Below are 71779 nucleotides of genomic sequence, written 5' to 3'. Positions count from 1 at the left end.
AATTCGCGCGCACCCTAGAGTTCGAACCTTAAGGGTTTGCCGGAACCCCAGATCCGAAATTTGGCGCACCAGGTAGGGGTGCGCCGGAGTCTCTTCCTCGCCAATCAACTCGCTGACACTCCATGACCCCGATGTACGGCGACCCAAGGGATGACTCCGACCGCTGGGCAGCTTGGCCAGCCCGGGCGGTGACACCAGCCCACGAAGATCTCGACCCCGCGCCCCAGGCGGCGCGGGTTCCGCCTAACACTGCAGGGCGCGGGCGGCATGGCCAGGCGTCATCCACCCTCACTCCGCGGCAAACATGAGCCGCTGCAAGGGCCGCAAGCCACGGCACAGCAACGGCACCACACACCCGACGGGAGAGGCAAACATGCGGGTTGCGCTCACGGTGGCGTGGGAGTTGCTGCGGTGCTGGCTGATGGAGAGCGGATGCGACGCACTGCTGGAACGTGTCAATGAGCTGCTGGATGTGGCGGTATCAGGAGCGCCGCCCTTCTGCTATCTGCGGCCTTCCCAAGCTGCCATTGGACCTCATGACGGGACACGCCACAACCGCGCGCCCTTGGGTGCGCCTGGGGGCATCCCCGGCCCCAGGACGGCCGACGGCGCCGGGGGCCCTGTTGCCCTTGCGCCGCCTCTGGTGGGCACGGGCAGGAGCATTGCCCCCCATGGCCCCAGCGGGGCGTCGCGTTATCATCCTCAGGACGCTGCGCTGGGTCGGGCGACGTGGAGTGTGGGGCACTACGGCGAGGTGTTCGGGGTAACAGCCCCAGAAGCCTATGTGCCCCGCATGATGGATCAGGAGTACACACCGGAAGACGACCCTGACTCGTTTCTCGGGCCGGGTTGGCAGGAGGAAGTATTGGGAGCTGAAGCCTTCTAGGAGCCGCCGGAGAGCCCCGCCAACCGCACCGTCGACAACAGATATATGGTACCACTAATCCCTCAGGATCAAGCTTACGCTAACCATGAGTCACAGATGAACCAGGCCCCGGCGCTGAACGGTGGTTTCAACACGAAAGGAGAGACCCGCTGGGGGCTGCGTGGAAGGGGCCAGGAGCAAGGCCCCTCCCCGAGTCAGGCGGAGCAAGGCAACGCTCGGAGGTAGGCCCTCTGCCGGGGTGGCGACTGCGGCCCTTCCCCCGGCAAAGGACCCGTGGTCGCCGAGGGCACCGCTGGCGTCCCCTCTGCCCTCGTTGGGCTGTCCCGGTTTCCGGTCGTCCCAACGGTGGCAGGGGTGGTGCAAGGCGGGGCCCTCGTCTGGCGCTATGAAGCAAGGCCGGTTCCTATGAAGAAGGTCCAGTGCATGTGAAGCTCGCCGCCCGTGACACTCTCACGTAATAATGAGTGGGGCTGTACACGCCCCGGAGTCTCAGGGGTGCCGGCCTCAGGACCTGGGCCTCCATGCCACGCCTAGTGGCAGCACTTAGCTCCGCGCTGGTGAGAAGACTCGAAGACCAGAAGACTAGACTAGGCGCCGGACGCAACCATTTGCTTTGGATCTCTTCTTCTATAGCCTTGCTTTTTGGATTTGGGTTTAAGTTGAAGTTGAGCTTTTATTGATGCATGCGGGGGGTGTATTTTCTCGTTCAAGCGATTTCTTGCCATCTGGTTCTTGCCTTACTCTGGAGTTCACGCTCACCGCCTCCCCCTCGCGGGCCCCTCACGAGCGGGGCTGAGCACAGCACGCGCGCCATGCACACTGATCGGCGCAGGAACCTTGTGAGGCCCTCTCGGGTCGGTCAGCAGACCCTTCAGGAGCCCCGTGGCGACTCTCGACCTCACAACCCGATTCAGGGCCCGCTCCAGCTAAGGTAAGTTGCAGCGGCAAAACTTGCCATCAAACCCTTGACTGATCAAAACGCACTCTCGGCTAGGCATAAAGGAGTAGAAATCATGATTTGCTTACATGAGGGGCTCCCCTTCCCAAAATTCTCTCACAATCTTTAGGGGCCACGCCCGAGTTTTTGCATACAGGGTGAAGCAGTAACGGAAGTAGGAACAAGCCAGATATGTCGCTCGCCGCGTCCCCCATGTCATCTTCAGTCGCGCCGCTGGCATCGTTGTCACCGTTGTCTGCGTTGCCTGCACCTTCACCGGCGCTGACGTCGCCGTCATCAACCACGTCGCCTTCATCCGCCGCAACCACAACCCCGTCATCATCAGAAGCAAAGGCCCTGACCAGCGCATCCACGTGCTCTTCAACCCATCGTGCCAAGTCGCCCCGGATGGCTTGCGGCACGGGAGCAATGGCGGCTTCGAAATCAAAGTTGAGATCGATGTTCCGGAGGTGGCTGAAGACGCGGGAGAACACGCGCCCGAGCAGGTTGTGACTTCTCTCTTCAACAAGCTGGCGAGTCCTGTTAGACCGGGTTTCTAGGCGCGTCACCACGTTCGTGAAGAAGGTCAGGTGATTGGCGTAGTCATTCGAGTGGGGGTGCGGCGCATTCTTGTCGCAGATGAAGCCCAGGGTGGTGTTAGCCCTGTTCCGAAGGCCCTGAAGCATGGGGGCATGCTCGCGCTCCAGCATCCGCCGTTGAAGCACTTCCTCCCTGTTTTGCCGCGCGATGGCCTCAGTGTCATCAACCCGTTTCTGAAGACGAAGCAGCTCGGCGCGGGCGGAGGCCAAGTCCGCCTGCGCCGAGATCAGGGCGGCGGCCGTGGCCTCCTCACGCCTCTCCGCCTCGTCTAGCCTGGGTCTAAGAGTCGCGATCCTGCCCTCTGCCTTGGTTCCTGCAAGCCTCGGCTTCAGGGCATGCCGACCTTCAAGATCTGCGTGAACTTCGGCCACCTGGCGGTCGACTTCCTCCTGGATCTTGGCCTCGTGAACCCCGACGTCGTCTTCCGCTTGAGCAACCTGATGTTCCCTAGTCTCCAGTTGCTCAAGCTCGAGGCTACGCTCCACGGCTTCCAGAGCCATCGCCTCATCGCACTTCCGGACCTCATCTTCCTCGGCGGGTGTCCCCCTCAGCGACGCGAGCACAGCTTTAAGCGCCTCCACTTGCTGCTCGAGAGACGCGCCCCAAGCATGGAGCTCCCACACGCGCTTCTCCGCAGCCTCGTGATGGCGGTCGGCTTCACGAGCCTCCTCCAGAGCTCGGGAGCAGGCCTCATGGGAGGCTGCAAGGGAGGCCTCAGCCTTCGTGTTTTCTAGCTCACGCTGGTGGCACCCAAGGTTGATGGCCACCATCAACCTGCGCCACTCCTCCACCAGTCGCAGACCCTCAGCCCCGAGGCGCGCGTCGACACCCGCAAGCTCTTCACCAAGTAGGCTCATTGCGCCCATCACCTCGTGGAAGAGCTTGTGGCGAACAACGCTCCGCCCGCGCTCGAGATCCAACACACGACCCACCTCGTCCTCCGCCACGGGGGCTGCAGGAAGAACGCGGAGCGGCGCGCCCCCTCTTGGCAGGGGGCTGCGGACTGGTGCCGCTCCAAGCTCCAACTCAACCTCACGAGGGGCCCCGGCTAGGCGGGGCCCGCTACTTGAGGAGGAGCTGAAGACCGAAGCCAACCAGCTATTATCCAAGACCAGAGGAGGAGCTCGCGGCACGCCCGCCGCGCTCCGAGCAAGACCCTGAGGGAAGGATGATGAAGGCACAAGCTCGGGGCGCCCTGGTGACGGATCAACTCCCGCGGCTGACCCCACGCCGTCGGTAGCTCCTAAGCCTGCGGTGCTGGAGCTTGGCGGGTGCAACGGGACGAGAGGGAGCTGCTTCTCAAGAGATTTCCTGGCCTTGGCAGAAGGGGTCCTGAGGGGATAATCGTCAAGAAAGGAAGGCGACACACGGAAGATCACCGAGATAAGGTACTTACTCGTCGACGGCAATATACTTTCATTGCTTTAACGGCCCGAAGATGTTGTTGTCGCTTGGGGAAGAGCTTGGTGGGACAACTTCAGGGGTGGCCGACTGCGGTGAACAGTCGGGCGCCATCTCACCGCGACCTCCCGACGCTTCCGAGGCTTTGACCTCGGGAACCGCATGATGTGCCACCTCAGTAACCGACGCCCCAAGGAAGGGATCGCGAGCTCCCGAGGACGACGCCCCAGGATCACCATGCGGCATGTGCTCCTTAGCACTTGTGTCGTCGGCCTTCGTCGAAGCTCGCCCTCCTGCACCCTCACTCAGGGCGAGCTTGGAACCGGCGGTGAGGAAGGGAACCACATCGACGGGGTTCTCGCGGGGCCCCACTAGGCCGATCGGGCGCAGCCCCCACTCACTGAAGGAGGGCATGCTCTCGGCAAATTCGGTGTTGTTCTCGTAGCGGTACAACAGACAGCTCTTCCTGGGCACGTCGTCCGGCAGGGGGGCACCCGTCAAGACCGCGAGCACTGTTTACTGCATCCTAAGAGGAAGCCCCTCCTCCTAAAACCTCATATGGTCCTGACTGCTGAGCAAGGCCCACATCGGGCGGGAATGGCGCTAAAGCGGAGCGACTCGGCGCTTGACGAACTCCTTCACCACCATAGGCTCAGTTACGCCACGGTCTTTTAAACTCCTCAGCCTGAGCCAGGCGGGAACGAGACGGAGGCTCGCGAGCCTCTAGTGGCCCCAACCGAAGCTGGGAACAACAGGCTCTGGCGGAGCATGGAGCAGAGGGCTGAGCACACCGGCGTCGACAAACACCCACCGTGTCCGGAACTCGCTCGTGGAGGGAGGAAGCTCGAAGTCGATCCCCTCGCCCGCTATTGCGGCCATGGCCTGGAAGCTCACGCACCCTGAGCTTTGCCGAGGATCAGTCGAATGCAATGAGAAGAAATGGCAGAAGAGGGCCACCGAAGGAGCGATGCCCACCATGGCTTCGCACACGAAGGAGAAGACGGCGAGAAGAGTCACAGATTGGGGGTCGAGATGCAACATGTGGATCTAATAATGCTTGAGCACCGCGTTGAAGAAGGCGGAGAAGGGGGGAATTAGGCCAGCACAGATGGCATCTATAAATATTGGGACTTCAGTGGCTGCCCGGGCAATGCGAGCGCGAGACGTGGGCCAAGCCACCGTCTCTCCCCACTTGTTGAAACTGGAAGCAAGCATGGGGCAGACCTTGTCCATGGCCTCGTTGTTGAGCAATAGAAGTCGGCCGAGCGCAAGCTCGAAGGACGGAGGCGGACTCGGCGAAGACAGAGGCTTCTTCCCCTTGTCTGATTGTATCGGCGCCATGGCGACGAAGCAGGCGGAGTGCGGGAAAGATTGGAGAGGAGGAGCGGAGTCTCGAGGAAGCAGAAGGACTGGGGAGGCAAGGCGTGGGGCAATGGGAGAATAACTGTGTAGGTTGCGGGGGATGCGTAGCCAGGCGGATTCAAAGGCAGCGTGGGGAAGTGGAGACGTCCACGTCCAATCAACCGCCACGCGTCAACTGAGGCCGCAGGCTTTTGGGGCCCGCGCTGCTCCGTGCTTGATCCTTTGGCTTCGCCTCAAAGCCAAGCCCGAGCGCGCCTTGGGCCTGGGGGCTACTGTCGACGTTCTGGGAACGGGGGTCCCCAGACTTGCTTTCCTGCGGCCCATGGCGTGGCTGTGTTGGCAGGCCTGTACGGCCCATCTTCATCAACAAGGAACCAAGACCCTCACGAGGGGCCAAGCCTCGCGAGGCGGACGATGCAAGACCTCCTCAGGAGCGGCCTCACCAGGCTGCCTCTCGAGGAGCGGAGATATCAAGGCGGGGCGAACCTCGCGAGGCTCTCGTGACGTGAGCCGTGACGATCGACACCAGGCGGGTGCCAACGTGCGCAGTGTCCTTGCTTCCTCTTTTGTGCTAAGGGGGCAAGCACAAGCGCAGGCACGGAGTACCGAGGCATCAAGCAAAGGTTTCCATATTGGTGCAACGAGACCAAGACCCGCCAGACAGCAGGACGAAGGTCACCGTGGAGCCCACGACGGCGCCATCACTAGAACTTTTGGCAGACGAAGACCACCTTTTGTCAGGATAGCTCGTACTAGCTATCCCCCTTCAAATTGGCCGTCATTGTTGGCTCCCTTCCTGCTCAATATTTGGGAAGAGGACCAGGGCCTCTATAAATAGGACTAGCCACCACCAAGGAGAGAGAGAGAGATCGGTCGAGAGCCAACCCTTAGCCACACACAACACAAGAGCACCTCAACCTCAAGAGGCTGTTCTTCCCCTTGTACTGTTCATCTTCAGCCCAAGAGGCAATCCACCACCACCACACTGGAGTAGGGTATTACACCACAACGGTGGCCCGAACCAGTGTAAATCTTGTTTCTTTGTGTTGTGAGTGCGTCAAGTTCGTCCGTGAGACCTTAGCGAGCTAGGGCGTAGATCGGTAGAAGGGAAAGAACTTCGCGTGCACCCCAGAGTTCGAACCTTAAGGGTTTGCCGGAACCCCAGATCCGACAGGTCATATACCCAATGTGAATGGTTTGTTGAATCTCGATTATGGTTATACACATATTCATAATATTGGTGCCAAAAGATACAAAGTTGATAATGATAGTGCAACATATTTGTGGCACTGCCGTTTAGGTCATATTGGTGTAAAGCGCATGAAGAAACTCCATGCGGATGGACTTTTGGAATCACTTGATTATGAATTCATCCGCACGGGCTAGTTATTTTGGCAAAAACTTTGAGCAATAAATTTTTAAATATTGGTTATATGTAAGAACACACGTTTATGAATTCATACACTTTCTAGTGCTCTTGAAATTGAATTCTTACTATAATTTTTTTCTTTAGTCATACATTTAAGTAACATTAGTATGTCCCATTAAAACACAATAGTTAGTTTTCCTTAGCCTCGAAGATCTTAATGGTTTCTTCAACATGTGTCAAAAGCTGCCAAAAACAAAAAAAATTAAAATATTCTTAGTGTATGATAGAAGTTCCACCATTTATTTACTCCCCCGTGTGTATTAATTATATAAATATGTTCCGCGGAAAAAGTGAAGCATACAATCACTAATGCTTCAATTGTGGAAATAAATAATATTCAGATGTTTACAAACAAAACTACTGACAATACTTTCTTAAATATATTGTACAATTATTGGACCACATAGAGCAGCATGATGTTTGTAATCATGCCATACTATCAAGCAATTAAATAAACTTGAGTCCATGAGTTTCTGCCATGCTGTTATGTTGAGAAACACATGATTTCTTCATATACTCATTAGGAAGTGTCCACGTGGAATTGTTGGACGATTGTACACACTGAACATCACAAACACAATAAGTTTGTTTTCGACTATATAATTATTAGAAAATCATATATAAAATATAAACATACACAATTTTCACAGACAACGATACACCTACCGTGTCATCTTTTCCATGTACCTAAAAGAGAATTGCCCGGTAGCGGCCACATAATTATTTGCGCAATCTCATAAATCAAGTGGAAGTGCAATCAAATATTCAAAATATTTATACACACCACATGCATTGGTTCCCTAGTGCCATGTGATCCACATCACTTTATAAAATATGAAAATTGATTATATATCTGCAAGAAAGAGGAATGGAGTGGGCTAAGAGTAATATAATGAATTAAGCAAAGAAAATATAGGTGAATCAAAAATATTTTAGAAACATTTTTTGGTCTTTTCAACATGAACCAAGATTATGTGTTGTTTTTTTTAGTAAGAAGGAGAAACAAAAGTCAAGCATGTACTTGAAATATGTGAGTAGATATAATATTACCTTGCTTTATAACTCCAAGAAAAACAATCTAACTTCAAGTTGTCGTATAAAACAGTGTACCAATAGGCAACTCCTCCCGAAGTAAAACTTTGCCAAGCAATAGCTTCTAAATGGACTCGCTGCTACTCTAGTTAAGTGGTGCTACACCTATTGTCCTATCCTAGTACGACCAATGACTTTCTCATAGAAAAATACGACCAATGACATAGTATATTGGTATCTCTCTTGTTTTCAACCTGTATGGTCCACATTTGTGTCCTACCACCATCCGCATGCGCACCATTTGTTTTTTCAAGATTTGCATTGCGGTGCTGATGTTTCCTGGCACTGCCATTGCACTGACCAGCCAATTTATTCAACAGTAATTATGGAGAACAGAAAAGGTAATCTGTACCCCATGGCTAGGCATAGCCAACTTACATTCGATTCAGGTGAGGAAACAGAATTAGGAGGACAGAAAAGGTATCAACTCAAGCGTATCTGAAGAGAGACTAAATACAGTCATGTCTCGGAATGTTAGCAAGAAGTTTTTCCTATAAGAACAGGAGGGTGTGGTCCTTGATGTCAACTTGGACATTGTAGAACAACTAAACATATGAGATAAGACCATCAAATTCATTGAATAGATTATAAGCTGAAGCATGCATTGCTACTTAACAAAAGAACACATTAGGCACCTGCAAGTGAGTCCATGACTTCTTTTCCTTGTGCGTTTCATCTAACATACATGGGAAAATTGATTGTTATTTGGCATCGTATGGCCATATCTTATAGAAAAATACGATAATACTGAAGGTGGAATTAGTATGATCATACTGAAGGTGCGTCAATGAAGATGGAAAATACGATGTCATACGATGTCAAATAACACTCAATTCAGGTGTACGATCATACTGATAGGATCATACTGTGCGAACCTGTAAGTCTGCTAATCATGTTCCAGACCTGTTCTGACCTTCATTGACGCACTATTACCCCTGTCGGTCGACACCTTTTCCTGCAAGTGGCGATCAGTTCACTGACAGAGAAGATCGGAGAACGAAATTGGCATCATGGTGAATATCTTAAAAGCTACTATATTTCCTAATACCTTGCATTACGTACTTTAGTGCTAGAGTCATCTCCAAGACTTGAGAAGATGCCTAATTCACTACAAAGAAAGGAAATCAGCTCGCTAGAAACAACCTGTGGTAGCATGTTATATTAAATCTAAACAAACTGCATTAGTCATATCAGGGAGCTCACTTGAGAACGTCAAGAGTTTGTGCGAGATGACACAGGGAGGCATATGTGACTTCTCCACCGGGAATCCAATCATCCATGTATGCATCTATTTATTCAATCTATTCATCATCAAGTATCTAACTATGCATCCATCAATTATACTTATCCATCAATTCCATATTTGTATCACTGAGTACCATCGAGATAAAGCGTAAAATATATATTGTTTAGTCATAGGTTGTTTGCTGGGTACAAATACCAACATGAAGCACACACAAAAGTAGCTGAAATTAGCATTTTCATCGGGTATTGGAATATAGTTTAATGAGACACTGACTAAAAGCTAAAGCAGCCTCCTTTCACAATAGTAAGAATGCAGGGACAAAGGATTATTGTGTGAAGTAAAGTGAAACGATAAATCCCTCTTTACCATTCAATACTCCATAGGCTCCAGATTTGTTCACGTACATAGTGAGCCTATAACAATTTTTCCATCTAATATGTGTACCAATGGATCGATGCATGATTGTAGATGAATTTACGGTAATAAAAGTTATGTCCCTACTCATAAAGGAAACCTTGTGATGATCCAACAATTCAATGTAAGTTAGGTGCAAGGGGAGATTACTCTTCATAAGACTAGCAGCATGCCAAAATGTACTCTCCCTGAAACTAAAGGTTGCCCGTCATATCCACTGAATAATGTGCTAGACAGAGGGCATATCTAGGAGGATCTTATTGGTTGTCAGCACCAACCTTCTGAAATAACATTTCTGGTGGAAGATTTAACAAAAAACTACACACACCATATCTAGAGTATACCAAAATATAATAAGCTGGGATCGCTTTGTATAATTTACCTTCAATACCAACAAAAACTGATATATCGAATGGTTTCTTTGACCCAGTAAATTGATGATTAATTTTTTCCTAATAGGAAAGTAAATGTACATGCTTTAGGCATATCAAAATAAGTGGTTTGCTATGTCAATTCACGTGCACAGCCCATCACAACATAACTGAGTATAAATTGGAAGCCTAAACGGTTTCTAGTAACTCAATAAATAACTAATCTAAATGTAATGGATTGGAAACTGGAACATGTTTAATGCTTAGTGCTCAAATAACAACCCATCTGTATGGACCAAAATATCTTGATCTATTGTCTTTACTGGCTCAGCAGAACTCAGAGAATAGATAGGTCTGAAAAAATGCAAAAGGCCACATACCTTGAACCAGCTGTTATCAAACATCAACGATATCAGCTGTACATGACTGCCCACTATGTGCATGGGGCCTTTTGTCTAATAAAGTGATTAACACATATTAGTCCATCCCAGTTTACTTAGATATGCACTTACCACAAATCTTCCTTACAAAATTGCAGAGCTCGCATCAACCATCTGGACAGTGTATTAGAGATAAATTATATGAGTAGAAATTATCCAAATTAGGAAATTCTTCAAGATGTAGAGGTGAGAGGTGAAAAAAATTGAATGGTGTCGAGCAAGTAAACAACTTTGCTACCAAACCTCCATCCTTGTTTGCTAGGCAGCCTGGTTGACAGAGACTACCATCCGATCTGCTTCAAACAGTCATTGTACATGGTACACCTCCTCTGCTGCATCAATCACAATGGACAGATTCATCAGCGGGTATACCACATGGCACGAACACATACATGAGAAGGCGTGGACATGGGACCCATAGCAGAGAGACGGGATGCTCAGCCTGGACCCAGACGCATACATGTTAGATTACTGCGTGGCCAGAAGTTGAAAGTTGCATCCCAAGCAGCAGCGGATGATGGATTGGACCGTACCTAGCAGCAGTATAGTTGGACGTACCTAGTTTTTTCAGATGGATTCCAATGTGGATGAATACCTAGCAGCAATAGAGGATGGATTGAATCGTTCCTTGTTTTTTCAGATCGATTCCAACGTGGATAAAGATGCGGCAAGGAAGAGCGACGGCAGGGAAGCTGAATGATGTTGCAGTTGGGAAGGGCGGCGAACCGAAGGACGGAAGGAGATTGAGGCCTGATCTATTTTGGAGGAGAAAGATATATTTTTTTTAGGGGAGGAGGAGTAAGATATGAGAGAGGAAGAGAGACGTGAGAGATTGAGAGACCACTATCATGAGAGTTATGGGCCTCTTTTTGGGCTTCAAAGATGATACACTTTATAGTTTTCTTTGTTTCAACGAAACTAATCTGGTTGAAAGTTTTTTTATGAAACTTAATCTACAACCGTAATAACTCGGTCCCACCTCAAATGTACGGCTCGTAAATTCTGATTAACACGGGAATTTGTAGGAAGTCACAAATTAGTATAGGTATAGATTTGATGCTTGCGAACCATGACTCATGGGCAAGATGACTATGACTCCGTTCTCCGGAACAATGGAGCGAGCCACTGACTTATTGGAAATAATACATACCGATGTATGCGGTCCGATGAGTGTTGAGGCTCGCGGCGGGTATCATTATTTTCTAAAACTTCACAGTTGATTTGAGCAGATATGGGTATATCTACTTAATGAAACACAAGTCTGAAACATTTTGAAAAGTTCAAAGAATTTCAGAGTGAATTGGAGAATCATCGTAACAAGAAAAATAAAGTTTCTGCGATCTGATCACAGAGGCGAATATTTGAGTTACGACTTTGGCCCTTCATTTAAAACAATATGGAATAGTTTCACAACTCACACCACCTAGAACACCACAGTGTATTGGTGTGTCCGAACGTCGTAACCATACTTCATTAGATATGGTGCGATCTATGATGTCTCTTACCGATTTACCACTATCATTTTGGGGGTTATGCATTAGAGACAGTTGCATTCACGTTAAATAGGGCACCGTCTAAATCCATTGAGATGACACCATATGAACTATGGTTTGGCAAGAAACTAAAGCTGTCGTTTCTTAAAGTTTGGGGTTGTGATGCTTATGTGAAAAAGTTTTCAAACTGATAAGCTCAAACCCAAATCAGAGAAGTGCGTCTTCATAGGATACCCAAAAAAAGTTGTTGGGTACACCTTCTATCACAGATCCGAAGGCAAGATTTTTGTTGCTAAGAATGGACCTTTCTAGAGAAGGAGTTTCTCTCGAAAGAAGTGAGTGGGAGGAAAGAAGAACTTGATGAGGTAATTGTACCTTCTCTTGAATTGGAAAGTAGCTCATCACAGAAAATCGTTCCCATGATACCTAGACCAACTAGAGATGAAGGTAATGATAATGATCATGAAACTTCATATCAAGTTACTACCAAACCACGTAGGTCAACCAGAGCACGTTCCGCATGAGAGTGGTACGGTAATCCTGTTCTGGAAGTCGTGTTACTAGACCATGACGAACCTACGAACTATAAGGAAGTGATGATGAGCCCAGATTCCACATAATGGCTTGAGGCCATGAAATCCAAGATGGGATCCATGTCTGAGAACAAAGTATGGACTTTGGTTGACTTGCCCAATGATCGGCAAGCCATAGAGAATAAATGGATCTTCAAAGAAGAAGACTGACATTGATGGTAATGTTACTGTCTACAAAGCTCGACTTGTTGTGAAAGGTTTTTGACAAGTTCGAGGAGTTGACTATGATGAGACTTTCTCACCCGTAGTGATGCTTAAGTCTGTCCGAATCATGTTAGCAATTGCCACATTATGAAATATAGCAAATGGATGTCAAAACTACATTCCTTAATGGATATCTGAAACAAGAGTTGTATATGATGCAACCAGAAGGTTTTGTCAACAAAGTGTGAAAGCTCCAGCGATCCTTCTATGGACTGGTGCAAGCATCTCGGAGTTGGAATATATGCTTTGATGAGGTGATCAAAGCATATGGTTTTATACAGACTTATGGTGAAGCCTGTATTTACAAGAAAGTGAGTGGAGCTCTGTAGCATTTCTGATATTATATCTGGATGACATATTGCTGATTGGAAATGATATAGAATTTGTGGATGGCATAAAAGGATACTTGAATACGAAATGTTTTTAAAGACCTCAGTAAAGCTGCTTACATATTGGGCATTAAGATCTATAGAGATAGATCAAGACACTTGATAAGACTTTCAATGAGTACATACCTTGACAAGATTTTGAAGGAGTTCAAAATGGATCAGTCAAAAAAGGAGTTCTTGCCTGTATTGTAAGGTGTGAAGTTGAGTAAGACTCAAAGCCCGACCACGGCAGAAGATAGAGAGAGAATGAAAGTCATTCCCTATGCCTCAGCCATAGGTTCTATATGATATGCCATGTTGTGTACCAGACCTATTGTGTACCTTGCCATGAGTTTGGCAAGGGGGTACAACAGTGATCCAGGAGTAGATCACTGGGCAGCGGTTAAAATTATCCTTAGAGGACTAAGGAAATATTTCTCGGTTATGGAGGTGATAAAGAGTTCGTCGTAAAGAGTTACGTCAATGCAAGCTTTTACACTGATCTAGATGAATCTGAGTCTCAATCTGGATACATATTGAAAGTGGGAGCAATTAGCTAGATTAGCTCCATGCAGAGCATTGTAGACATAGAAATTTGCAAAATACATATGGATCTGAATGTGACAGACCCGTTGACTAAACCTATCTCACAAGCAAAACATGATCACACCTTAGTACTCTTTGGGTGTTAATCACATAGCGATGTGAACTAGATTATTGACTCTAGTGAACCCTTTGGGTGTTGGTCGCATGGCGATGTGAACTATTGGTGTTAAATCACATGGCGATGTGAACTAGATTATTGACTCTAGTGCAAGTGGGAGACTGAAGGAAATATGCCCTAGAGGCAATAATAAAATTGTTATTTATATTTCCTTATATCATGATAAATGTTTATTATCCATGCTAGAATTGTATTAACCGGAAACTTAATACATGTGTGAATACATAGACAAAACAAAGTGTCCCTAGTATGCCTCTACTTGACTAGCTCGTTAATCAAAGATGGTTAAGTTTCCTGACCATAGACATGTGTTGTCATTTGATGAACGGGATCGCATCATTAGGAGAATGATGTGATGGACAAGACCCATCTGTTAGCTTAGCATAATGATCGTTAAGTTTGCTATTGCTTTCTCATGACCTATACATATTCCTTTGACTATGAGATTATGCAACTCCCAAATACCGGAGGAACACCTTGTGTCCTATCAAACATCACAACGTAACTGGGTGATTATAAAGATGCTCTACAGGTGTCTCCGATGGTGTTTGTTGGGTCGGCATAGATCGAGATTAGGATTTGTCACTCCGAGTATCGGAGAGGTATCTATGGGCCCTCTCGGTAATGCACATCATGATAAGCCTTGCAAGCAATGTGACTAACGAGTTAGTTACGGGATGATGCATTATGAAATGAGTAAAGAGACTTGCAGGTAACGAGATTGAAGTAGGTATAATGATACCGACGATCGAATCTCGGGCAAGTAACATACCGATGACAAAGGGAATAACGTATGTTGTTATTGCGGTTTGACCAATAAAGATCTTCGTAGAATATGTAGGAACCAATATGAGCATCCAGGTTCCACTATTGGTTATTGACCGGAGATGTGTCTCGGTCATGTCTACATAGTTCTCGAACCCGTAGGGTCCGCACGCTTAACGCTTATGTGTTTTGGTAGCCAAAGATTGTTCGGAGTCCCAGATGAGATTACGGACAAGACGAGGAGTCTCGAAATGGTCGAGAGGTAAAGATTGATATATTGGAAGATGGTATTCTGACACCGGAATGGTTTTGGAGTGGTTCGGGCATTTTTTGGAGTATCGAGGGGTTACCGGAACCCCCCCCCCCCCCCAGGGAAAGTAATGGGCCTACATGTGCCATAGGGGAGAGGGGAGGCAGCCCACAAGGGGTTGCCACGGGCCCCCTCCCATGGGGAGTCCGAATTGGATTAGGAGAGGAGGCACGCCCCCCTTTCCTTCTCCTCTTCCCTCTCCCTTCCCCTTTCCCCCTCTGTAAGAAAGGAAGGGGACGAATAGGACATGGAGTCCTATTCGGTTTCCCCCCATGGCGCTCCCCTCTAGGCCTGCGGCCTCCTCCCCTCCTCCTTTGTATACGGGGTCGGGGGTCACCCCATAGCATACAGTTGTTCTCTTAGCCGTGTGCGGTGCCCCCCTCCACAGTTTACTCCTTCGGCCATAGCATCGTAGTGCTTAGGCGAAGCCCTGCGTGGATCACATCACCATCATCGTACCACGCTGTCGTGCTGACGAAACTCTCCCTCAACCCTCTGCTAGATCAAGAGTTCGAGAGACGTCATCGAGCTGAACGTGTGCTGAACTCGGAGGTGTCGTACGTTCGGTACTAGATCGGTTGGATTGTGAAGACGTTCGAATACATCAACCGCGTTAACCTAACGCTTCCGCTTTCGGTCTACGAGGGTACATGGACACACTCTCCCCCTCTCATTGCTATGCATCTCCTAGACAGATCTTGCATGATCGTAGGAAATTTATTGAAATTGCATGCTACGTTCCTCAACAGTTAGGGTCTATTTTTTTAACAAAAATCCATATCTTCAAAAAAATCGTTGAAGGGTCAAATTTGTCCGAAAATTGTCAACCTTTTTTGCTATAAATAGGGCTGCTCACCCCACGTATTTATCACACTCAAACATGGATGACAACAATGATCTTACCTTCCCACTCTCCGATTTCGGTCTTTGGGATATGGAGTATAGCCTCTACCCTTCTACCTGTGATCCCATTACCATTCCCCCACTCTCCTTGCACCTTGCTCATATAGAATCTCAGAATACTAAGATGCACAAGTAGTTATGGATGGTAGAGTCTCTGAGCTAAAAGCAACGTGCAAAAGATGCGGTAATTTATTGTGCATTGTCCGGCACGGTGAATCAACATCCTTACTAGGCATAGAGCAGCACACATCAAGAGAGACGAGGAGGTTGCGGCTGCGGGGCAAGAATGAAGAATCCCAATTTCTTCAGTTGTACTGTTGTAGTCTTTGTATTTTTTATTTCTTTTAATTTTTTAGTATTTCTAGAGCATGTCTTGTACTCTTTTCCTTCTTTGGGATGGAAGGTTTTGTTCAAAATATGCCCTAGAGGCAATAATAAAATGGTTATTATTATATTTTCTTAATCATGATAAAGGTTTATTCATGCTAGCATTGTATTGACTGAAAACTTAAATACATGTGTGGATACATAAATAAATACCGTGTCCCTTGTAAGCCTCTACTAGACTAGCTCGTTGATCAAAAGATGGTTAAGGTTTCCTAACCATAGACATGCATTGTCGCTTGATAACAGGATCACATCATTAGGAGAATGATGTGATGGACAAGACCCATCCGTCAGCTTAGCATATGATTGTTCAGTTTATTTCTACTGCTTTCTTAATGTCAAATGCATATTCCTTCGACCATGAGATCATGCAACTCCCGGATATCGGAGGAATACCTTATGTGCTATCAAATGTCACAACATAACTGGGTGGTCATAAAGGTGCTCTATAGGTATCTCTGAAGGTGTCTGTTGAGTTGGCATGAATCGAGATGGGGATTTGTCACTCCGTATGACGGAGAGGTATCTCTAGGCCCTCTCGGTAATACAGCATCACAAGAAGCTTGCAAGCAAAGTGACTAAGGAGTTAGTTACAATACTATGTATTAAGGAATGAGTAAAGAGACTTACCGGTAACGAGATTAAACTAGGTATGAAGATACCGACGATCGAATCTCGGGCAAGTAACATACTGACGGACAAAGGAAACTGCGTATGTTGTCATAAAGGTTCGACCGATAAAGATCTTCGTAGAATATGTAAGAACCAATATGGGCATCCAGGTCCCGCTATTAGTTATTGGTCGGAGAAGCATCTCGGTCATGTCTACATCATTCTTGAACCCGTAGGGTCCGCACGCTTAACGTTCATTGACGATATAGTATTATATGAGTTATGTATGTTGGTGACCTAATGTTGTTTGAAGTCCGGGATAAGATCACGGACATGACAAGGAGCTCCGGAATGGTCCGGAGGTAAAGATTGATATATAGGATGATATGGTTGGGCCAAAGGGAAATGCCCATGAGGCTTTAGGTCGGTGCAAAAGGAAGTTTTGCGAAGGTCAGGGGCCAGATGTCAGGGATCTTGGCGTCTGGTACTGGAAACCGAGAAGGACTCTTCCTTGTGTTCCAAACTGACTTCGAGGAGGCTCTTTATCCAAGAAACAACCCCAGGGCTCAACATATAAATATTGGAGTAGGGCTAGCCCCTGAAGTACACCACAATTCACCAAGCTATGTGCTGGCACCCCCTCTCCCTCTAGTTCGTCCTCCGTCCTAAATCTGTTGTGCTTGGTGAAGCCCTGTGGAAATAGTTTCACCACCACCGTGACCATGCCGTCGTGCTGCCGGAACTCATCTACTACTTCGCCACTCTTTCTGGATCGAGAAGGCGAGGACATCATTGAGCCGAACATGTGCTGAACGTGGAGGTGTTGTCGTGGACTTGACATGGCAGATGTCCTAGCGGAAGGACTTAGTCATGGAGCCATCGCAACTAGGTTAGCTTAAAGGGGTTAATCGGGACAGAGGACACCGAGAATTTATACTGGTTTGGCCCCTCGCGGTGGAGGTAAAGGTCTACTCTAGTTTGGGGTTGTATTGCTTGGGTTTCGATTACCAGGGAGCGAATATGCTTGACCTAGTTCTCGATATGTTGTTTCTTGTCCTTAACCCGTCGTCGGGTTGTCCCTTTATATACATAGGTTGACGCCCGGCGGCTTACAGAGTCCCGGTCGGCTCATACACAACGTGTCTGGCTCGGTGACTAACTAATCTTGCCTTACAATACAAGTCATACATGTGGCGGTTCATCCCCTTAGGCCTCAAGTCGCCTGTGGGTCTTGGGCCATCAATGGGCTTGCTATGATCCACCATCTTCATTGATAAATTGCCAACGATATGACCCGGCCCCTCCTGGGCGGTTCATACCTAATAGTCATATCCCCAACATTAGGCCCCAGGTTGATTTGAACTTGTTCATATCAATCTTCAATACCTGACTTGTCAAAATCTTGCATCGTCCGTTTGATAAACTTTGCCGTAACCCGCCATGATGTCATTTCACATTAATTTCACACGAGGCCCAGAATATCTTTAACTGATCCTTATCTTTAACGAACTTCCCGAGAATCGAGGTGTTCATATAGCCACATGATGATTTCCACCTCCTCGATTCCCGCGCATGCCTTGTATCCACCCTCTTATAAATAGGGACGGGGGTCTTTATCATTCCCCCCTCACTTCCTCGTCTTCGCCTTCCTCCTTTGCACAGCCGCACCTGCGCTCGAGCTCCGCCACTGTCGACCTCCGTCCGCTACATCAACTCAGGCCGCTGCATCACCCTGACCGGACCAGAAAACGCCGGCGCGCGATCGCTACTTCATTGACATCCGTAAGTCTTATTTCCCCAATCCTTAGATCTGCATTAGGGTTTACTCTGTTCATCAGTGTTCTTGGCCGTTTTTTGTTGTTTCCTTCAACTCAAGTAGCATTTAATATGAAATAGGCCATGAACCTTGCGCGGTAGTAGTTTAGCATTCATTTTTATCATCAGGATAGCATGTTTCGATAGAAGATCTCATCGGAGCACCCAAACTTTTCTAATTCTGCCACCTTAGGTTTAGCATTTACTGTCTTTTCTGAATTGTTGTAGATCCAAAATCATAGCCTCAGTCTGTGAACTCTGTTTGTCCATCACTTAGCAAAAATTTCACTTGTAAATCTGAAGTAACATAACTGCCATGGCGGCTTATATCATAAACTGTGACCCACCATGCAACACTAGGCCCTGTTTGAACCGCCATCATATGCTTCATAGCTTGCCTAAAATGGCAATACTTCTCCAGTTTAACCATGCTTGCTTATTTATCCTCATATTTTATCTCTGTACAACACACTTGATTTTTAAACTCTGTCCGGCTTAACAGCAGAAATCTTAACCCGGTAGGTACCATTAGTCCCCTTTTAAGCCGCCAATATGAATATCCGCGTACTTCAATGTTCATCGTCCCGCTTAACCTAACATCTGTTTTAAACTAGTAATGTTTCTTTATTTTAGGCTTTCAATCTCCAAATGGGCAAAACTATCACTGCTTGCAATTGGGTCATTTCCAGGGTCACCGAGGAAGACTTGAACGAATATGTTCAGACAGATGTCCTGGCCAAAAAGGATGTCATTTATTGGAGGGTCCTAGGCACCGAAACTCCTCCTGAGCCCAAGGATGGCGAAGTAATTGTCTTCACTGATCATATGCTCCGGGGCTTCAACCCTCCCGGCTCAAAATTCTTCCGTGATGTGCTGCACATTTTCAAGCTCCATCCTCAGGACATCATACCAAATTCTGTTTCAAACATCTGCAACTTCCAAGTATTCTGCGAGGTGTACCTTTAACAGGAGCCCACCGTAGAACTATTTAGGGAGTTCTATTACTTAAACTGGCAGAACGAGTTCACAGATGGCCCCAGCCTAGATCTAGGCGAAATTTCTATATAGTGCCGGAAAGAAGTCACCTTCCAGCTGCCACTCTTCCCAGTCATCCCAAAGACTGGAATCAAACTTGGTTTTATTGCAAAGACACTTCTCCAGAAGGGGAAAATTCCTTGCTGGGTTATCGCCCCAATCGGCTTAGTGATAGACATCATCTTCTAGACCGCACCAGCACATCAGAACGAAAAGAGTACATGCCAGTTTTTCCAAAGACCCGGGCCTTAATGGTCAATGGCTTGACTGGAATTGATCTGGTTCGATGCTGCGTCTCTTGGAGAGTATTACCTCTAAGCCGCTGTCCCGGTTTGATGCATGAATATACCAGTGAGTTATCAGATCCTCAACGCCACTGTCAAATTGAATTGACTGATGAAGACATCAATGAGATGACCAAGTCTCTGTTAAATGAGAGCTTGGAAGATTGCAGTAAAGTCGGATTAAGTCATTTCTGTGTTCTGAATAAACCGCCAGCTGTAAGCTTTTAATCAAGTTCACACTTGAATCATGTTTTTCCCTTGTACTGCCTGTTCACACTCATTCAATTTTTATAGGTCGATTCACCTTTTTGGGCCAAGAAGCTGCAAGATAAACCGGTCAGGAAGACCCGGACAAAGAGCAAGGCTATCAAAAAGCCTGCCAAGAAGAAAACCAACCATGCCGAGTTATTTAACTTGGACAATCATGAAACGATGAGTCGAAGGTAGAACTTGATTCCCTTGGCTCATTCTTTGTACACCTTATTGACAATGACCATTATTAGGATGACGTGGAGGCCAGCCGTGCAGATGATGAAGAGGTAATTACTCTTTCCTCTGGCTCAGACCCTCTGCCAACATAGAAAACCTGACAAGCAAGCCGGAAAGTAATATTTTCTCACCCTTTAGCTTACTTGGATCCCAACTTTCTTTTGATGAAGCAGCAACATGAAGCTTGCCACACAACCCGGAACAGTGGCGATGGAATTTTATCCTTCAGCTTACCAAACACCCCAGCACCTCGCAAGCGTCGACCGGAGGTTTCAACAATTTTTGACTTGTCTTATCCAAAGGCGGGTCTTTTTTGACAACCTCTTAACTCGTCTGATTCAAACTATCAGGGAATGTCTCATTCTTCCTCTGGCGACTCAACTGGGACTCAAATCCCGGCCTTCAAAATTGTGCCTGGGTGAGAACATTAAATCTTACCCACTTTTGAATTATGCACTTAATTGTCATATTAACTCTGTCTCATGCTTCCTTTTCAGTGCTATGGCCAAGCCCAGCAAGAAGCAGAAAATCGACAAACCGGCTGAAGAGCCCAAGACTCTTGAATCGACACAATATGCCACCATCGAGACCTTGCATCAAGAGTCGGAAGCTGTTATGGATGACCCCCCTCCAGAAGATCACCCCGTCACTCAAGACACCATGGACATTGATCCAAAAAATGATAAGCCGCAGTCCTGCTCAGCCGGCTCATGAATCTGACGATATAATGGTTACTGGGACGACTTATCAAGCCCCAGGCAATCCCATCGCCCTGTCCAAACACAGCGCCAAAGAAGAGTTCTCTGCTATTGACAAAGGCAAATGGAAGGTTGATTTGGAAGGCTATTCTCAATTTAGCGCTCACCTTCACACCAGCCGTGATTTTGAAGCTGGCTTGGTTAACTTGATGAAGGATCGTTTTGAGGTAATCCAACACAATCATCTTCATAAATATATTACTATCAGCCGCCAAGTCTATGGATTATGATAGAATCGAATATACTGTAGACTTTCAGATAGCCACAAATAGATGAACATTATCACTAGTAGCCCCCAAGGGCCGGCTTAAACTATCAAGCTAAGTCAGGACTTCAATCAACAGTGATCAATTTTGCTTCTGTAGTCCCCAAGGACCGGCTTAATCAGTATGGATAAACCTGGACTTATCACCATGGCTGAAACCAATATCCCAATGTGTAGCCTTTATAAACTGGAGCATCTCATTTTGCCTGGGTCATCACATAAACTTGTCTTGAAAAGAGCAATAGGCATTAGCCCCCAAGTGCCAAGGAAAATACTTGTATTGTGCTTGGGACTTAAAAAATAATCATGATCATAATACCTTCCATGTTTGTTCATGTCGCATGCTGAACTAACTGAGAAGGATTCGCAAATCAACAATCGGAGGACCAATATTAAAACTCAACAATCTGAGACGTCCAAGGCCAAGTCAAAACTGAAGACTGCATTGGAAAACATTGAGCAGTTGAAACAAAGCTTCAGTGCTGATAAAACCGGCTGGGAGACTGAGAAGACGGCTGTATTAAAGAGAGCAGAGGATGCCGAGGCAGCTCTTAAAGCGGTGACTGATGAGTTGTCCAGTTTAAAACATCAGATCAATACCATGACATCAGCTATCTTCGGTAAGTAGTAAAAATGACTCCTTTACCCCAGCAAGCATATTATAGTCATGTGCCGGTTTATCAATAACTTTACTAACATAGTCTCCCGGAGCGTCAAGTTGGGCTCAGACATGCGCATCAAGCTGAAGGCTGTCTATAGCCTTGTAGAACAGCTATACACTGGCGCTCAACGGACCATTGCTGCTGCTATTCATAAGAAACATCCGCCCACCCTCATCAAGGAAGCATTAGAGAGATTATCGGTGCTGCCCCAAAGGATCGACGATTTAAAGCGAGCATCTGCCAGAGCCGGCGCCTTGACTGCCTTAAGCCGGGCAAAGGCGTGGCAAGCAGATCTTGATCCAGAAGACTTGGCCGATGGTTGCCCGAGTGTAAAAGAAGACGGATCTCCCTTCAGTGCTAATGACTTTGCAGTAATAGCAAGAGCAATGCGTCCGTTAGCGAGAAAGCTAACTGAAGATACCAATCTATCCCAATACCAGGCGGCTTATGATCCTGGGAACAAGAAGATGAAGGCACTGGTTCATCAAGAGGTGGATCTCATCCCACCGACGCGTAAGCACACCTTCGCTCCTAACATTGATCCATTAAACCTTATTGATGATGAGGTTGTGTTTAGAGCTTTGACCGGTATCAACTGGGGTAAGCCTGACTTCCAGCCAATGGATAATCACGGAGATGAAGAAGAAGAAGCACATGATGACGCCGGCGGTTGTGATAATGACGCAGATCTTGCTGGTAAATCACCGAACGAGCCACCGCACGGTCACGCTCCTCATCCAATAGGTCAAGAGCATCTTGACGTGATTTTTCATTATCAACTTCAACATAAGCCGCCACACGGGGCGAATTGTGATAGATGTCACTAGGGAGAACTGCCTCTGCTCCATAAACCATGAAGAAAGGCGTGTAACCCGTAGATCTGTTGGGGGTAGTATTGATACTCCATAGCACTGAAGGCAATTCCTCCACCCAACAACCTGGCGTCCTCTGCAAAGGGACCATAAGCTGGGGCTTGATGCCTCTCAAAATTTCTTGATTCGCTCTTTCAGGTTGACCATTGGACTAGGGGTGAGCCACTGATGATACGTCAAGATGAATGTGCTCTCGTTGACAAAATTCTTTCATAGCACCCTTGGACAGATTAGTCCCATTATCAGTTATAATGCTGTGAGGAAAGCCAAACCAGAAAATCACCTTTTTGATGAACTGAACCGTTGTTGCCGCGTCACACTTACTAACCGGCTCTGCCTCAACCCACTTTGTGAATTTGTCAACCGCCACCAAAAGGTGAGTCTTTTTGTCTTTGGACCTTTTGAAAGGTCCAACCATATCTAGCCCCCAGACTGCAAATGACCAAGTGATTGGAATCATCTGCAATTCTTGAGCCGGCACATGAGCTCGTTTTGAAAATTTCTAACAGCCATCACATTTACTGACCAAATCCTCCGCATCAGCATTAGCCAACAGTAAATAAAACCCATGACGGAAAGCCTTGGCTACAAGATACTTAGACCCGGCATGATGACCACAATCTCCTTCATGAATCTCTCATAGGATTTCATGGCCTTCTTCGGGAGAAACACAATGTTGAAACGCCCCTGAGACACTGCAATGATGCAACTCACCATTGCCAGTGGTCATTGACTTGGATCGTCGGGTTATCTGCCTGGCTAAAGTTTCATCGTCAGATAACTCGCCCCGGGTCATATAAGCCAAATATGGAACTGTCCAGTCAGGAATAGCATGAAGAGCCGCCACCAATTGTGCCTCCGGGACAGGAATAGCAAGTTCTTCCTCTGTAGGCAATTTGACTGAAGGGTTATGCAGAATATCAAGGAAAACGTTAGGTGGCACCGGCTTACGCTAGGACTCTAACCGACTCAAAGCATTAGCCGCCTCATTCTTCCTGTGATCCACACGTTCCACTTGATAACCCTTGAAATGACCAGCAATAGCATCAAACTCGTGGCGGTAAGCCGCCATGAGTGGGTCCTTAGAATCCCAAGTGCCTGAAACTTGCTGAGCCACAAAATCTGAGTCACCAAAACACCTCACCCGGCTTAGATTCATCTCTTTAGCCATTCGAAGACCGTGGAGTAAGGCCTCATACTCAACTGCATTGTTAGTACAAGGGAACATCAACCTTAAAACATAACAAAATTTATCACCTCGTGAGGAAGTCAAAACAACTCCAGCCCCCGAGCCCTCCAACTGCCTGGATCCATCGAAGTAAATAGTCCAATATGTGCTATCTGGCTTCTCCTCTGGCATCTGCAGCCCAGTCCAGTCATTGATAAAATCCACAAGTGCTTGAGACTTGATATTCGTCCGAGGCATATACTTCAAACCATGGGGTGCACGCTCAATGGCCCATTTAGCTACCCGGCCTATGGCCTCCTTGTTCTGAATAATATCCCCTAAAGGAGCAGAACTAACCACGGTGATGGGATGACCCAGGAAATATTGCTTAAGCTTTCGACTAGCCATGAACACCCCATATACCAGCTTCTGCCAATGCAGATATCTCTACTTGAACTCAATGAGCACCTCACTGGTGTAATAAACCGGCCGCTGAACCGGATATTCCTTGCCTGATTCCTTCCTTTCCACAACAATTGCCACACTGACAGCTCGGCTATTGGCAGCCACATATAACAAGAAGGGCTCTTTCTCAATAGGAGTAGCAAGGATCGGCGGCTCAGCTAACTGTTTTCAAGGCTTCAAATGCCTGATCAGCAGCATCACTCTAGATAAAGTGATCTATTTTCCTCATCATTTGGTACAGAGGAATAGCTTTTTCTCCCAACCAGCTTATGAACTGGCTTAAGGCCGCAATATGACCCGCCGGACGCTGAACATCATTAATACACACCGGTTTAGCCAAGGAAGTGATGGCCTTGATTTTCTCCGGGTTAGCTTCAATGCCCTGTTCAGAAACCAAAAAGTCCAAGAGCTTGCCTGCTAGTACACCAAAGACACACTTGGTCGGGTTAAACATCATCTTGTCGACCCAGAGAATGGCAAAGGTCTCTTTCAAATCATCTATCAAGGTTTCCTTCTTCCTTGATTTCATAACAATATCATCCACATAGGCATGAACATTGCGTTCAATCTGACCATGAAGGCAATTTTTGAACACACCGCTGGTAAGTCGCCTGGGCACTCTTGAGCCCAAAGGGCATAGACACATAGTAGAAGGCTCCAAAGGGAGTGATGAATGTTGTCTTCTCCTAGTCCTTAACTGCCATCTTGATCTGATGATACCCAGAATAAGCATCTAAAAAACTCAAATGCTCACAATATGGCGTAGCATCAATAATCTGATCAATACAGGGAAGAGCAAAAGGATCAGCCGGGCAGGCTTTATTAAGGTCAGTGTAATCCAGACACATGCGCCAAGTATCATTTTTCTTAAGCACCAGCACCGGGTTAGCCAACCATTCAGGATGAAAAACTTCAACAATGAACCCAGCTGCTAAGAGCTGGGCCACTTCTTCACCAATGGCCTTACGCCTCTCTTCATTGAAGCGACGAAGGAATTGCTTGACCGATTTAAACTTCGGATCAATATTGAGAGTGTGTTCATTGAGTTCCCTCGGTACACCCGGCATGTCTGAAGGCTTCCATGAAAAGATGTCCCAGTTCTCATGGATGAACTCGATGAGCGCGCTTTCCTATTTTGGATCCAAATTGGCACTGATACTGAACTGCTTGCATGAATCGCCAGGAACAAAATCAATCAACTTAGTGTCATCTGCCGATTCAAACTTCAACAAAGGGTCATCCACTATGGTTGGCTTCTTCAAAGGTGTCATATCTGTCGGGTCAACATTATCTTTGTAAAACTTCAACTCTTCTATTACACAAACAGACTCAGCATCGGCAACATCGCCCTGTTCATATTCCAAAGCTATCTTCATGTTCCCATGCACTGTGATGGTACCCTTGTAACCCGACATCTTGAGCTGCAAATAAACATAACAAGGCCTCGCCATGAACTTAGCTTAAGCCAGCCGCCCAAATAAAGTGTGATAAGGGATCTTAATCTTGACCACCTCAAAGGTCAATGTCTCAACTCTGGAATCATGATCATCACCAAAGGCCACTTCCAAAGCTATCTTGCCTACTGGATATGCCGACTTACCAGGCACCACACCATGAAAAATAGTGTTAAACGGCTTAAGATCCTTGCCAGTCAAACTCATACAACGAAAAGTTTCATAGTAAAGGATATTGATACTACTGCCTCCATCCATCAGCACCTTAGTGAATTTGTAACCTCCAACCTAAGGTGCAACCACCAAAGATAAATGACCCGGATTGTCAACCCGGGGCGGGTGATCCTCACGGCTCCAGAGAATAGGATGTTCAGACCATCGCAAGTAACATGGAATCACCGGCTCAACTGCGTTCACCGCCATTTTATGAATCTTCTGGTCCCGTTTACATAAAATCATGGTGAACACATGATATTATCCACTATTTAACTTCATTGTATTACTCTGATAACCACATTGTGGTTGTCGATTCCCTTGACCAGACTGCTGATTAAAACCACCTTGATTGCCTTGGCCTTGGAAAGCGGAGTTTGAACCACTACAGCCAAAGCCAGGCCCGTGAGAGCCGGATCCTGAACCGCCATTGGGGCCATGATTATTATGGAAAAAATGGAATTCCCATACTCCCTCGTAATGAAGCAATCCTTCCATAGATGATTCGTCGACTTCTCTTGCGTGCCATGCTTTGGGCAAGGCTGGTTCATCATTGCTTCAAGGTTAAATTTTGGCCCTCCAAACCGGGGAGGCTTTCCCTTGCGACGTTGATTATTATTCTGTGCATTGGCGCTGGCCACAAAGTCTGAAACGCTCCCCGCCTTGCGCTTACCGTTGCCACCATGACCTGCTGTGTTATGTTGTTGTCCCTTCGCACTGCCACTCTTCTTACCCTTACCCGCCTTTTCTTCATTAGAGTTGGGGTCCTTGGTACTATCAAAATCGGCATATTTGACGAGGGCTGCCATGAGCTCCCCCATGTCATTGCAGTGGCGCTTAAGCCGCCCTAGTTTCTGCTTAAGGGGGAGGAAACAACAATTCTTCTCCAACAATCAGGACTGCTGAACCGGCATTGATACTATCCAATGAGTGTATAACAGTTGAGATCCGGCGCACCCAATTGGTTGTTGACTCGCCCTCACCTTGGACACAAGAATCCAAATCCAGGATCGACAGGGGCTGCTTGCACGTGTCTTTAAATTTTTGGATGAAACGGGCTTTCAACTCTGCCCATGATCTAATGGAGTTAGAGGGTAGCCCTTTTAACCAAGTACGAGCCGGCCCATCCAACATCATGGTGAAATACTTAGCACATGCAGCATCACTAACATCCAGCATCTCCATGGCCATCTCATAACTCTCAACCCACTCCTCCGGGGGCTGATCCACTATATAATTAGACACCTTATGAGGGCCCTTGAAATCCTTAGGCAACTGCTCGTTGCGTAGAGCCGGCGCTAAACATGGCACACCCAATGTTCTAGATGTCACTCCTGCCTCCACAGATGTTGACGGATAAACCGGAGGTTGCTGTTGGGCCGCCAGCTCCGCCTCCCAACGTGCCCTACCCTGATCCACCAAAGTCTGAGCATCCACACCATCGCGCGCCGGGTCATGCCCACAAGGCTGGTTACGGCGCTGTTCACTGCTTGAAACTGCCAGTGAGTCAATGTTCCTGCTACAACTCCGGCTTGGATGAGGGGTTGAATGAATCTGTTCACGGCTATACGAATAAGCCGCCTGTTGAGCCACGGCCGTTTGAAGAAGTTCGCTGGCCCTCCGCATCTCTATCGTAGCTGGAGACTCGCCTTCAACTGGAAGAGCCGCTAATCGTGATGCCGCAGTGATCATGTTATCCAAAGGGTTAGAATAATGACCCGGCGGTGTCGGAACACGCTGAGGCGGAGTCATATCCAAACGAGGCGGATCCATGACACGTGGCTGAACTGGTGCTCCAATCACGGGCGCCTCAACCACCCGGTTCACCATGGGCGGGTCACTAGTCCCTGCCCCTGGCGTGTTGAAAAGGTTTATCGCATCATATTCCAGAGGTAAGCGACTCTGGTGTCTCCTTCTCATGACTTCATTTGAAGCGTTTTGATCCAAGGTGAGCCGGAAAGAGTCTATCTGAATACGTTGTGCGTGGGCATCCAAAGCAACTCGCTCTGTGGCCATCCTAGCGTTCTCAGCCGACAGCTGCTCCTTGGCTTGAGTTATCTCATCTCGTAACCTCACAACATCCACCTTATGTTGTTCCTGAGTGTCCGGGGTCACTTCCATCCCCATCAAAGTCGCCAAAGCCTCCAATAACTCTATCATAACCTGAGTTGGCGGGCGCGCAAAGCCGCTAGCACCATCCGTCACCGCAGCCACTGAGCTGGAGGTCATAGCTGCAGCGGTCGTTGAGCCGAGCGCTGGCTGTGTACCGGCCATGAAGATCGCAACCCTGTTCGGCGGCTCATAGGGGTCCGGAATACTGTCGCCATCGGAACAGCCCCCAAGCCGGCTGTCTTGTACTTGATACATTGAATTGGTCTCGTCTGTGGATGATTTACCGTCAGAGTGGATGGCCGTCTCATCGCCAGACACAGATCCTTCCTCAAATTCCGCCCCATGGATGAAACCAACAAAGGCGTGCTTCACGGCGGGTTGAACCTAGGCGTGTCGTGCACGCTGAGCCGTCTCGATGATGTCGATGCAGGTGTCCCACTCAGGGCCCGGTTCGCCAATCTTGCCAATGAATACGTGGATTCCGCCGAAGGGGACCCGGTACCCGTACTCAATTGAGCCGGCCTCGGGCCCCCCGCCAGCACCGTCGATGTAGAGCTTGCCGCGATGACTCTTGGTCATCCGGCCCACAGCGTATCCCTTGATCCCTAGGAAGCTGCCCTTCAAGAACTCGAAACCACTGTGTGCTGGCCCCACGGTGGGCGCAAACTATCGTGGACTTGACACGGCAGATGTCCTAGCGGAAGGACTTAGTTGTGGAGCCATCACAACTAGGTTAGCTTAAAGGGGTTAATCGGGACAAAGGACACAGAGAGTTTATACTGGTTCGGCCCCTCGCAGTGGAGGTAAAGGCCTACTCCAGTTTGGGGTTGTATTGCTTGGGTTTCGATTACCAGGGAGCAAACACGCCTGACCTAGTTCTCGATCTGTTGTTTCTTGTCCTTAACCCGTCGCCGGGTCGTCCCTTTATATACATAGGTTGACGCCCGGCGGCTTACAGAGTCCCGGTTGGCTCATACACTACGTGTTCGGCTCGGTGACTAACTAATCTTGCCTTACAATACAAGTCATACATGTGGCAGTTCATCCCCTTGGGCCTCAAGTCGCCTCTGGGTCTTGGGCCGTCAATGGGCTTGCTATGATCCGCCATCTTCATTGATAAATCGCCAACGATATGACCCGGTCCCTCCTGGGCGGTTCATACCTAATAGTCATATCCACAATGTTGGGGAACACAGTATTTCAAAAAAATTCCTATGATCATGCAAGATCTATCTAGGAGATGCATAGAAACGAGAGGGGAGAGTGTGTCTACTTACCCTCATAGACCGAAAGCGGAAGCGTTCAATAACGTGGTTGATGTAGTCAGACGTCTTCGCGATCCAACAGATCCAAGCACCGAACATACGACACCTCCGCATTCAGCACACGTTCAGCTCAATGACGTCCCTCGAGCTCTTGATCTAGTTGAGGTCGAGGGAGAGTTCCGTCAGCACGACGGTGTGGCGACGGTGATGATGAAGTTGTTGGAAATATGCCCTAGAGGCAATAATAAATTAGTTATTATTATATTTCCTTGTTCATGATAATCGTTTATTATCCATGCTAGAATTGTATTGATAGGAAACTCAGATACATGTGTGGATACATAGACAACACCATGTCCCTAGTAAGCCTCTAGTTGACTAGCTCGTTGATCAATAGATGGTTATGGTTTCCTGACCATGGACATTGGATGTCATTGATAACGGGATCACATCATTAGAAGAATGATGTGATGGACAAGACCCAATCCTAAGCCTAGCACAAGATCATGTAGTTCGTATGCTAAAGCTTTTCTAATGTCAAGTATCATTTCCTTAGACCATGAGATTGTGCAACTCCCGGATACCGTAGGAATACTTTGGGTGTGCCAAACGTCACAATGTAACTGGGTGGCTATAAAGGTACATTACAGGTATCTCCGAAAGTGTCTGTTGGGTTGGCACGAATTGAGACTGGGATTTGTCACTCCGTGTAAACGGAGAGGTATCTCTGGGCCCACTCGGTAGGACATCATCATAATGTGCACAATGTGATCAAGGAGTTGATCACAGGATGATGTGTTACGGAACGAGTAAAGAGACTTGCCGGTAACGAGATTGAACAAGGTATCGGGATACCGACGATCGAATCTCGGGCAAGTATCGTACCGCTAGACAAAGGGAATTGTATACGAGATTGATTAAGTCCTTGACATCATGGTTCATCCGATGAGATCATCGTGGAACATGTGGGAGCTAACATGGGTATCCAGATCCCGCTGTTGGTTATTGACCGGAGAGTCATCTCGGTCATGTCTGCATGTCTACCGAACCCGTCAGGTCTACACACTTAAGGTTCGATGACGCTAGGGTTATAGGGAAAGTATGTATGCGGCTACTGAATGTTGTTCGGAGTCCCGGATGAGATCCCGGACGTCACGAGGAGTTCCGGAATGGTCCGGAGGTAAAGATTTATATATGGGAAGTCCTGTTTTGGTCACCGGAAAAGTTTCGGGTTTTATCGGTAACGTACCGGGACCACCGGGAGGGTCCCGGGGGTCCACCAAGTGGGGCCACAAGCCCCGGAGGGCTGCATGGGCCAAGTGTGGGAGGGGACCAGCCCCAGGTGGGCTGGTGCGCCCCCCCCCCCCCCACAAGGGCCCAAGGCGCCTAAAGGGGAGGAGGGGGGCAAACCCTAAGGGCAGATGGGCCTTAGGGCCCATGCCTGGTGCGCCTCCCTCTCCCCCTCCCCTTGGCCGCCCCCTAGATGGGATCTAGGGGCTGCTGCCACCCCTAGGGAGGGAACCCTAGGTGGGGGCGCAGCCCCTCCCCTCCCCCTATATATACTTGAGGATTGGGGCTGCCCAAGACACGAAATTCTCTCTTGTTGGCGCAGTCCTACCCCTCTCCCTCCTCGTCTCTCGTAGTGCTTAGCGAAGCCCTGCTGCAATCCCGCGCTCCTCCACCACCACCACCACGCCGTCGTGCTGCTTCTGGATGGAGTCTCCCCCAACCTCTCCTTCTCCCCTTGCTGGATCAAGGCGTAGGAGACGTCACCGGGCTATACGTGTGTTGAACGCGGAGGTGTCGTCCGTTCAACACTAGGATCTCCGGTGATTTGGATCATGATGAGTACGACTCCTTCAACCCCGTTCTCTTGAACGCTTCCGCTTAGCGATCTACAAGGGTATGTAGATGCACTCTCCTTCCCCTCGTTGCTGGTTTCTCCATAGATAGATCTTGGTGACACGTAGGAAAATTTTGAATTTCTGCTACGTTCCCCAACAGTGGCATCATGAGCTAGGTCTATGCGTAGTTTCTATGCACGAGTAGAACACAAAGTAGTTGTGGGCGTTGATTTTGTTCAATATGCTTACCGTTACTAGTCCAATCTTGATTCGGCGGCATCGTGGGATGAAGCGGCCCGGACCGACCTTACATGTACTCTTACGTGAGACTGGTTCCACCGACTGACATGCACTAGTTGCATAAGGTGGCTAGCGGGTGTCTGTCTCTCCCACTTTAGTCGGATCGGATTCGATGAAAAGGGTCCTTATGAAGGGTAAATAGCAATTGGCATATCACGTTGTGGTTTTTGCGTAGGTAAGAAACGTTCTTGCTAGAAACCCATAGCAGCCACGTAAAAACTTGCAACAACAATTAGAGGACGTCTAACTTGTTTTTGCAGCATATGCCTTGTGATGTGATATGGCCAAAGGATGTGATGAATGATATATGTGATGTATGAGATGATCATGTTCTTGTAATAGGAATCACGACTTGCATGTCGATGAGTATGACAACCGGCAGGAGCCATAGGAGTTGTCTTAATTTATTTATGACCTGCGTGTCAACATAAACGTCATGTAATTACTTTACTTTATTGCTAACCGTTAGCTATAGTAGTAGAAGTAATAGTTGGCGAGACAACTTCATGAAGACACAATGATGGAGATCATGGTGTCATGCTGGTGACAACGATGATCATGGAGCCCCGAAGATGCAGATCAAAAGGAGCAAAATGATATTGGCCATATCATGTCACTATTTGATTGCATGTGATGTTTATCATGTTTTACATCTTATTTGCTTAGAACGACGGTAGCTTAAATAAGATGATCCCTCACTAAAATTTCAAGAAAGTGTTCCCCCTAACTGTGCACCGTTGCGAAAGTTCGTCGTTTCGAAGCACCACGTGATGATCGGGTGTGATGGATTCTTACGTTCGAATACAACGGGTGTTGACGAGCCTAGCATGTACAGACATGGCCTCAGAACACATGCGAAACACTTAGGTTAACTTGACAAGCCAAGCATGTACAGACATGGCCTCGGAACACAAGAGACCGAAAGGTCGAGCATGAGTCGTATGGTAGATACGATCAACATGAAGATGTTCACCAATGATGACTAGTCCGTCTCACGTGATGATCGGACACGGCCTAGTTGACTCAGATCATGTAATCACTTAGATGACTAGAGGGATGTCTATCTGAGCGGGAGTTCATAAGATGAACTTAATTATCCTGAACATAGTCAAAAGGTCTTCGCAAATTATGTCGTAGCTCGCGCTTCAGTTCTACTGTTTAGATATGTTCCTAGAGAAAATTTAGTTGAAAGTTGATAGTAGCAATTATGCAGACTCGGTCCGTAAACTGAGGATTATCCTCATTGCAGACAGTAGAAGGCTTATGTCCTTAATGCACCGCTCAGTGTGCTGAACCTCGAACGTCGTCTGTGGATGTTGCGAACATCTGACATACACGTTTTGATGACTACATGATAGTTCAGTGCGTAATGCTAAATGGTTTAGAATTGAGGCACCAAAGACGTTTTGAAACATCGCAGAACATATGAGATGTTTCAAGGACTGAAATTGGGATTTCAGGCTCGTGCCCACATCAAGAGGTATAAGACCTCCGACGATTTTCTTAGCCTGCAAACTAAGGGAGAAAAGCTCAATTGTTGAGCTTGTGCTCAGATTGTCTGAGTACAACAATCATTTGAATCGAGTGGGAGTTGATCTTCCAGATGAGATAGTGATGTTTCTCCGAGGTCATTACCACCAAGCTGCTAGAGCTTCGTGATGAACTATAATATATCAGGGGCATATGTGATGATCCTTGAGATATTCGCGATGTTTGACACCACAAAAGTAGAAATCAAGAAGGAGCATCAATTGTTGATGGTTGGTGAAACCACTAGTTTCAAGAAGGGCAAGGGCAAGAAGGGATACTTCATGAAACGACAAATCAGCTGCTGCTCTAGTGAAGAAACCCAAGTTTGAACCCAAACCCGAGACTAAGTGCTTCTGTAATAAGGGGAACAACCACTGGAGCAGAATTACCCTAGATACTTGGTAGATGAGAAGGCTGGCAAGGTCGATAGAAGTATATTGGATATACATTGTGTACTTTACTAGTACTCCTAGTAGCACCATGGTACTGGATACCGGTTCAGTTGCTAAGTGTTAGTAAACTCGAAATAAAAGGTTGCGGAGTAAACGGAGACTAGCTAAAGGTGAGCTGGCGATATGTGTTGGAAGTTTTTCCCAAGCTTGATGTGATCAAGCATCGCACGCTCCCTCTACGATCGAGATTGGTGTTTGCGTTGAGCATAGACATGATTGGATTATGTCTATCGCAATACGGTTATTCATTTAAGGATAATAATGGTTACTCTGTTTATTTGAATAGTACCTTCAATGGTCTTGCACCTAAAATGAATGGTTTATTGAATCTCGATCGTAGTGATACACATGTTCATGCCAAAAGATATAAGATAGTAATGATAGTACCACCTACTTGTGGCACTGCCACGTGAGTCATATCGGTATAAAATGCATGAAGAAGCTCCATGTTGATGGATCTTTGGGCTCACTCGTTTTTGAAAAGTTTGAGACATGTGAACCATGTCTATTGGTGTATATGCATGAAGAAACTCCATGCAAATGGACCGTTTGGACTCACTTGATTTTGAATCACTTGAGACATGCAAATCATACCACATGGGCAAGATGACTGAAAGCCTCGTTTTCAGTAAAATGGAACTAGAAAGCAACTTGTTGGAAGTAATACATTTTGATGTGTGCAGTCCAATGAGTGCTGAGGCATGTAGTGGATATCGTTATGTTCTTACTTCACAGATGATTTGAGTAGATGTTGAGTATATTTACTTGATGAATCACGATTCTGAATTATTGAAAGGTTCAAGTAATTTCAGGGTGAAGTTGAAAGATCGTCGTGACAAGAGGATAAAATATCTATGATATGATCATAGAGATGAATATCTGAATTACGAGTTTGGCACAGAATTAAGACATTGTGGAAATCGTTTCACAACTAATACAGCCTGGAACACCATAGTGTGATGATGTGTCCGAACATCATAACTGCACCCTATTGGATATGATGCGTATCATGATGTCTCTTATCGAATTACCACTATCGTTCATGGGTTAGGCATTAGAGACAACCGCACTCACTTTAATAGGGCACCACGTAATTCCGATGAGACGACACCGTATGAACTATGGTTTAGAGAAACCTAAGCTATTGTTTCTTAAAAGTTTGGGGCTGCGACACTTATGTGAAAAGTTTCAGGCTGATAAGCTCGAACCCAAAGCGGATAAATGCATCTTCATAGGACACCCAAAACAGTTGGGTATACCTCCTAATTCAGATCCGAAAGCAATAGGGATTGTTTCTAGAATCGGGTCCTTTCTCGAGGAAAAGTTTCTCTCGAAAGAATTGAGTGGGAGGATGGTGGAGACTTGATGAGGTTATTGAACCGTCACTTCAACTAGTGTATAGCAGGGCACAAAGAGTTGTTCCTATGGCACCTACACCAATTGAAGTGGAAGCTTATGATATTGATCATGAGACTTCGGATCAAGTCACTCCCAAACCTCGTAGGATGACAAGGATGCGTACTACTTCAGAGTGGTACGTAATCCTGTCTTGGAAGTCATGTTGCTAGACAACAATGAACCTACGAGCTATGGAGAAGCGATGGTGGGCCTGGATTCCAAAATGGCTCGAGGCCATATAATCCGAGAGAGGATCCATATATGAAAACAAAGTGTAGACTTTGGAAGAACTACTTGATGGTCGTAAGGCTTTTAGGTACATATGGATTTTAAAAGGAAGACGGACAATGATGGTAAGTATCACCATTAAGGAAGCTCGACTTGTCGTTAAGATGTTTTCCGACAAGTTCAAGGAGTTGACTACGATGAGACTTTCTCACTCGTAGCGATGCTAAGAGTCTGTTGGAATTATATTAGCGATTACTGCATTATTTATGAAATCTTGCAGATAGGATGTCAAAACATTGTTTCCTCGATGATTTTCTTGAGGAAAGGTTGTATGTGATACAACCGGAAGGTTTTGTCAATCCTGAAAGATGCTAATAAGTATGCAAAGCTCCAGCAATCCTTCTAAGGACTGGAGTAAGCATCTCGGAGTTGGAATGTATGCTTTGATGAGATGATCAAAGATTTTGGGTGTATGCAAAGTTTATGAGAAACTTGTATTTTCAAAGAAGTGAGTGGGAGCACTATAGAATTTCTGATGAGTATATGTTGTTGATCAGAAATGACGTAGAATTTCTGGAAAGCATATAGGGTTATTTGGAAAGTGTTTTTCAATGGAAATCCTGGATTAATCTACTTAAACATTGAGCATCAAGATCTATAAGGATAGATCAAAACTCTTAATGGTACTTTCAAATGAGCACATACCTTGACATGATCTTGAAGGTGTTCAAGATGGATCAGTCAAAGAAGGATTTCTTGCCTGAGTTGTAAGGTATGAAGTTAAGACTTAAAGCTCGACCACGGCAGAAGAAAGAGGAAGGACGAAGGTCGTCCCCTATGCTTTTGTCATAGGCTCTATACGGTGTGCCATGCTGAGTACCGCACCTGATGTGTGCCTTGCCACATATCTGGCAAGAGGGTACAAAGGTAATCTAGGAGTAGATCACCAGATAGCAGTCTAAATTATCCTTAGAGGAATAAGGATATGTTTCTCAGTTATGGAGGTGATAAAGAGTTCGACGTAAAGAGTTACGTCGATGCTTGCTTAACACCTATCCGGATAGCTCTGAGTAGAGATACCGGATACGTATAATGGAGCAACAATTTAGAATAGCTCCAAGTAGAACAGTTATTTGAAATGGCTCCAAATGTAGCGTAGTAGTTGCATCCACAAGATAACATAGAAATTTGCGAAGTACATACGGATCTGAATGTTGCAGACCCGTTGACTAAAACCTCTCTCACAAGCATAACATGATCAAACCCAGAACTCTTTGGGTGTTAGTCACATGGGGATGTGACCTTGAGTGTTAATCACATAGCGATGTGAACTGGATTATTGACTCTAGTGCAAGTGGGAGACTGTTGGAAATATGCCCTAGAGGCAATAATAAATTAGTTATTATTATATTTCCTTGTTCATGATAATCGTTTATTATCCATGCTAGAATTGTATTGATAGGAAACTCAGATACATGTGTGGATACATAGACAACACCATGTCCCTAGTAAGCCTCTAGTTGACTAGCTCGTTGATCAATAGATGGCTACGGTTTCCTGACCATGGACATTGGATGTCATTGATAACGGGATCACATCATTAGAAGAATGATGTGATGGACAAGACCCAATCCTAAGCCTAGCACAAGATCATGTAGTTCGTATGCTAAAGCTTTTCTAATGTCAAGTATCATTTCTTTAGACCATGAGATTGTGCAACTCCCGGATACCGTAGGAATACTTTGGGTGTGCCAAACATCACAACGTAACTGGGTGGCTATAAAGGTACATTACAGGTATCTCCGAAAGTGTCTGTTGGGTTGGCACGAATCGAGACTGGGATTTGTCACTCCGTGTAAACGAAGAGGTATCTCTGGGCCCACTCGATAGGACATCATCATAATGTGCACAATGTGATCAAGGAGTTGATCACAGGATGATGTGTTACGGAACGAGTAAAGAGACTTGCCGGTAACGAGATTGAACAAGGTATCGGGATACCAACGATCGAATCTCGGGCAAGTATCGTACCGCTAGACAAAGGGAATTGTATACGAGATTGATTAAGTCCTTGACATCATGGTTCATCCGATGAGATCACCGTGGAACATGTGGGAGCTAACATGGGTATCCAGATCCCGCTGTTGGTTATTGACCGGAGAGTCATCTCGGTCATGTCTGCATGTCTCCCGAACCCGTAGGGTCTACACACTTAAGGTTCGATGACGCTGGGGTTATAGGGAAAGTATGTATGCGGTTACCGAATGTTGTTCGGAGTCCCGGATGAGATCCCGGACGTCACGAGGAGTTCCGGAATGGTCCGGAGGTAAAGATTTATATATGGGAAGTCCTGTTTTGGTCACCGAAAAAGTTTCGGGTTTTATCGGTAACGTACCGGGACCACCGGGAGGGTCCGGGGGGTCCACCAGGTGGGGCCACAAGCCCCGGAGGGCTGCATGGGCCAAGTGTGGGAGGGGACCAGCCCCAGGTGGGCTGGTGCGCCCCCCCCCCCCACAAGGGCCCAAGGCGCCTAAAGGGGAGGAGGGGGCAAACCCTAAGGGCAGATGGGCCTTAGGGCCCATGCCTGGTGCGCCTCCCTCTCCCCCTCCCCTTGGCCGCCCCCTAGATGGGATCTAGGGGCTGCCGCCACCCCTAGTGAGGGAACCCTAGGTGGGGGCGCAGCCCCTCCCCACCCCCTATATATACTTGAGGTTTGGGGCTGCCCAAGACACGGAATTCTCTCTTGTTGGTGCAGTCCTACCCCTCTCCCTCCTCGTCTCTCGTAGTGCTTAGCGAAGCCCTGCTGCAATCCCGCGCTCCTCCACCACCACCACGCCGTCGTGATGTTGCTGGATGGAGTCTTCCCCAACCTCTCCTTCTCCCCTTGCTAGATCAAGGCGTAGGAGACGTCACCGGGCTGTACGTGTGTTGAACGCGGAGGTGCCGTCCGTTCGGCACTAGGATCTCCGGTGATTTGGATCACGACGAGTACGACTCCTTCAACCCCGTTCTCTTGAACGCTTCCGCTTAGCGATCTACAAGGGTATGTAGATGCACTCTCCTTCCCCTCGTTGCTGGTTTCTCCATAGATAGATCTTGGTGACACGTAGGAAAATTTTGAATTTCTGCTACGTTCCCCAACATAAGTTACCGGCGCAGGGCTTCGCCTAAGCACTACGATGATATGACCGAGGTGTGTAACTGTGGAGGGGGGCACCGCACACGGCTAAGAGAAACTTTGCTGTGCCTTTGGGATGCCCCCTCCCACGTATATAAAGGGGGGAGGAGAGGAGGCTGGCCATAAGGGGGCGATCCATAGGGAGGAATCCTATTTGGACTCCCGGTCCAAGTAGGATTCGCCCCCCCCCCCCCTTTCCTATTCCAACTAGGAGAAGGAGGGAAGGGGAAGGAGGGGGGCGTCGCCCCCTCCTAGTCCAATTCGGACCAGCCCATGGGGGGGCGCGGCCACCCCTTGAGACCCCTCTCTCCTTTCCCCTAAAGCCCATTAAGCCCCATTACTCTCCCGGGCGGTTCCGGTAACCTCCCGGTATTCCGTAAAATAACCGAAACACTTCGAAACCATTCTGGTGTCCGAATATAACCTTCCAATATATCGATCTTTATGTCTCAACCATTTCGAGACTCCTTGCCATGTCCGTGATCTCATCCGGGACTCCAAACAAACTTCAGTTCATCAAAACATGAAACTCATAATACAAATCGTCGTCGAACGCTAAGCGTGCAGACCCTGCGGGTTCGAGAACTATGTAGCCATGACCGAGACATATCTCTGGTTAATAACTAATAGCGGAACCTGGATGCCCATATTGGCTCCTACATATTCTACGAAGATCTTTATCGGTCAAACCGCACAACAACATACGTTGTTCCCTTTGTCATTGGTATGTTACTTGCCCGAGATTCGATCGTCGGTATCATCATACCTAGTTCAATCTCGTTATCGACAAGTCTCTTTACTCGTTCCGTAATGCATCATCCCGTGGCTAACTCATTAGACACATTGCTTGCAAGGCTCATAGTGATGTGCATTACCGAGAGGGCCCAGAGATACCTCTCCGATACACGAAGTGACAAATCCTAATCTAGATCTATGCCAACTGAACAAACACCATCGGAGACACCTTTAGAGCATCTTTATAATCACCCAGTTACGTTGTGACGTTTGATAGCACCCAAGGTGTTCCTCCGGTATTCGGGAGTTGCATAATCTCATAGTCTGAGGAACATGTATAAGTCATGAAGAAAGCAATAGCAGAAAAAACTAAATGATCATTATGCTAGGCTAATAGATGGGTCTTGTCCATCACATCATTCTCTAATGATGTGATCCCGTTCATCAAATGACAACACATGTCTATGGCTAGGAAACTTAACCATCTTTGATTAACGAGCTAGTCAAGTAGAGGCATACTAGGGACACTCTGTTTGTCTATGTATCCACACATGTACTAAGTTTCCGGTTAATACAATTCTAGTATGAATAATTAACATTTATCATGATATAAGGAAATATAAACAACAACTTTATTATTGCCTCTATGTCATATTTCCTTCACCCAACAGGTGTCGTGTGTTCGGTGCTTGATCGGTACAGATCATGAAGTTGTACGACTACATCAACCACGTTGATAAATGCTTCCGTTTAGCCATCTACAAGGTTATGTAGATGCTCACCCCTCCTCGTAGCTATGCATCTCCATGGATAGATCTTGTGTGTGCATAGAATTTTTTTTGCTTTCCATACAATGTTTCCCAACAGGTTTTAATGAGATAAGCGCTAATAAACCTCTAGATCTATCCCACATAATACTCTATCGAATGTTGCATTTTACCGTATTTTTTTGGCCTTTCCCCCCTATTTTCCGAGGTGTTTCGCGCAAAATGGGAAATTGCGTGCCTAACGGGCCAACATGCCTGGGTGTGTCGCGTGCCAACCCACATCGCCCCCGTGTCATGCCTGGGCTGCTACCCGCAGCACATGGGCTGGCACGGCACAACCCGACTATTAATCGTGCCATGGCGGGTCATGTCGAGCTAGGCACAATTGCGGTGGGCCGGGCCGGCCTATTTGGCCAGCTTTGCTATGAGATGTCTATGATGACTTCTTCAATTTTAATATGTTGTGTCGGCTTAGTATCTCGGAGGTTATACAGATATGGAGACCACATGCACAACGACGAGGGCTTGGACCACCATGAGCAGGATGGCAAGCCCGACGACGACTTCGAGGCTCTATTGGAAAAGGCAAAGTCTAGGAGGCATCTAGGCACGCTTAGGCACTGGGCAATGACCAAATGCCTCGTCAAGGGCACAAGCGGAATTCTAGGCATGCAAGCAAGAAATTGTAGACTAAAGTGAGAAATCAAGCTATATTGCACCAACAGATCAAATTGAGCCTCTTCCAATTGCAATAGCCGATAATTTGTTCACTTATAATCTCTAAATCAATACTGATACACATATAATATCCAAATACAAACTGACAATCAAAAGTGTATCTCTGCCTAGGCTACACTTAGGGCGTCTAAGCACCGCCTAGGCGCTAGGCTAAGGTCAACCGTCTCGCTTACGCCTAACGCTTTTTCCATCAATTCCTGTGGAGACTCGGTCCTGACGACGATGCTTGAAATTATGATAAGTAACGTGGATATCCCACCTAATGCTTATCATACTTTCGAACAATGGTGTCGATTTTGGCAATGAGGGCGACTCAATTCAGGCGGCGATATTGAGATCAATTTCACTCCCCTGATGAGAAAAAATATGCTAACCATCTGCGGGACACATACGGTAATCCTTGCAGAGATTCTTATGTGTCTCCCCAAATGGCTTGTATAATATATACCAACACTACTCAACTAGTCTGCCAGCAGTGATAGTGAACGTTATGCGCAGCTAGGAGGGAAGTTAAGGTTGTCGGCGGATAGAAGTGAAGAGGTTTCTTTTATAGCTGCAAGCAGCAGGTGGCTAAAAGGGAAGAGAGGTTTTGCTGAGACAGAGAGGACCCAAGTGAAGGAATCTTTTGACGAGAACTCCCTTCGGCTACTCAATTTTGAGGAGGGAGAGACACTTCTCCTCAAAAAAATTAGGAGTTAAATCTTTTTAGGGGTCGTTTAGAAAGGATTTAACTCCTCAAAATAAAATATGTTGAAGAGTTAAAGCCTTGCGAGGATCCGATTAGAGATGCTCTAAGTTCCCATGAGAAAAGAGTTAAAGTCCTTTGAGGGTCACTTAGAGATGCTCTAAGTTTCCATTTGAAAAGCTTAATCAAAGAAAATTGACAACACACACACGCACGCACGCACGCACGCACGCACGCACGCGCGCGCGCACACACACACACTAGCTATTTTGTCATAGTTGCACGTCCAGAATTGACATGAGCCATTAAGTACAAATTACCTAATGGGTAAGTCATTATCAATGACTTATTGTGTAGGGCTAGTATTAACTTTTCACTTTCACAAAAAAGAAAATAAATCATAGTGCCAATTAAAACAGGAGGGCAAGAATTGGTCCCATATATTTTCCTTTAAAAAAGGACTTTTATAACTACTAAATGTTCGGATTTTAGCAATAGGCAAAAACGATCCTTACTTTACTCTAATTATATATGTGCATGTAATAGAATGACTAATTTTCTTTTCACGTGCATCCCTCCCTTTAATTACATGCATATATGCACTAAAGGACGAAAAGCTGATGTCATTCTAAATTCTTTCTTTTTTTTTAATTTTTAAAATGTTTTGTAGCTCAAACCGTCGCTCTGATTGAAAATCCATTTTCACATAAAAAATTCATCGCGATAAGATTTTCGAAACGAGATCCCATGTTGGTATGTTATGACGATATTTTTTTCAAGTCCAAAGTTACCACGCCTGGACTACGTAAGCTATCACCACAACAGTACGTAACTTATCATAGTGTTTGCACCGAAGTTATCACGGGGATGTTTCGACTACTTTATCAATGCGTCGAAGTTATCATCGGGTCTACGGTTCACACATACCATATTTACACATAAGTACCGGATATTTTTTTTAACAATTCTGTCCCCTCCCCACCTTCGATCAAAGTTCTTCTTTTAAACACAATATAAATGCGGGCGCTCATACACACACACATATGCTAACCCCTATAAACGTACACACGGACACCCTGCCCCTATGAGCATCCGAGAGACTAGGCCAACACTTCATCTTGAGATTGACAAAAGTCACCACAGATGCCTTTGTAGTTAATGCGTTGTTTTTTACTTAACAGGTCTACGGTGTGTATATTATCATGTTATTTACACCCAAGTTATCATGAGTATGTTTTTCAATTCCCTCGGGTCAAAGTTACCATGATGATTGTACCTAGATTAGAAGGTCCATGGTGCGAAAGTTACCATGCTACTTACATAGAAATTATCGGAGTATGCTTCAACAGTTTTCTCTTTGGGTCAAAGTTAAACACAATGTTTGTACGTAAGCTACCAGGTCCGCAGTGCGTATATTACCATCATATACATAGAAATTAGCAGCGATATGTTTTCAAACAAAAAAATCCCGGTCTAAAGTTACCGCGGTGTTTTTAGGTAAGTTATGAAGGATGTGGTGCATAAATTACCATGCTCTTTAAAAAGAAATTATCGGATTATGTTTCATACTTTTCCCCTTGGGTCAAACTTACCATGCTAAGGATATGTAAGTTATCAGGTCAGCGTGTGAAAATTACCATGATAATTGCACGGAAGTTATCGTTGTATGTTTCAACAAACTCCCCTCCCCCGTCAAAGTTACCAGACCCGAGGTACATAAGTTATCAGGTTCACGGTGTGTAAATTACCATGCTATTCACACATAAGTTACCGGGGTATATTTCATCAACTTTTTTCCTGGTGAATAAAAGATTGTCGCGGTGTTGGCACGCAAGTTATCAGGTATGCGATTCCTAAACTACCATGCTATTCACACGGAAAAACCAGGGGTATATTGTATCATTTTTTCAGGTAAAGAAAAGGTTACTATGGTGTTGCCGCGTAAGTTATCGGATCTTATATTTCAACAATAAAAAAGGGTCAAAAAATTATTGCAATGTTTGTATGTAAATTACCAGGTTGGTGGTGTGTAAATTATCATACTACCCAACATATATTTCAAAACATTTTTTTCCTCGGGTTTACACACAATACAATGACTGGAGTTTGAATTCTACACGAAGAGAAACATTCATTTCTCGAGAGGTACAAACACAATGCATCAATCCTTGAAATAACTTGTCCATGGGTCTGCCCCCTCGTGAAAAACATTGTTGTTTTTTGTCTCTATCAAACAGAGTATAAAAGTCAGCTAACTGGAATCAGAAACACAAAAGTAGGCTTAGCCTGGGTGGTAGCGCACCTGCTCGTCAAAATCCTAACGTTCAGAAATTACATATGTCGTTAAAACAATTATTACTATCCTCTTGTGTGGCTTGAAATCACAATTCTGCACCTTAATAAATTTATAAGGTGATGATGTCTACATACATTCACCCCTTCACTCTGAATCCGGTACCCAACCAAGATCGCCGAGCCCGAAGGAGCAAGGGTGGATCATCAAATATCCGGTCTCGCGGTCGATGCTTGAGCTGTACGAAAGGCAACCTGAGCTGTGGCTTCTGGCAGAGCCGATAAGGCAAAACGAACTTATCCCTCTCCGGAACGTGGAAAATCGAACGAAAACGAGAGATTATCCCGAACATTTAGAACGTGGAGAATGGAATCGAGAGCGCCGCTGAAGATCGATTTTGGACGGCTGGAGGGAAGCGTCGAGGGCCCCGGGCTCACGGCACCACAGGTGGTCGCGTCTGAGGGATGTGCCGCAGCGCACCTACAGTGCCAACGACGCTCGACGCCTCCACCCGGCTTCTCCCGAGATGGAAATAATATCCCCTCGTGTTTTCAGTCAGACATGGCGTTGCTCGTGTGTCACGACAGGAGAAAGAAACGGACACCCGGTGCTGGTCTCGTTTTCGTTTTCGTTTTCTTTTCTTTCATGTCATTTCATTTTCTTTTCCTTTTTGCCCGGTTCAGTGAGTGGAGGTCAGCAACCGAGATCGCTCAATCGGCATGAGTACATACAACGAAAACTATGTACTACTCCCTGCAATCCAAAATAAATATCGCAGTTTTGAATTAAGGTTAGGATCGGACGAATACAAGACTTTGTTTTTTTAAGTATATATGTCAGTCGATTTGCAGACTAGTATGCTTCTTGATTTGTAAAATTAGAAGATACTAATGAACATGGCAGGAACAGTATACATAAACTCAAATGTTGTGGCATTGATTAGTTCACAATGTTTCACACTGCTGGTATAAATAGATTATTATCATCCAATATTGCCGTATATGCACTAATAAAGCTTCAGTTTTCAGCGTGGGGTCTTCTAACAGGAAAGATGGCCACAATGCAAGTAACTGAACACCCCTATCTAGTTCCTTAACTCTAGTTCATCACTTAAACTCAATCGCTTTGGCACAAGAAACAATGAATTGGCCTGTCATCTATTCAGCATTTCGGATGACTGGGCAGTGTTCACGAAAGTAGCGCTCTTGTTGAATCCTTCAAGTGCCATTATTCTTATTGCTTCCAAGCTCCTATGGAATGTGAAATCAAGCTGCAGAAACAGATTACTTGCATTATTGTTCGGTTGTGCCGCACTTGAATCAATATAAAGATCATTTTTTCGAAAGCATATACACTGGATAGGCGATGGTGCCTAAGCATGACAGAGAAGCGGTAAATATCAAATATTTTAAATTTCTATCAAGCATTCCAAACCTCTTCTTGTTCTTTTTTGGTGAATGGCCTGAGAACAAAGTTGGCAGGATCCATCTTCCCAGGTGGTCGTCCAATGCCTGCACCAATATCATCAAGAATATTTCAGACAATAGTAACATTGTTAGAAAAGGAGAAAAGTGACTGACAAAGTGACATACCAATTCTTAGACGTGGAAAATCACGATTTTGTTTGAGATGGTTGATAATGCTTCTCATCCTTGAGAAAAATAGCTCGTCAGAACAAAAAATACAAGAAAGAATTCCAGCTCATTGCAACTATTTTGTTAGGTTCTCCCAAGCTCTTCCCAGAACAATAACAAAGGAAAGGTTCACAAGGATAAAAATTATTACATTTACATTTTTTACTGTTGGTAATAAGATCTATATGAGGGAGAAATAAATGTACAAATGTCAGCATGCTAATTTTGTCTGTTGGGTACTAGGCTTAAGGAGAGGCTCTTGCCCCTGGGGGTTAGACAGAAGAATTTTTTCTTACTCTCCTAATTATTGCTTGCTTTATTCTACAAAGGGTCTTCTTTATATAGAGGCCTAACAATCCAATCTAAGGAACAAATCATAGATCTTATCTCTACTTGGCTTAAGGACCAAGCAAAATGATATCTTCCTAATTCAAAACTTCCTAACTAAGAGATCACGGGAATCATTTCACTAAATTGGCATTGGGTGGACCATGTACTGTGCGTACATAACATCAACACAGCCTGGAACCTTACAAGTTACAATCAATTTTTAAGATAACAATGCCATTACATTGCACTGAGTTCAAAGAACAGTTCCAAAAAGTATATGATTATTCTATGTTTTTGCTTAGTTAAACTTAAGAGTGCTTAGCGATTATATGTCTACAAAGTCATGAGGCTTTCATCCTATAGTTCGTAAAATAAAGGACCGGACAATAGGTTATGTATTTATACAGGAAATGTGTTTCATTAAAGAAGTAGAAAAGACTGGAGTACCCATTATGCCCGCCATGTCCACCTTTTGGCAGTAGACGCAATTTTGCGAAGGGTAAATCCAGATCATCATACATCTGCAGAGAAGAGAAGAATGATGTTGGAACCAAATTATAACGATCCGTGATAAAAGGAACCAAATCAAGATTAACATTTACCACAACGACTTGATTAAGTGGTATCTTGAAATATGAAACCAGCTGCCCAACCTGTACAATTCAGGGCGTCAAACAAGGGAACAACGGAAGAAGTAGTTTCAAGTTTGTTTTGCAAGCATTGTACTTACAGACTCACCGCTTGCATTCATAAATGTTTGCGGCTTGGCAAGCATGATAGGAACATCTCCGATACGACCTGAACGATTACAAACAATTTTACAAATGTCTATGCACCTACAGAATTTTAAAGGAGTAACATGCATATAGCGATGTTAAATAATCAGGAATAGATTATCCTGAAAACTTTGGTGGGAATATTACCTTTGCCAACCATTGCCTTGAACTGCATACTGCTGAGTGATACACCCTCTGCTTCTGCTATAGCATCAATCATCTCGAATCCAACCTGTGAAAAAATGGATACGGCCTTTACTTAAATAGAGATACTGTAGATATAAGTTATGTGCAATTCAATTCTATACAACAAAGTACGAAACAAGAGCAAACTTAAACCAAATGACAAGCAGTGCAGAATAACCAGTTTTGCTGCCTATAAAGTGTAGTATCCTTCATAATATATGCTCCATCCGTCCCAAAATAAGTGTCTCAACTTTAGTACAACTTTGAAGTTGTACTAAAGTTGAGACACTTATTTTGGGACGGAGGGAGTACTTTTATAGCATAATGACCTTGGATAAATAAGTATCTGGCTAGGACACTTGGCTGTTCCAAATTCTTTACCCAAAAAGTGGTGATTGGTCTAGACGATCATTCAGATACGGATACTGTCATACTGAGATAGTATAACATGAAATTTCTGATAACCACCATGATTACAAAATGTGTTTATCAACAACAGGTTAACAGCCCATCACAAAGACAATATCTTCAATCGGCCAGCTAAAACAGAAAGCAGTTTTACACTCGCAAAATTGCTAAAACAGAAAGCAGCTTTACACTCGCAAATTTGCTGCTGGCATGTTCCTACAATCACATACCAAATGTTCATGCCTACGACCTCACCATTCACTAATCAAAGCGTGCAACTATTTTGGCGTCCAACTCCAATATGTACCAATTCTCAACATTTCAACCCACGAGTAACTAGGATAATTCCACAATCCCACCGAGCAGAATGATGGGTTTTACAGTGAATAGAGCATGTACGGAAGCTTACGTTGTGGCGAGTCCTCTGGTACATCTTCCCGGGGTTCCCGAGCCCAACGAACAGCCACGGCTTCCGCGCGCCGCCGTCACCGACGGGCGCAGCTGACGAGGAGGCGGCCCGGCAAGCGGAGGCGGAGGAATAGCGCGACACACATCTAGGCCTTGCCCGCGCCAAAAAGGGGAGGGCCGAGGGGAGGCGGGAGGCCGAGGCGCCGGAGAGCAGCCGCATCGCCGCCGTCGTCGCCGGCACTACCAATTGGGCACCGGTAGTGTTTGGATGGGACAGGGGCCTGAACTCGGAGGAATGCTGGGCTTCTTAGGTTAGGTTAAATGGGCTAACCATGTAGGAGTAGGTAGTTAGATGAATTGGTCGTTTGGCCCAATCTAACCACACACACACACAAGACTTATTTCTCATTGCTAAAAAAACAAGGCTTATTTATCAAAATTAACCTAAAAAAGACTTATTGCTAAGAAAAACTTGATTCTAAAGAAAATACTTATTTCAAAAAAAAACTTGATTCTAAAAAGAGACTTATTTCACTTTCAAAAGAAAACTACTTATTTCACAAGTAGTTAATCCAATTAGCGGTCCTTCTTTACTGTCATTTTCGTCTGGACTAGGGATTCATATGTTGGCATGTTTTCGACCAAAAAAATATGACCATCTGTGGTTGTAATAATAACAATCAACAATCACTACATTGATAGTGTATCACCACTAGGCAATAATTTACATGTTTTTAGGCATTTCATTGTTTTTTTAGGGAAATTTAGGCATTTCATTGTTATGTACAAATAGGGAACTGAGTTTTCAAATGTCACCAACAAGTAAAATACAATATTAATACATCATAAAACTATATAATGCAAGTTTTACATTGATGGAGAATGATATTAGTATCCTGGTAAACAAGATAATATAAAAGATAATCTAGCAAGCAAGTGGCATACCCTTAGCGAGGCAAACTTATCAAAACATTTCTCTCTCTTTGTTATTGAGCATACTAAGTCTTGTGACAATATTGCTGATTTGTTCACTAAATCATTATTGGCGCCATCCTTTGAGAGATGTGTGTGTGGAATCGGTATGATAAGACTTAGGGATATGCAAGGTTCAGGGGGAGAAACTTCACAAACTCGTCGCTAAAATCTCGGTCCCGATGATCGAATACTCAACTTCACGGTTGAGTGAATTGTAGTAGTAGTAGTAGTAGTAGTAGTAGTAGTAGTAGTAGTAGTAGTAGTAGTAGTAGTAGTAGTAGTAGTATGCATCAGCTACCAGTTATTACTTATCATTAACACTTGAGCCCAAAATCTTACCGAACTTCCCAACACCCACTTCCGTCAGTTGTTTATTTTTCAATTATCTCATATAAGAACAGCACCAAAATTCAAATTATTGAAGTAGCCATGGGCCATGGAATAGTCTGATGCCAGGTCGGTCCAACACAACACAAGCACTACAACAACAGCTTCTCACCATATTCAGAAAGAAGAAAGGTGCACAGCTCACTCACTCAGATACGGTGCTACGACGATAAAGATGCGAATGACGCGCACTTGGGAGTATTTTACTCTGAGAGAGCCCAGGAAGCCAGAAGAACTATGCTATCATCAACTTGCACTTGTATAATGGATCCGACCAGCGTCAATAATGTGTCAATGTGTGCAGTCTAGAGCCTAATAACCATTTGAAAACTGGCGTGATGGTGCGTCTCCGACAACCAGGATCAGCTCCACCTACGATCAAGTAGAACCAGAATCATCTCTGTTCTGTTAATCAGCTGATCAATCTCAACTTTTGAATTGCATCGGTGCCTCCGAATCCGATTCAGGTATCCAATGAAGGAAAGAGCTCTAGCACCTGAAGGAAGATCTCGTTTCCAAGAAGCAGCCGTGTGTGGTCAGATGCATGTGAACATGTTGACTACTGCAGCAGCATTACGCCTGTTCCACTCCTCGTCATTAAATAATGGGAGCAAGTTGGAGGGACGGCTCCTCCTCCTTTTCAGTTTCAGTTATCAGCCACTTGAGCCCACTGATCGATGGCACGTCCAAAACCAGCGCACCACGCCCCATATTCCCTCACCAACCTTCACCTCTCCACATCCATGGCCGCTCGTCTCTGCCTCTGCATGGCGGCGCTCCTCGTCTCGCTGATGCCATGTGGCGCGGCGCAGCCGGCGTCGTCCAACGCCACGGACCTGGCCGCGCTGCTCGCCTTCAAAGCACAGGTGGAGGACCCTCTCGGCATCCTCGCCGGCAACTGGACCGCGGCGGCGTCCCCTTGCTCCTGGGTCGGGGTCTCATGCGACCGCCGCGGGCAGCGCGTCACCGGCCTAGAGCTCGACGGCGTGCCGCTCCATGGCAGCATCGCCCCGCAGCTTGGCAACCTCTCCTTCCTCTCCAGCCTCGTGCTCAGCAACACGAGCCTCGCCGGCCCCGTGCCCAGCGAGCTTGGCGGCCTGCCCCGGCTCCAAAACCTCGTCCTCTCGTACAACAGTTTGTCAGGTGCCATCCCCTCCACCCTTGGCAACCTCACAGGGCTCCAGTCTCTTTACCTCGACAGCAACAACTTCTTCGGCGCAATCCCATACGAGTTTCAAAACCTGAGGAAACTTCAGTCGCTGAGACTGTCAAACAATGACTTGAGCGGGCCGATACCGCATGGCCTGTTCAACAACACGCCCGATCTGCGCGTTGTGCGTCTCGGGTCGAACCGGCTGACGGGAGCGATTCCTGACAGCATCGGCTCGTTGTCGAAGCTCGAGTGGCTGGTCCTGGAAGGCAATCTTCTCTCAGGCCCCATGCCTCCTGCCATCTTCAACATGTCCCAGCTGCAGGTCATAGCCATCACAAGGAACAATCTCTCAGGTCCAATCCCTGGAAATGAGAGCTTCTACCTCCCCATGTTGGAAGTGTTGTCCCTCAATGAAAACCAGTTTGAGGGACCTATCCCGCCAGGTCTTTCGGCGTGTCGGAACCTTGACACGCTCTCCCTCGCCGTGAATGATTTCACCGGTCCCGTGCCATCATGGTTGGCGACAATGCCGAACCTCACAAGAATTTACTTGTCGACAAATGGCCTCACTGGAAAGATCCCTGTGGAACTGAGCAACCACACTGAGCTTCTCCGTTTGGACCTTAGCCAGAACAAACTTGAGGGGGGAATCCCACAAGAGTTTGGACGGTTGACAAACCTCAGGTTTATGAGCTTTGCCAACAACCGAATAACAGGTCCCATTCCTGATTCCATAGGCAATCTTTCTAACCTCACAACCATAGATTTCTATGGAAATGGTTTGACTGGATCGGTGCCAATTTCATTTGGGAACTTGCTGAACCTTCGTCGCATCTGGCTTGATGGGAACCAGCTCAGCGGGAACCTCGACTTCCTGTCTGCACTCTCAAATTGCAGGAGCCTGAATACAATCAGCATGGCAAACAACACATTCACAGGGAGTCTGCCAGCCTACATTGGAAACCTTAGCACAGTCCTCGAGACTTTTATAGCAGATAACAACAGGATCACGGGAAGCATCCCAGGTACATTTGCCAATCTTACCAACTTAATGACTCTGTCGCTCAGTGGAAACCAGCTGAATGGGACAATCCCCACACCAATCGCTGCAATGAGCAATCTCCAAGAACTCAACCTTGCCAACAATAGCTTGTCCGGCACCATCCCAGCAGAAATCAGTGGGTTAACAAGCCTGGCTAAGTTGCATCTTGACAGCAATAGACTCGTTGGTCCCATTCCAAGTAGCATCAGTAACCTAAGCCAGATACAGATTATGACACTATCCCGCAACTCGTTATCTTCAACCATACCAACAAGTCTATGGCGCCAACGAAAACTAATTGAGCTTGATTTGTCACAGAACTCTTTCAGTGGTTCCCTGCCGGAAGATGTAGGGAAACTGACTGCAATTACCGAGATGGACCTGTCGAGTAACCAGCTATCAGGTGATATCCCAACTTCATTTGGTGCACTGCAGATGATGATCAATCTGAATCTGTCCAGAAACTTATTAGAAGGATCAATACCAGACTCACTTGGAAAGTTATTAAGTATTGAGGAGTTAGACTTCTCCTCCAATGCACTTTCTGGTGCCATTCCGAAGTCATTGGCCAACCTCACTTATCTTGCCAACCTGAACCTCTCTTTCAACAAGCTAGATGGACAGATACCAGAAGGAGGTGTGTTCTCCAACATCACTCTCGAATCATTGATGGGAAACAGTGCACTCTGCGGCCTTCCAAGGGAAGGAATATCGCCATGCCAGAACAACTCACACTCAAGGTCAAAACAACTACTGCTGAAAGTCATATTACCTGCAGTAGTGACATTATTTGTTTTATCAGCTTGCGTGTACATGTTGGTTAGAAGAAAGCTGAATAAGCAAGGAAAGATGTCACTGCCCTCAAACACAGACTTGACGAACTACCAGTTGATCTCATACCATGAACTTGTCCGTGCAACAAGCAACTTCAGTGATGATAACCTGCTAGGGGCTGGAGGCTTTGGTAAAGTCTTCAAAGGTCAGCTAGATGATGAGTCTGTCATTGCAATAAAGGTTCTCAATATGCAAGACGAAGTAGCTTCAAAGAGCTTTGACACAGAGTGTCGTGCATTACGAATGGCCCGGCACCGGAACCTGGTCAGGATAATTAGCACTTGCTCTAATCTTGACTTCAAAGCATTGGTTCTTGAGTATATGCCTAATGGCAGCTTAGATGATTGGTTGCATTCAAGCGAACGGAGGCACATTAGTTTTCTGCAAAGGCTTGGAATCATGCTGGATGTTGCAATGGCAATGGAGTATCTGCACCACCGGCACTTCGAAGTTGTCCTGCATTTTGATTTAAAGCCGAGCAACATTTTGCTTGACATGGACATGACTGCACATGTTGCCGATTTTGGGATTTCCAAGCTGCTGGTTGGAGACGACAACTCTATCGTGTTAACGAGCATGCCCGGCACTGTAGGATACATGGCACCAGGTAATTTCCCTTGTAAGTCTGATAAGATATTTCCGATTGTTTTGATCCATTATAAAAGCTCACTGGTTTTCTTTTGGCATGGAACAGAGTTCGGATCAAGCGGGAAAGCATCACGCTTCAGTGATGTTTACAGCTTTGGGATTGTTCTCCTTGAAGTCTTCACGAGGAAAAAGCCGACTGATCCAATGTTTGCTGGTGAGCTGAGCTTAAGGCAGTGGGTTAACCAAGCATTCCAATATGAACTCTCCAGTGTCACTGACCGTGGCCTGCTGGAAGATGTACCAAAGCACGGTATGGATAAGATAAGCAATCCCTCCGAGGATTCCTCCGCCATCTTGAATGCTTGCCTGGCGTCCATCATCGAGTTGGGGTTAGTTTGCTCAAGGACTGCACCTGATGAGAGACTGCCAATGGATGATGTGGTTGTCAAATTGAACAAGATCAAGGCAAATTACTGTGCTCAGATAACGAAGTAAGGAAATAAAGCAGAGCACCCTGCTTCACTCCTCAAAAGAAAAAACACCAGTAAACAGAGCAACAACATAAATTCTGACATTAGCTGGGTCAGCTAGCTCTTTGTACTGACTGTAATTCTTCCTATGACAATATATAGTTGCTCTCTGTAATTCTTCCCAGTGTTTCTATCGGAGCAGCTGCGAGTTGGGTTCTGTAACTTTCACGCTTGTATTGCCGCTGTACCCTCTCTCCCTCTCTGTACCTCTGTTGTAACACAGTATAATATAAGCCCATCGAGGCCAGGCAATACAAGTGTGAGAGTTACAGAAGCTAACTCTGCGGCACGAGGAGTCGTAACCAGTGTGTTAAGGCGCCGTGCAGTCTCGCCGCACCGACTGATGGAGGGTTCACAAAGACAGCAAGTTGTACTTCTGTCACCGTCAACGGCAACATCGCGTACCGGGTCTGCACCCTGAGACTTTTTTCCGTGTGGCCGCATCAGATTCAGTCGTGCATGCTAAGTTGGAATTTCTCCATGACGCGTGGGCACGGAAGGTCGGAGCATGCCAAACCAGGAGGAACTTCCATTTCTCAGGTCATGCCGTTCACTGCTGGCCTGGGTGGCTAGGCTGGAGTTGAGTACAAGTCAAACGATGAGGACCTTTGAGGATGTGAAGTGCATCTGATTCATGAACCGAACAGGGAGCATGGGCTGCCATTCCACTCCAGCACGGTACAGCTGATGTTCCCTGCTTGGACAATCAACTCTTCACAAGGAAAATGGCTTTCAAGCGGCGCTCAAAAGTCTCTATCTAAAGCCTCAGATGCATGCATCTCAAGTAGCAGTACAGTAGTACCCGTTCGATGAAGCTCCACGCTGCCGCTAGTCCACCATGGCTCTTGTGCTAACCACGCTGATGCTGGAAGGTCAGAGCATGCCAAAGCCGGGATTTCCATTTCTCTGACCATATGCCTGAGAACGCCTGCAGAGATGTGAACCGTAGCATCTGATTTCTGGACCGAGTAAACGGAGCATGGGCTGCCATTCCACCCCAGCACAGTATGTAGAGTTGCTGATGTTCCCCTGCACCGATAATCAACTACTCAGAAGGCGACTGCACTAAATTCCCAGCACACCACTGGCTTCTTCAAGTTCGCAATGCATCCCTGGCCTGGAGACACGGAAGGCATAACCACGCGCATCACGCTACCACCATGGCTCTTCTTGTCCTAGTACTGACCACGGTGGCTTTCTCGCTGCTGCTGCCCGGCACGGCCGCGCTTGATCAGCCAGCAAACGCGACCGACGACGACCTCTCGGCGCTGCTGGCCTTCAGGACCAGCGTGCGTGACCCGCGCGGCGTCCTGCGTCGCAGCTGGACGGCACGCACGCCCTTCTGTGGCTGGCTCGGCGTCTCGTGCGACGCCCGTGGGCGGCGTGTGGCCGCGCTGTCGCTCCCCGGCATGCCACTCGGAGGCGCCATACCACCGGAGCTTGGCAACCTCTCCTTCATCTCCCACCTCAACCTCAGCAACACAGGGCTGGCCGGCGTGATCCCTGCCGAGCTTGGCCGGCTCGCGCGGCTCAGACACCTCGACCTCGACGAGAACCGCCTGTCAGGTACCATCCCCTCGGCGCTCGGCAACCTCACCGAGCTCCAGTACCTACACATCGGCTACAATTCACTCTCCGGGGCCATTCCCACACAGTTGCGCGCGCTGCGCAACCTCCGGTACATAAACCTCAACAGCAACGACCTGAGTGGCACCATACCTATAGGCCTCTTCAACAACACGCCCAATTTGAGCGTCATATGGTTTGGCAGGAACAGGCTCGCTGGAAGCATACCTGAAGCCATTGGCCATTTGAGGAAGCTTGAAATCCTTGTCCTGGAACTCAACCTTCTTACTGGCACTGTCCCTGCTGCCATCTTTAACATGTCCATGCTCCGAATCTTCGGTTTGGGGAACAACAATCTTTTCGGCTCCCTCCCTGGCAACAAGAGCTTTAGCCTCCCCATGCTACAAAAACTAGGTCTTTCTTCGAATCATTTTACTGGCCCAATCCAGCCGGCACTGGCCAGATCCAACAAACTTGAGCTTCTTTCTATCTCCATTAATAACTTCACTGGTCCTGTACCGGCATGGTTAGCAACAATGCCTCGGCTTTCTACTATTCTACTGTCGGCAAATAACCTCGTCGGTAAGATCCCGGTTGAGCTAAGCAACCGCACAGACCTTGTCATGCTTGATCTTAGTGTCAACCAGCTGGAAGGAGAAATTCCACCTCAAATAGGCTATTTGAGAAACCTCAATTACTTGAGCTTTTCGACAAACCTCCTAACAGGTAAAATTCCTGAATCCATAGGCAATATATCAAGCATAAAAACTCTTGATCTGACACTCAATGCCTTCACTGGATCAGTTCCAACCACGTTTGGGAATGTTCGTAGTCTTACAGGCTTGTATGTGGATGGAAACAAGCTTAGCGGGAAGCTAAACTTTATCCATGCACTCTCCAACTGCAAGAACCTGAGTACCCTTGGCATATCGTCCAATTCGTTTGCAGGAAGCATACCTGACTATTTGGGAAACCTTACTTCACAACTCCAGTACTTCATAGCAAGTTCTAACAGCCTAACAGGGAGCATTCCAGATACAATTGCAAATCTTAGCAGCCTTACCACAATTGATCTCGACGGAAACCAACTGAGCGGGACCATCCCTGTATCCGTCACTACACTGAACAATCTCCAAGAACTCAACCTTGCCAACAACACCTTGACCGGCGCCATCCCAGAAGAAATTTCCAGATTAACACGCCTAGTACGATTATATCTTGATAAAAACCAGTTGTCTGGCCCGATACCGAGCACTATGGGTAATCTAAGTGAGCTGCAGTACATGACATCTTCTCTTAACTCACTGTCTTCGACCATACCCTTCAGTCTCTGGCGCCTCTCAAAGCTCATCAGTCTTAATCTGGCATACAACATGCTGACTGGTCCACTGCCGAGAGATGTTAGCCAAGTAAAACAAATTGCTCAAATGGATCTTTCAAGCAATCTTATGACCGGTGGCTTACCGGATTCCTTGGGCAGGCTCCAGATGCTCACCTACCTGAACCTGTCAAACAATTCATTCCAGGAACAAATCCCAAACTCATTTGGAGAGCTAGTCAGCATAGAGACCATGGACCTATCATACAATTCCCTTCGGGGTACCATACCAAAGTCACTGGCCAATCTGACCTTCCTCACTAGCCTGAACCTCTCTTTCAATAAACTAGATGGTCCGATACCGGATAGAGGAATTTTCTCAAACATCACACTTCAGTCTTTGAGAGGAAACGATGCTCTCTGTGGCCTCTCACGTCTAGGCATTTCACCCTGTCAGAGCCATCATAAATCACCGGAATCGTTGATAAAAATTATACTTCCTGTAGCCGGGGGAGTTGCAATTTTGGCTACCTGCTTGTGCATATTAATCAGAACAAAGATCAAGAAGTGCAAAAAGACATCAGTTCCCTCGGAATCCAACATAATCAACTACCGCTTAATATCATTCCACGAGCTTGTTCGTGCTACAGAAAACTTCAGTGAGGACAATCTGATTGGATCTGGGAACTTTGGCAAAGTCTTCAAGGGACAACTGGATGACGAATCAATTGTTGCAGTAAAGGTGCTCAACATGCAACATGAAGGAGCCTCTGTGAGTTTTGATGCAGAGTGTCGTGCTCTGCGCATGGCCCGTCACCGGAACCTAGTGAAAATACTTAGCACTTGCTCCAACTTTGAATTCAAGGCCCTGGTGCTCCAGTACATGCCAAATGGGAGTTTGGATAGTTGGCTGCACTCAAGCAACAGCCCTCAGGGTTTGGGGTTCCTCAAGAGGTTAGAAATTATGCTAGATGTAGCGATGGCGATGGAGTACCTCCACCACCAGCACACCGAGGTTGTTCTTCATTGTGATCTGAAGCCTAGCAATGTATTGCTGGACGCAGACATGACTGCGCACATCGCTGACTTTGGCATTGCCAAGTTGTTGTTGGGTGATGATAACTCCATTGCGTTAACAAACCTGCCCGGAACAATCGGCTACATGGCACCAGGTATTGAACTTACCTATCTTTTCAACAAACCAAACGTTTACAAATAAAGATTTTTTTTCTTATTTTCCATTATGTTTTCATATGCGTAATGAACAGAGTATGGATCAACTGGTAAAGCATCACGCATGAGCGATGTGTTCAGCTATGGGATCATGATGCTGGAGGTCTTCACGGGGAAAAGACCCACTAGCCCGCTGTTCGGTGAGGAGCTCAGCTTGCGGCAATGGGTTACTAAAGCATTTCCAACCAGGCTTATAGATGTTGTCGACAACGAAGTTCTATCACAAGGAATCAAGAGTGATTGCCATGCTAGCGATGAAAGCACATCGAGAGAGCAGTCTATCATTCTCAACACATGCCTTGCATCTGTAATAGAGTTGAGTTTACAGTGCTCATCAACGATGCCTGATGAAAGAACCGCAATGGACAAGGTGGTAGTGAAGCTGAACAAGGTAAAGGTAGATTACTGCTTGCAAATGAGGTAGAGGGCGAGTGAAACCACCTTCTGCTATCATATCTCCTAGAACAGATCATCTACTTCTTGAGTTAATGGCAATAAGAATAATATGCCAGTTATGTAGTAGAAATAGAACTGTAACGCGTCAATTGTATAACTTGGTGTTGATAATCTACTTCTTGAGCTAAGTACAAGGAGATAATGTCATAGAGGTGGAATTGTGGCTAGTCTAACAACTTATTCTCGGCTTGTATTCTAGCCTGTCCGGCGTTCTCAAGTATTTCAGGTCTCCCTGGTCCATTTTCTTAGACTAGTTCTCTTGTCACAAAAGAGAATACGAAAGAATTTCTCAGTAGCAAGCAGGTGAAGAGCATCCAACTACTTTCATAGAACTGGAGGCTTTAAGTGCTATACGTAGTAGATATTCCTTCAAACATGCTTTCAGAATGCTGTATAAAAGACTACAAGTCAGACAGCAATTTTACCAAGACTATGTTTCAGGTCCTCACGAATATGCACCTGCTCTAAGCCAAATAAGGCATTAAGAAATTAAAGCATTTAAACTTTCCCTCGCTAAAAAGAAGCATTTTAACCACCACCAGCCCAAATTATTCAAAGCATACCTGATCATTAATTAAGAATCCACAGTTCATTTCCTCATAGGCATTCTATCAAACACCTTGCGTGTGCGTGCATGGGACATGGATAGCGTGTGCACAAGCAAGCAGGGGCTGATCTGTGTAGGAGGAGCCCAAAGGCGGCAACCACGTACTCCCTATGGGATGAGCCGGGGGGTAGAAGGGAAAGAAATACCAAGATGAGAACGAGGGGGAGATTGAAGCGGGGCCGGAGAATGTCGCGCCGAGAGCTGGTAGGCGGCTGGATGAAACATTTGAGGAAGGAAAAGGAGGTATCGTCCTGCACGGCGGAAGTGGCGGCAGTCACTTGTCACCAGAATAGACAAAATACACCTACCATATCGATTTGAAATCACAGCAACAATTGGTGCGGCAACGGGGAGGAAATAAATAAATAACGGTAATGTTACCCAGCTGATGTTCGCTGGGAGAGGGGTGACAAGCGAACGTCATTTGATAAAAGTTTTAGTTGTGAAGAAAAATCAAACGACAGCAGTTCTTAAATGAAAAATGTCTTCTCTAGAAAAAAATGTCATGTCACTCTGAAGAAATTACCACCCACTCAGAACTAAAAGTGTCACCTAAAACGTTCGTGTGTGCTACCTTCCCCGACGAACCTTCGCCTGTTACGAGCATCCATAAATAAAGCAATCACTTGCATATACTCTATCCGTTCAATAACATAGTGTGTATAGATTTTGTTTAAAGTCAAACTAACCAAACTTTGACCAAGTTTAAAGAGAAAACCATTTACATATACAATTTTAAACATATACAACATGAAAATATAAATGATTATGTATCCAATGATATGCATTGTTTAATTTAAATATACATATTCTATAAACATAGTCAAAGTTTGTAATGTTTTAATATACGCACTACATTACGAAACATGGAGTATGATACTATGAAGATCAATTTCATGCCCTGGAAATTTAGAGCCCATTTTACAGAACACTGCAGCTCGATGACCAGACCACTAGACCAGGTATCGGCCGCCCATGAGTGAAATGGAGCATCAACATCTTATAATAGTGAACAGAGGGAGTAAGATGTTTACAGTAACTTTTTTGCACACCGAATGTATATAGACACGTTCTAGTGTCTTTGTTAACGGAAGAGGATTTGTGGCTCTCGGGTGCCACACACCCCTATATAAATATGGCAGTAAAAATCATATTAGGAAATTTCAAAAAAGTCTGAATTTTTGAGATATGAAACCTGGGTGCCCGTTGTACACACGTGTTCAGTTTCGTGAGGAATGGGTACCCGTGGTAATGTCAGTAAAAAGACAAAAGTATGTGTAGCAAAAAAAAACTAGGTGTAACATATGTCGGATCGTAATCATCCATTCCCCACGAAAATGAACACGGATGTACAATGTGCACTCGTGTTTCATATCCCAAAATTTCAGATTTTTTTGAAATTTCCTGATATTTTTCTTAATGCTATACTCATATAGGGGTATGTGGCACCTGAGAGCTGCAATGCATTTTCCCTTTGTTAACTCATTTCAGTATATATTTAGTCCATACTGAAATATCCAGAACATCTTATATTTGTGAACGAACAAACAAAACAAAAGGAAACAAATAACTAGGTCTCGATATTATTCATCAACAACCACAAACTAGCAGGCTGTAGCAAAACTCACATCATAATTAAATGGACGACCTTACCAATCGTTCCAGCTTAGGCCTGACCTTACAGAAATAGTGCTACATTATTGGTTTCTGAGGCACCCAGAGCCTGGCAACTACTACAAGAAAGAACACACCACACTCAGCTCCACAGCCCAGTCTCCCTGCTGCAGTAGGATTAACCTCCTAGTCCACCACCAAGGGAGCGGCACTTGGCGGTGATCAACCACAGCTGAGCCTGGGCACAGGGCTGCAGCCTGCAGCCACCCCTTCGTGCAGCCATAGCAACCAGAAATGCCCTTGTCCCGGCGTGCAGAAATGTGAATAGACAACAGCCCAGTTGTTGTAATCCACGCATTGCATAATGTGGCATCACCTGCTCAGAAGTATCGACGAGCTGTGCTGAAAGATGGCTCCGAGTTTTGCAATGTTGCTTTCAGACAGTCGAGACAGCATAGAATGGCCTGCACCTTTCAACTCTTGCTGGTTGTCATCCAAGTCATGAGTTTTACTCTGCTTACTGAAATTAAAAGACTAATGGTGCTCATGACTTCCAAAAACAGGTGAACAAGTATGTCTTCAAGATTAACAAACACTGCACTTGAAAAAAGGGGGAAGCATTAGAGAACAACACAAGAGTGGCCTTCCAAGTGATAAATAGCTATTAATCATTGAACCCACCCTGTCGTTGGCCAAAAAACCATCCAAAACTGCACACTCATGATCTAAACAACAGCTGTGTCTCCACCTGATATCAAAAAAAAAATTATGTGGGTGTAGACTAAACCAATGAATGTGAAAATGGAAAAGACAGAAAGTTCTTTAGATAGATTTACCACGAATATGATAACAAGCCAAATTCAAGCAGTTCCATATAAAAACATGTTGCCTGAAAAAACAGCATTTATGATGTTCAGAAAAATTGAAAATAAGAGAAGGAAGAACTGAAACAAAACCGATATATCAACAGATTTATCACAATCCAAAATGTTCAGCTTCAAGATACATCACTATCTCATACCTTGGCCAAGGATAAGCACGGAATCCTTGGAGATATGTACAATGTCTTGAACCTTTTCACTAGTGAAGATGGCTTCAGTAGCTGCAGGACAACAGAAGTTAATCCCCTGGAAAAGAAGGTTATGATCTACCTGCTGGAAAGCACTATATAGACCACCTAAACCAAATGAACTCACTCCCATTATCTGTGGGAAGATAAGAAAACTGGCCAATATAAAAAGTGAATAATAGGTAATGCTACTCTTCTGAACAATTACTATGTGTTTTTTAAGTACTGTGAATAAACTTCCGAGGTTAAACATGTAAATGATGTAAACCAGTGTTTGAACTAATACTTCAATAGGCGGTACATTTCAGAATTCTAATAAATTGACAATAAATACACACTTTTTAAAGAATCTGACTAAGTTACGAATTAAAAAAATAACGAGAACAAAAGAACCAAGTCAATGCTACAAACCTGAGAGCTTAATGGTTGCTAACTCTCTTTCCTCATCACTAAAATCATCGTCGCTTTTAGGAGACTTGACATCAAATGCCGGCAATGGTGACAATATTTGTATGGAATGTCCACCATCTGAAACCCAAAGAATCTGTGTCTCTGCACAAATGCTCTGAACACATTTATTAATTAAGTAAACCACCACAATGTAAAAAGAACAGAGCCAGTACAAAAACTCACTCGTAGAGCTACTTGGGAAAACAGCAAACAATTGGACTTTCATGGCACAATCCAAAAAACATGTTTTGGCAGCTTCCGGTTCCAATTCAGCATTTCGAAGACTGAAGGCATGTATCACTCCAGCTGAATCAAGTACTAAAAACTTGTCCTTGGAAGAAGGTTGGATTGAAACAGCTTTAACTAATTTTATCAATTTAACACCACCTTGAGAGTTATGATCCTCTTGATTAAATGCCAAAAAGAAAGATGAATAGCTCCCTGAATTCTGTTTTACCCTCAAGGTTGTAAGCTTACCTGAAAGAATAAATTGGAAACATATTAATTGATTTTGCGAAAATACAGCTGCAAGCAGTACAAGTGGAGAATCATAAACCTTGTTTAAGACTCTATGAATACAACTAACTCTAGTAGCAGTACCAATTACGAGTTTTGCTTGTAAGTTAGCGTGTCTGAAAGGAACCAGATATGAATTGCTGTGTAACTATCTGAGAATGCTATATAGTTGACACACGTCCTAGTGATTATTCACATACAGTACATCCTCTGGACAAGGGGTCCTTCGAGAGGCTAGTGGAATCAGAAAACTTATATTTCTTATATTTCTTTACGGAGGGAGTACTTATTAATATATACTACTAGAAATCCTACGCGGTAGATTTGGCTCAAGAAATAAATCAATTTAATCCAGGAGATGTTGGTACTGGTACAGGTCAGGATTGATCGTCATGTCTGCACGGACCTGCCCCCAAGACCCAGTGAAGTACTCACCTTCTATTTATTTGCCATTTACATCAGCACAGTCCTAGTAAATATGGCACGCAACATATGTGAGCACCTAGCAATATCTATGACTATGAACAGAATAAAAGTTTGTCTGGTGCCCATCCACATAACGAATTACCATGCGGTAACGAATGTTGTTTATCTCTACGGAATTTTGAGTTTGAAATGATTATGGCTTAGATGCAAATTAGTCAATTCAAATATGTTTGCTCATAAAAAAATGCCACCAGTTGGGGAAAATGGGGCCGAGATAACATAAGAATAGGCATAACATAGACATGTAAATAGTTTGCTTATAACAGGAAAAATACGCTTCCAGCTTTTGCTCCTTTACTGTCATATATGAAAAAGAAGACCATTAACTGACCCAGCAAACAGAAAGTGAAGTGTGGGACAACTAGAGGGGCACACAATTAAATTAATGGAAATAACCAAATATTCCTTGTTTGCAATGAAAAAGAAATACTCCTACAATATGAATTGATAAGACATTTCATATTTCATCATTTCCACTGGCACATTTACGTTGTCTTGAACATCCGAGGTGAACACTCGGATATGAAGTCACATAGCAAAGACACACCTTTGAGCATGAGACCTAGCTGATAACCTAATTACTTTTTTTTTCAAAACAGGCTTTCGCCCCGCTTTATATATAATAAAGGAAACATCAAACGAAGTACACGGCCGAACGAACGATACAAGATGGTGGGGTAGCCCTCAAACAATGCCGATCCCAAGATAGTCGGATCAAGCAGAAGTACGACTACGCTACCAAAAGAAAGCATTGGGAAAACTGAGTGCAGCGCTACACGGTGCCCTAAACACATAAGCTCCACGACAACGCCCCCCCCCCCCCCCCCCCCCCAGGGAAAACGGCGCAAACCGTCGCCGTTGCCAAGTCCAAAAGGAACAAGGGTCTTCACCCGGAACCCTGGCACGCAGAGGAGCACCACGACAACGTCTTCAGGAAGATAACGGCGCCCGCAATCGTCGGCGACGAAGCGCAAACCTAATTACTTTAGTGCTAGTTCTTTGATTGTCTGGTTATAAAACGGAATCAAAGCTTCACAGAAGCGGGAAATACTCACAGTCGGAAGCAGCACCTCCTTGACCACCTCGGGCGCCACTACCACGCCCAACTGGCACAATCAGTCCATTCAGAATCCCGTTTTTCTTATGCAAGCTCTTCTTTGCTGATGCCGCGGCACCCTCCTTCCTCCCCTCCTTCTCCCTCCCACCCTTCATCAAACTCCTCAGTGGGAACACGCGCACGCCGCCAGCCTCGCCGAGCAGCAGCCTCCCCATGGCGACCTCCATGGCATACACCGGCCGCGTTGGCTCGAGCTGGATGACCGCACACTTGTGCAGCTCAAGCGTCCTCCCGTCCGCGGCCATCCTCGGTGCAAGCACCCAGATCTGCCCGGCGGCGAGGGAGAGAAGCGCCACGGCGTTGACCCCGCCCGCGAGGCGGACGCCGAGGCCGAACGGAAGGCCGTGGAGGGGCAGGCTGGAGGGCGAGACGTGGCGCTTGAAGGAGAGCGGGGCGGGGGCGAAGCGAGCAGAGGCGAGGGAGTAGGCGCGGAGGTGGACCGCGGGGGAGGAGGGGGCCGGGTGCGCGGAGAGGAAGAGGAGGTGGGAGGAGGGGAGCAGGAGCGCGAAGCAGGCGGCGGCGGCGAGCGGGGAGGGCACAGGGGTGGGAGCTGGGGCGGGCGACGCGGCGGAGGCGGGGGCGGGGGCGGGGAGGGAGGCGAAGAGGCGCGCGGAGGCGTCCGGGAAGAGGAGCGCGAAGGCGCGGGACGGGGAGGGGGCCGGCGCGAGGAGGAGCGAGGTGGGAGAGGACGGCGCGGGCGGGAGAGGGAGGCGGTGGGCGCTGAGAGGAGGGGGCGAAGACGGCGGCGGCGGAGGAGGTGGGGGCGGGGGTTGCCGAGGAGGCGGAGGCGGCATGACCACCGCCGGTGTTTGAGGCGGCGGGTGGTGCGGCGACCGGGCGGAACGAACTGGTTCGGGGTCGGTCGGGGCCGGCTTGCTGTGTGTACGTGTAGATCGGGTGTGATGAGTTCCGTGCCGGCTGGTTAAATTTCCTCCTCGATGGCTTAGATAATGTCCTGCCAAATTAAATTTGGGAGCCCGTATCAGATGTAATCGCCTTTCCGTGCCTTCTCACGATGTATATCGGATCAAATAGATAAAACCAAGTCTCTTTGATTTGAGGCGTGCTAGTCAGCTGAACTTTTTAAAAGATTGGCCAAGTCGCGAGCAGTTGGATCTAGCGCATTGAGCGGAATCTTGTTGCATAATTTTTTTTGCAGCATAGATCTAGTTGCACAAAAGTTTTGGTACAGAATTTGCTCTTGTTGTAAAAAAAAAATCCTAACAAAGGTCTTGTTGCAGAATGTTTTTTATGAAATTTTATACATAGTTCTTTTTGTAGAATTTTTTACAATAAAGGTATTATTGCAGAAAAGCACCCAAGAAGAGAACGCCATGAGAGTTGGTTTGGGAGCTCGTTTGTGGAAAGAGAGGGGGGTAAGGAGAGAGGAGGAGGAAAGGAGAAAGGGGTTGGCCTGCATCAACGGCACCTTGCAGCAACGGGCATGAATCTGCCTAGCATGGGTGATGAGTGGTGCCCTGGCCCGCATCAACGGCACCTTGCAGCAATGGCATGGATCTGCCAAGCACGCGGTGGTGAGCGGTGCCCTGACCCGCATCAACGGCACCTTGCAGCAACGGGCATGAATCTGCCAAGCACGCGGTGGCGAGCGGAGCCCTAGCCCGCATCATCAGCGCCTTCCAAACACCATTCATGCATGCACCTTGTAGTAGCCGGCATAGATCTTAGTATTTGGGCTTCATCCAGATCGAAAAAAGTGGGTTGAAAGAACGAGGGTGAAACACTAGAGGAAGGGGACAGAGTTGCCCCGGATATTTCTAGAAACTCGAGGGTGCACTGTACTAGGGCGCACACGGGACATGTGGCAACAAAGGGAGGCGGTCAATGCAAGCGACGTAATCTGTCAGTTGATTTGTAACATTTCCCCTTTAATTTTGAGTTCCTTTTAGATTCTAATGTTTATGAATTCTATTATTTGTTTTTGCGGGGAAGTTTCTATATAGTTGTTTGCTTCAACATGTTTTTTAGCGGGGTTCATTTCAACACGTTGTTGGTTACCGTTCGACATGAGTGGTGAGATGTCTTAAAAGCACGTTGTTGGTTAAGTTTTTTTAACACCATTGTTGGTTAAGTTGACTGTCATGGTTAAGATTGAAAATTTTCTAAAAAAAAAAGAAAGTTAGAATGAAAATGCGGGGGAGTTAGACCCTGAAAATGTGCAAGTGGCCTATCTAAGCTTCATGGAAAGCTTCACATATGGCTAAGAGAGTTAGGCGGTGTAAACTCTTTCCTGATTGTATCAACTGGCATTGTGTGCTTATATATACAATTGCACGAGAGAGGGGGATAGGGAGAGAGTACAACGACACTAGCCGATAATGCCTATCACGCAGGTTGTACATGTGCACATAGTGCATGAGTTGTTCAAAACTTTGGGTTCCCCGACGTTGAGACTGGACTAGAGTTTGAGGAAGACGCCTGTCGGTAAACCTTTGGTCAAAATATCAGTGGACTGCGAGCTTGTGGCACATGAAGAACGCGTATTTCACCAAGCGTGGCATGCTCTCGCACAAAGTGAAGATCGATCTAATATGCCTCATGCGTTGATGTTGCATCAGGTGCTCGGCATGTACATAGAGATGATGTTGTCGCAATAGACTATAGTGGTGCGCGCTAGAGATTGATGGAGTTAGCTGAGAAGCTGGCATAGCCACGTTGACTCTGTGGCATTGGCGACCGCTCGGTACTACGCCTCGACACAAGACCGAGAGTCGGTGTTTTGTCTCTTTAGACATACGTGTGTTGAGGCAGCCGGCCTAGTCGGCATTAGAGTATGCGACGAGCTTAGTGGTGGTGGTGTGATGAATCCAAAGGCCGAGATGCATCGTGCGACATTGATGACCCACAAGTATGTTGGGAAACGTAGTATTTAAAAAAATCCTACGATCACGCAAGGTCTATCTAGGAGAAGCATAGCAACGAGCGGGGAGAGTGTGTCCACGTACCCTCGTAGACCGAAAGTGGAAGCATTTTATCAATGCGGTTGATGTACTCGTACGTCTTCACGATCCGACTAGCACCGAATGTACGGCACCTCCGTGTTCAGCACACGTTCAGCTCGATGACGTCCCTCGTACTCTTGATCCAGTTGAGTCCAAGGGAGAGTTTTGTCATCACGACGGCGTGGCGACGATGATGATGAAGTTACCGGCGCAGGGCTTCGCCTAAGCACTACGACGATATGACCGAGGTGTGTAACTGTGGAGGGGGGCACCGCACACGGCTAAAAGATCAACTTGTGTGTGTTAGTGTGCCCCCCTCCCCACGTATATGAAGGAGGGAGGAGGGGAGGGCCGGCCGACCCCTAGGGCGCGCCCAAGAGGGGAGTCCTACTAGGACTCCAAGTCCTAGTAGGATTCCACCAAAAGGGAGAGAGGGGGAAGGAAGGAGAGGGAGAGGGAGTAGGAAAGGGGGGCGCCGCCCCCCTTCCCTTGTCCAATTTGAACTGCTAGGGGGGGCGCGGCCTGCCCTGGCTGCCCTCCTCTCTCTCCAACAAGGCCCATGGTGGCCCATTAGTTTCCCCGGGGGTTCCGGTAACCCCTCCGGCACTCTGGTTTTACCAGAAAATATCCGGAACACTTCCGGTGTCTGAATAACATGGTCCAATATATCATTCTTTATGTCTCGACCATTTCGAGACTCCTCGTCACGTTTGTGATCTCATCCGGGACTCTGAACAACCTTCGGTCATCAAATCACATAAACTCATAATACAAATCATCATCGAACATTAAGCGTGCGGACCCTACGGGTTCGAGAACTATGTAGACATGACCGAGACACATCTCCGGTCAATAACAAATAGCGGAACCTGGATGCTCATATTGGCTCCTATATATTCTACAAGATCTTTGTCGGTCAAACCGCATAACAACGTACGTTGTTCCCTTTGTCATCGGTATGTTACTTGCCCGAGATTCGATCGTCGATATCATCATACCTAGTTCAATCTCGTTACCGGCAAGTCTCTTTACTCGTTCCGTAATGCATCATCCCGCAACTAACTAATTAGTCACATTTCTTGCAAGGCTTATAGTGATGAGCATTACCGAGAGGGCCCAGAGATACCTCTCTGATACACGGAGTGACAAATCCTAATCTCGATCTATGCCAACTCAACAAATACCATCGAAGAGACCTGTAGAGCATCTTTATAATCACCCAGTTACGTTGTGACGTTTGATATCACACTAAGTGTTCCTCCGGTATTTGGGAGTTGCATAATCTCATAGTCATAGGAACATGTATAAGTCATGAAGAAAGCAATAGCAATAAACTAAACGATCATAGTGCTAAGCTAATGGTGTGATCCCATTCATCAAATGACAACACATGTCTATGGCTAGGAAACTTAACCATCTTTGATTAACGGGCTAGTCAAGTTGAGGCATACTAGGGACACTCTGTTTGCCTATGTATTCACATATGTACTAAGTTTCCGGTTAATACAATTCTAGCATGAATAATAAACACTAGCAGGTAGTGCGCGGCGGCACGCCGCGCCACATGGATTGAGAAGCAATTTAGTTTGTTGTAATATTTGATAAATCAATTAAAGGCTTGATTTCTGACAAAGTAGATCATACAGGAAAAGGGTACATTTAATTGGTACATGCACATAAGTGATCTACAAAACGTAGTGATAGTGAGTACTGGATGCAGAGTTGCAAAGCTCTTTGCTTTTCTTAGACATGAGATGTTGATCCTCCAGCTGGCCTCTAGCTGGGTTTGTTTCTGTGACGTAGTGATAGAGATATGAAGCTATTTCTTCTGCTCTTGTTTTTGGTGGTTTGTTTCCTATGAAGACAATGTTAAACTTATTGTTGTGTGCATGTTCTGACTCTAGACAGATTAGCAAAATATTTCAAAATTGAAGACAAACTTTTTTGAGGGTTCTTGTTCGCCTTGACAAGGCTTGCTTTTTACTGTTTTTGTATTTGTAATTCCTTTTCCTTGTCTTACTCCGTTCTTGTGCGGCTGATTATTCCATTCTTGTGCGGCTGAGTAGCCTTGTACAAGATGTGAGAGACAATTGTCCCTGGTTGTTTATTACTAATTGTTTATTAATGACAATTGTACATAATACGAACGTGAATACAAAGAAACTGGGAAGTACAATTAGATAGAGTTATTCATCTTTATAACGCAATATTTGGAGCTGAGGTGGAATTGCCTATTGGGTTGTCTCAGTGATATCGTGACAGAGGGTAGAAGTTGGAGCTTGCTGGTTTCTCCCGATCACAGAGGGCAGAGACAGCTTGGTCTTCGGGGTATTATGATTTTTCATATATACACATGTTGATTACGGGTCTTCGGGTGTATTACAATTTCGCATATACGATATACTCCCTCCGTCCGGAAATACTTGTCATCAAAATAAATAAAAGAGGGTGTATCTAGACGTATTTTAGTTCTAGATACATCTCTTTTTATCCATTTTGATGACAAGTATTTTCGGACGGAGGGAGTACATGTTAATTTGTTTCAACATGACAGCAGAAGAGATCATATTGTGTATATATGCTGTTCATGCACAGTCTGGTCAAGTTAAAACCCTCATACAGTAGTTCTAAAGTAAATTACAAATCGAGCCTGACGACCAGAATTGCTATAGTGTTGTCTCTTTGAATTTGAAAGCATGATGAGACATCAAAATAATAGTGTGCTTATGCTATTCATACAATCTTTTCAAGTAAACTTTCATTGTATTAATTTGTAGAAAAAATACAAAATAGATCTAAATTGCAAGAACAATTGTTATGAAGTTGTCTATCTGGACTTGAAGGCATGAACACATAGTAGAAAAAGATAGCAGAAAATGAAGGAAGTACATATATCAATTTCTGCGACTGAATATTAATTTACATCTGAAATATTAGTTGAGCAACATTTCACATTTGTTAGAAAATCAGAGAAAATTGTACATCATGCATTCATTAATTCTCTAGTGCTGCCTAAAAACAATTGATTAGCTGCCAATCTGACCATCTCCTTCCTATTTTCCGTCCTTTCCCCTGTTATTGGTTCCATCGGCTAATCCGCGCAGCTGGCCGTGCATCTGTGTTCTCCTCAGCCTGCTGTGTGTAAATTAATACCCGGCAAATAAAGCTCTATCTGTCGGCATTGCGCTATCTTTCTTATACCAGGCAAATACAACACTAAATTTTATTGAGTAAAGAAGGAACACGGTACTTCGGAACACTGCAAATATATGCTTTGTTGATGCATCTACCAGTTGCATGGCTTCATCAAATTTTGAACTTGCATGGTTCAACAAAATCAAACAATGAACTCGCATGAACATTAGTTCAGAGGGCGATGATGCTCTGTCATTGGGATCAGGACCTCACATCTTAATGAAAGGAAGCAGTTATTAAGCAAGTCCAAAATCTGAGTGAGCCTTAGGCAGTCAACCCCATTGCAGAACCATGTCTGATAGAAAAACACTAACAACATCTAACTAACAAAGAGTGACTTGACCCATATATGTCTGCAAATGCAGCTCACATATTACTACGCAAGAAAACAAATCAAGTTGCTGCTGCTTCTTCACATAAACGATCATAAAATAAGATGAGAAGGCAGACACAGCAAGCAGGAAGGCAGGACCTTCCAGCACAACTGTGATTCCTTCAACAGTGACGTAGCGGTGTCCCTGGGGACGTACCTGCAGTCACCCATATTGTACTCCTTCTGTGGACACAAGAGAACATACTTGTGTGAAGTTTAGGACTGCCAACCTCAAAAATGAAGAAGGAACTTTGAGATCTTTGAGACCTTTGCCTCTTTCAAGTAACAACATGTGGTTCTTTTCTAAGAAATCAGAGGAGACAAGGAAATAAAAAAGAGAGTGATGCATGAGATGTAACGAAGATGCAAGATGATAAGACTCACCTGCTCATTGTGGCCAAGGCTAATCTGTGTTCCATCCGTTAACACTGAATGCACTTGAACAATCCTTAGGAATCCATGTCTCATGCATCATGCAGTCGAAACAACCTGGAAAGAGGAACTGGCTATGAACAAAACTAATTTATAAGAAAGATGCTACAGAAGATCAATCAACTGTCTATTGAATAGTGATTTCTTTCTCTGTGATCCTTGCAACAACAAAAATGTTGACTTTACTCATCATCATAGTATAGCTTGGTCAGAAGCTACTTCGCCAACCATCATGACAAACTAAAACCATCCGGGTCTGATGAAATCAAGGGTCATTCTAACATGGCATTTTGTGTTATATTCCCTCTGTCCCAAAATATAAGAACGTTTTTAACACTACACTAGTGTGAAAAACGTTCTTATATTATGGGACGGAGGGAGTAATATATAAGACAATAGCTGGATAGCTTGACAAATCAGGTCAAGTAAAGGTTTTGCGCCAGAGAACAAAATAAAATTTGTTGTGGCGAAATCAGTAGCAAAGAAGCAATAAGAAAACACAAAAAATACAAGTAATATATACGATACAGTAATAAAGTATGTCATGCAAAATGCAGTAAACAATTACAGCCCATGCAGTTATACCAGATGAAAGTAGGATATCAAAAAATACCTGACCAAATGAAGCTCACACAGCTATTTGCCACCAATTTATCAAACAATAGTGTACATGAACCTGCAATACTTACATACAGTAGATCAGTAGTGCTACTTTTTTTAGATCAACCGTGCAACATTTAGTTAGTATATGTATGAAGCGCAAATATATTACAGATGAGGCTAACTACATCCAGAGGCCCAGACAGTTAGTATATTCTTACCACAGATACTTCAGTTGGAGTGGTTGTCGACATGAAACTGTATTGCCATGTCCGCCAACATATTCTTTCATAAAGTATCAATCAAAACTGAAAATTTGTGTTTTGCAAGTGCCACTTTCAATGTTCAGGTTCAATTCATCATACAATTATGGAATATTAACTCTGAAATAAAATATGACCGTGCAACACTTCTTCTCCTCCTCTCGGATGTAAATAGAATATCGAAATCCGGAATTTCCGAGTTACCTGCACATGCCATTCTCGCAGAACCCGAACGACCACTTCTCCTCTCCTCGCCATAAACCTTCACACAACACATCAGAAAATAAGAATTGGACATCTGAATAAAAAGGTCCAAGCAATGCAGGCTGAAGTTCAGAGCAATTGAGCTCGTTGTCAGGTGGCCCGTCATCTCTGACGTGCTAGAGTTAGCGACGACGCCATGGACGACACCATATGCTATTTTCCTCGTGCAGGAAGAGCACGAAGCCCCGTCAGACTATGAAGGGCACAGTCTTCATGGAGAAGAACTGCGACGTTCAGAGGATGCGGGGCCGCGGTCTTCCATCGGTGGACGGGTCATGGGAACCGAACGATAACGGGCCGGAGATGAGCGGAGGCCGGAAAGAAGGTCCAAATCGAGGAGGAAGAAGGCCAGTCGGGAAGGATTCAGCGCCTCCCGCCTCAGATCATGCAGAACATGAGAAAAGGAAGAGGGCCTTGCCGGCAGAATCCACCTCGCCTCTAATCTGTCCGGTCGGCCATGGCCG

The 71779-nt window shown here is 45.9% G+C and overlaps 3 protein-coding genes, 1 long non-coding RNA gene and 1 pseudogene across 5 annotated transcripts; 1 reads left to right on the top strand and 4 right to left on the bottom strand.

Annotated features, from left to right (window-relative positions):
* Positions 1–44457: 44457 nt before the first annotated feature.
* On the bottom strand, positions 44458–47607 carry LOC123061811 (peptidyl-tRNA hydrolase, mitochondrial). The gene is made up of 8 exons (XM_044485086.1): positions 47286–47607; positions 46430–46514; positions 46237–46304; positions 46109–46159; positions 45954–46027; positions 45135–45193; positions 44977–45053; positions 44458–44812 (listed from the first exon to the last, which is right to left on the bottom strand). The coding sequence occupies exons 1-8, from the start codon at positions 47502–47504 to the stop codon at positions 44696–44698; spliced, it is 750 nt and encodes a 249-aa protein (XP_044341021.1). The 5' UTR covers positions 47505–47607; the 3' UTR covers positions 44458–44695.
* A 2056-nt stretch (positions 47608–49663) lies between these two features.
* LOC123061810 (uncharacterized) lies at positions 49664–52787 on the bottom strand (annotated as a pseudogene).
* Positions 52788–52960: 173 nt separating this feature from the next.
* LOC123061809 (probable LRR receptor-like serine/threonine-protein kinase At3g47570) lies at positions 52961–57694 on the top strand. Its single transcript, XM_044485085.1, has 2 exons — positions 52961–56849; positions 56946–57694. Exons 1-2 carry the CDS (start codon positions 53954–53956, stop codon positions 57332–57334), a joined length of 3285 nt encoding a protein of 1094 aa, XP_044341020.1. The 5' UTR covers positions 52961–53953; the 3' UTR covers positions 57335–57694.
* Positions 57695–59528: 1834 nt separating this feature from the next.
* LOC123061808 (atherin) lies at positions 59529–64152 on the bottom strand. Of its 2 annotated transcripts, none has more exons than XM_044485084.1 (7): positions 63164–64152; positions 61290–61583; positions 61068–61221; positions 60609–60689; positions 60424–60476; positions 60269–60335; positions 59529–60182 (listed from the first exon to the last, which is right to left on the bottom strand). In XM_044485084.1, exons 1-3 carry the CDS (start codon positions 64017–64019, stop codon positions 61139–61141), a joined length of 1233 nt encoding a protein of 410 aa, XP_044341019.1. In that variant the 5' UTR covers positions 64020–64152; the 3' UTR covers positions 59529–60182; positions 60269–60335; positions 60424–60476; positions 60609–60689; positions 61068–61138. The 2 variants fall into 2 exon arrangements, with proteins under 2 accessions (XP_044341019.1, XP_044341018.1); XM_044485083.1 differs by having other exon boundaries at positions 61068–61208; positions 63164–64142.
* A 4928-nt stretch (positions 64153–69080) lies between these two features.
* Positions 69081–70907, bottom strand: LOC123058486 (uncharacterized). The gene is made up of 3 exons (XR_006427218.1): positions 70802–70907; positions 70141–70245; positions 69081–69939 (listed from the first exon to the last, which is right to left on the bottom strand). It is a non-coding gene; the product is annotated as an uncharacterized lncRNA (long non-coding RNA).
* Between the last annotated feature and the right edge of the window lie 872 nt (positions 70908–71779).

This window comes from Triticum aestivum, chromosome 3A (genome assembly GCF_018294505.1).
Source record: "Triticum aestivum cultivar Chinese Spring chromosome 3A, IWGSC CS RefSeq v2.1, whole genome shotgun sequence".
In the NCBI taxonomy this organism is placed as follows: Eukaryota; Viridiplantae; Streptophyta; class Magnoliopsida; order Poales; family Poaceae; genus Triticum; species Triticum aestivum.
The sequence above is the reverse complement of the archived record's forward strand: the minus strand, read 5'-3'. Positions and strand labels throughout refer to the sequence as shown.

What these genes read in the sequence shown, in the direction of transcription:
- LOC123061808 (XM_044485083.1), bottom strand. Translation starts at nt 64,019, where the DNA reads ATGCCGCCTCCGCCTCCTCGGCAACCCCCGCCCCCACCTCCTCCGCCG. An exon ending in AGGAGGTGCTGCTTCCGACT is followed by an intron (nt 61,584 to 63,163) that starts GTGAGTATTTCC and finishes TTATTCTTTCAG; the next exon opens with GTAAGCTTACAACCTTGAGG. An exon ending in CGTGCTTATCCTTGGCCAAG is followed by an intron (nt 60,477 to 60,608) that starts GTATGAGATAGT and finishes CTGTTTTTTCAG; the next exon opens with GCAACATGTTTTTATATGGA.
- LOC123061811 (XM_044485086.1), bottom strand. Translation starts at nt 47,504, where the DNA reads ATGCGGCTGCTCTCCGGCGCCTCGGCCTCCCGCCTCCCCTCGGCCCTC. An exon ending in CAAGGCAATGGTTGGCAAAG is followed by an intron (nt 46,305 to 46,429) that starts GTAATATTCCCA and finishes GTAATCGTTCAG; the next exon opens with GTCGTATCGGAGATGTTCCT. An exon ending in CCAAAAAAGAACAAGAAGAG is followed by an intron (nt 44,813 to 44,976) that starts GTTTGGAATGCT and finishes CTGTTTCTGCAG; the next exon opens with CTTGATTTCACATTCCATAG.
- LOC123061809 (XM_044485085.1), top strand. Translation starts at nt 53,954, where the DNA reads ATGGCTCTTCTTGTCCTAGTACTGACCACGGTGGCTTTCTCGCTGCTG. An exon ending in AATCGGCTACATGGCACCAG is followed by an intron (nt 56,850 to 56,945) that starts GTATTGAACTTA and finishes CGTAATGAACAG; the next exon opens with AGTATGGATCAACTGGTAAA.